Genomic DNA, 72,089 nt, shown 5'->3' with positions numbered 1-72,089 from the left:
ATCATTCTGATTCTTGCCTTTCCTATCAACCCTCTGCTGATAGCTCTCTGCTCTAGCCTTGGTATCCTGTTCAAAAATCCTGCAACAGTCAACCAAATCAGAAAACACTCTAATCCGCTGATATCCAATGGCCTGCTTGATCTCGGGACGCAACCCGTTCTCAAACTTCACACATTTTGAAAATTCCCCAGTAGCCTCATCATAGGGAGTGTAATACTTCGACAACTCTGTGAACTTAGCAGCATACTCAGTAACAGACTGGTTGCCCTGCTTCAATTCCAAGAACTCTATCTCTTTCTTTCCTCTGACATCCTCTGGAAAATACTTCCTCAGGAATCTCTCTCTGAACACAGCCCAAGTAATCTCAGCATTCCCAGCAGATTCCAATTCAGTGCGGGTAGCAACCCACCAATCATCTGCTTCCTCTGACAGCATATGCGTACCGAACCTGACCTTCTGGTTATCGGCACACTCAGTCACTCGGAAGATCCTCTCGATCTCCTTCAACCACTTCTGAGCACCATCTGGATCGTATGCTCCCTTGAACATTGGAGGATTGTTCTTCTGGAACTCACTCAGTTGACGAGCAGCTCCCATTCCTGCAACATTCGGATTCCCTCCAAGTACTCCAGCTAGCATACCCAGAGCCTCAGCAATTGCAGCATCATCTCTACCTCTTCCAGCCATCTCTATTCTGAAAACCCAACAAGCTAAAACAATAAGTACTGATAGGGTTACACAACACCTATCACGTACAGGGAAACTGAATAATTACGATTCGACTCGACCGACTATGCTCTGATACCACTAATGTAACACCCTTCTAAAATACCCCAAAAATATTTAATTAAAATAGCAATATATCAATCAGAGTAATTATGCAATTAAGGGTGTCACACAATCACTTCACACCATGTTCCAAAATATCCTGTCATGCTCATTTATTTAATCAAAATAAAACATTTGCATAATACGCAGCGGATACAAACTAACAACATTCAAACCATGTAATACATTACATGTAAAGTAGTTCAACAACCAAATGAACACATAGCAAAACATCCCATCTCGATGTTACATCTATCAGAGCATGACCCACTAAGGAACTACACTAGACTCCAAGCACTAGCTTCTACTCAATCACTGCTCGTTACCTGAAAAATAGTTGTAAGGGTGAGTTCCTCAATCAATATAATGAGCATTATAAAATATCATGTCATGTTAAGTAATTTAACACATTAATCACCCTAATCACATCACACATTCGGTAACGGCACATCAATTCAAATATCATACTCAATACCAATACAATTCATGCTCATACTCAATATCAACACAAACACACGTATAATATTGGAATACATCCATTCATATTATACGCCATACACCTATTATGCAATGAGACTCCATGCATGCGGTACCGACTATTTGTGAACATATAGTTCACCTCACTGTCCAAATCCAGGCACGGCTACCAAGCCCACTAGTCCCACTCATTTGAGACTTAGTGACTCACTCACTAATTCCTCACCATGGGAATTAGCTACCACCCCAAGGGCCATGCTATGCACGCTAATTCACCTAGCATGCAAACATCAACAACAGTCCAAAATGACTAACTCACTAATTCCTCACCATGGGAATTAGCTACCACCATAAAGGCCATAATATGCATGCTAATCACCTAGCAATGCTTAATCATCAACCACAATTCAAGAATAGACATATGCTCACACTCTAAGCCATAAAACAGTCTATTCACAAATGCACACATAACTGATACATTCACAAGATCATGCATACCATCACACATCATCAGTATTTTATCACATAAGCATATCAGATCATGCCAAAGAACAACCACAGTATTAGCACACTCTACTAATACCTATACTACTCAAAACAACGGGAATGATCCCTAATATATCGTACATCAGCTAAATCACATTACTCAGTTGAACAACCAAAAACTGCACAACAACAGCACAGAAAAATCACAATCCTGCCCATACGCGTATTGCCTAGTCCCATACGCGTATGGCCCATCTCCTGACCAAATCCCATACGCGTAACACCATCTCATACGCGTACCACTTCCCCATACGCGTATCAACAGAGACCAAACTACGTTCAAAACATCATCTTCCTCATCCATACGCGTATTGCCTAGTGCCATACGCGTACCAGACCATCTCATACGCGTATTGCCTAGTGCCATACGCGTATGACCAGAAACCAGAATTTCCAGATCTGCTATGGCTTTCTCTGCTACGAGATCTATCCAATTCAACCTTCCACAGTCCAATTTTTACACAGTATTCGTCATATCATCTAACACAAATCATATCTTATTCAATCTCACAAATCCTAACACTATTGCATCTAATTCCTACGAATTTCCTTCAATTATAATCCAAATTTCGTTCATCCAATATTTCACAATTTTCATCATACATCATTCCAATCAGAGGTAAATCAATGGTTTATCACTACCCAGTACATATTATCCCATAATACCCATTAAACGATGATAAACCCCCCTTACCTGAGTTAATCCGGCAAATCCTGCAGCTTCAAGCTCTTCCTCTCTTCAACCCTTGTTCTTTGGCTCTCTTTGCCCTTTTTCCACTTTTCTGTCTCTTTTCCTTTTCACGTGAAAAATAATCCTTTTTACCAAATGGAACCTTTTTACTGATTTCTACTTTTATTCCAATAATTATTAATAATAAAATAATCCAATAATAATTCCAATAAAAATATTCCAATTATTTAATTAAATTAATAAATATATTATTAACTTAAATTAAATAATTATCTTATTTTATCGGGGTGTTACAATACAAAGCTCTTTTTAGTTTATAGACATGATCAGGATACTCATGGGATTCGAAACCCGGAGGTTGTGCGACATAAACCTCTTCATTTATGTGACCGTTAAGGAATGCACTCTTGACATCCATTTGGAATAGCTTAAAGTCTTTCGCACAAGCGAAAGCAAGGAGAAGACGTATAGCCTCGAGTCGGGCAACCGGCGCATAAGTTTCCTCATAGTCGATGCCTTCCTCTTGGTTATACCCTTGCGCGACTAAACGCGCCTTATTACGGGTTATTACCCCGTTTTCGTCCAGCTTGTTCCTAAACACCCATCGGGTGCCGATTACTCGATGATCTCGCGGAGGAGGGACGAGGTCCCAAACCTCATTTCTGGTGAACTGATTAAGTTCCTCCTGCATTGATAAAAACCAGTGTTCATCGAGTAGGGCTTCTTTAGGGTTTTTAGGTTCTATCTGCGAAACGAAAGCGAAGTGATAACAGAAGTTACTTAGCTTAGATCGAGTTGTTACACCCTTTGATATGTCCCCGAGAATGTTGTCTATTGGATGGTCTTTGGAAGACTTCCAAGCTTGAGGAAGATCATCGTTTGAAGGCGGATGAACTACCTCGGTTTCCTCATGGTGTACATCTTTGTCCTCCTCAATTTTGACTATGTCGGGTTGATCAATCCCCGGCTCGCCACCTTTGAGTATGTCTTCAGTAGATGTACCTGCACCATGTAAAACACTACCCTTTCCGACATTTCTCGGATTGGATTCATCAAAAGTGACATGTACAGACTCTTCTACAGTAAGTAATCGCTTGTTGTATATTCTATATGCTTTGCTAGATTGGGAGTATCCGAGGAAGATACCTTCGTCGGCCTTGGAATCGAATTTCCCTAAGTTTTCCTTTCCATTGTTCAATACAAAACATTTGCAACCAAAGACATGTAAGTGAGAAACATTTGGCTTTCGCCCTTTTAAAAGTTCATACGGTGTTTTGTTTAGAATGGGGCGAATGAGCACCCTATTCAGAACGTAACAAGCCGTACTAATGGCGTCAGCCCAAAAATATTTCGGTAAGCCACTTTCATTGATCATTGTTCTTCCCAATTCTTCCAAAATTCGATTTTTACGCTCCACAACCCCATTTTGTTGAGGAGTACGTGGAGCGGAGAAGTTATGATCAATACCATGGTTACCACAATATTCTTCAAATAAGTGATTTTCAAATTCACCTCCATGATCGCTTCTAATTGCAATAATGTTTGTATTTAGTTTATTTTGGGAAAGCTTAGCAAATCGTTCAAAGGCGGCGAATGTGTCACTCTTACTTACTAAGAAAATAGTCCAACAAAATCGAGAAAAGTCATCCACTATTACGAAACCGTAATAGTTTCCTCCTAGACTTTTAATCCTAGATGGCCCAAATAAATCCATATGGAGAAGCTCGAGAGATCTCGTTGTTGAAACGATATTTTTGGATTTAAAAGAGATCCTCGTTTGCTTCCCCTTTTGACAAGCATCACAAAGATGATCCTTGGTGAACTTAATTTTGGGAAGACCTAGGACTAGATCTTTTGAGACTACTTTGTTGAGTAAGTCAAAGTTAACATGTGCTAAACGCCTATGCCATAACCATGAATCTTTACTCATTGTTACAAGGCATTTGTCACTTGTTAACGATACTTCATTTAAGTCAAGCATATAGACATTGTTCACACGAAGACCATTAAACATGCTCTTCTTATCATCATTATGTACAATTTTGCAACAATCTTTTGAAAACGATACATTGTATCCTTTGTCACATAATTGACTGATGCTAAGTAGATTGTGTTTAAGACCTTCGACAAGCAAAACATCAGAAATAGTAGTAGAGGAGGGATTACCTACACTACCTTTACCAAGTATTGCTCCACGGTTGTTATCACCATAAGTTACATATCCCTTCTACTTAGCCACAAAGTCAATGAAGAGAGATATGTCACCTGACATGTGCCTTGAGCATCCACTGTCGAGAAACCATCTTCTCTCGGTAGTCTCGAGGCATTGTACCTGTGACAAGATAATTAACAAGAGAAGGTACCCAATTGCTTATTGGGTCCTGAGTGGTGAGGAACGAAATGGTTGCATTTGGGCATCCATTGATAAATGCATTTAGGAACTAAAAACCTCCTAAATCTACATTTAGCAATGGAATGGCCTTTCTTGCAACAATAGAGACAAGAGAAAGTTACATTTGGATTGCTTTTGCTATCTTCATCTTTTATAACATATTTATATTTTTGATATGGATTAACCATACTTTTTCGAAGATTAGATTTGTTGATAGCAAAAGTAATCTTGGGCTCAAGAGCCTTGTCAAGTTTGGCTTTTAGGTTTCTTACTTCACCTTGCCAAATGTAACAAGTATCACACCCAAAGTTCATCATTCTACTTTTAAGGTCCTCAAAACTTGTTTTTGTGCTTTCCACTATGGAAGCTTTAAGTGCCTCAAGTTTCCGTTCGGACTCTTGAATTTTATGTTCCAAATGAGAAAAAAAAATCTTATTTGAGGCAAGCCTTTTAAAGGCTTCTTTTGCTTCATAGTGTAAAGTATCAAAAGCAGTTTGCAATTCATTATGAGACATACTAGAGGATTTTTCATATTTAGCATGTCGTACCTGTTTCTTTTTGTTCTTTTGATGAGCAGAAAGACATAGATTTTCATTTTCATCTTCATCACTAGAACTTTCATCATCGGAGGAGTCGCTATCGCTTTCCCAAGCGATGTATGCTCTCCTTGGCTTTGATGGTTTCTTGTGTGATTTGTATGAATCTTTTTCTTTTGTCTTTTTGTTCATCGGACAGTCCGGTTTGTAGTGACCCGGCTTTCCACACTTATAGCACGACCCTCTAGTTGTTTTTCCTTTTGAGTCATCATTTTTGGAGAACCTAGATTGCTTCCGGAAGTTTACCAAGTTCTTCTCGGAATGTTGGATGCCGTTCTTTCTCACGTAACGGTTGTAGCGTTTGACGAACAGCCCCATATCTTCACTCTTGTCCTCTTCTTCTTCGTCACTCGATGAATAATCACTTTGCTCTTTTGCTTGAGACTTTGAGGAGGAAGTATTTAGAGCTATTGATTTCTTTTCACTCACCTTTGCTTTGTCTTTCTTGTCTTTCTTTTCGTGTTGTTCCAGGCTTAAGAGAACTTGTTCGTGCTCTTGTAGTTTACCGAACAATGTTGTCAAGTCCAATGTGGTAAGATCATTTGCCTCTTTTATGGCGGTCACTTTCGGCTGCCATTCCCTGTTAAGACATCTTAAGATCTTATTAGTAGCAATATCATTGGAAATAGGCCTACCAAGTGAATGTAATCGATTGATGAGATAAGTGAATCTCTTTTGCATGTCGGCAATGGTTTCCCCTTGCTCCATGAAAAAGAGATCAAACTCTTGTGTTAGTGTATTGATTCTAGCCAATTTAACATCATTTGTCCCCTCATGGGCAATTTGTAGTGAATCCCACATGGCCTTAGCAGTAGGACAATGGGATACACGATAGTATTCATCTACACCTAATGAGGAGATAAGGATATTTTTCGCTTTCCAATCATAATTGTATTTCTTTTCATCATCATCGGTCCATTGTGCTTCGGGCTTAGGCACAACTTCGTTGTTCTCATTGGTCATGGTTATTTGAATTGGACCATTGAGAATAACATTCCATATTTTTCTATCTATGGAATTTATGTGCACCCGCATACAGTCTTTCCAATAACTATAATTTTCACCATTGAAAATGGGAGCTCTATTGTAAGCCCCTTTAGGCTCGTTAGCCATTTTCTATCAACGTTGTATTTTAAAGCACGGAGTGAACCGGAGCTCCTGATACCACTTGTTAGACTATGGCACGGATCTAGAAGGGGGGGTTGAATAGATCCCAATTAAAAAACTTGAGTCGGCGCTATCAATTTAAAATAAAATTGGTTTTAAAAATGTTTTAAGTGCGGAAGCAGCCGAGGAAAATTTTAGTCTAAGACGAACCGTTATTGGAAAACCGGATATGCGTTAAGCTAATGGATTTGAGATAAAATGAAATGCTAATCACTACACTATTTGCACACTCAATTGATATATTTCACTAACTAGCAAGCCTAGTTCCAATGATCCAAAATACCAAATTAAACTGGATGTAAACTTAAGACAACTTTGGCTTATGCAAATTCACAAACACTTGGTGTGCATACACTCCAAGAGATATTTGAGTTGAGTAAGTAGTTCAATTTTATCTAGTACAATAAACTATAGTACTTTGTATTCAAACAGCAGTTTTAGTTTCTTACTCAACTTATATCAAAGTTTGGGAAAATTGCTTAAACTAAAATCACTTAATTTTTAAGCTGAAAAACACTTATGCAGAAAATTAAAGAAGACAGAGATTTGATGAGGCAGTTCCCCCGCCGTCCTCGCTTCGGGGTACGTCTGCCCTCAATTCTAAAAATAGAATTGAGATGATTAATTAGATATCACCTGTGAAATTTAATCGTTTATACAAGGATTGCAAAGCATGTAAACAACAGAACTTCCAATGTGTTGAATGATGCTTCCTATCCTTGCTCCTTGTTTCAAGATGAATCAAGACCTTCGATCGTTGATGCTAGACCTCCGATTCCAGCCCCTTTGTTGAAGAATCTTTCGTTCTTCAAACCCTCGGCCCGGCTGATCTCAAACACAACGACTCGAACCCGAATCCTTCACTTCAATGCCACCGAATCCGCTACTAGACTGATGAAGACTTCCTCTTCTCAATCACCTTCGCTCGGCTGAATATTGATGAAGCGATTCATGCAAAAACCCCCAAACACAAACCCGTATTGGAGGACAAAACCCTAACGATTTTATTCAAGAAAGAACCTGCCACAAGCTTCAACCCGAACTGGATTCTTCGATCACAGCTTCGAACCTTATCACCTTTGCTCGATCACGAACCACATCAAAAGTAATTGTTTGCAGATGATGAGTTGTGAAATGTTGAAGATGAAGATGATGAGTCTTGGACACCTTTTTCACTCTTTCTTGTTTCCTTGAACACTTGAACTCAATTAGCAAATGTTAGTTAATAAAAGTGTTTTAATTTCTATATATAGTAACAGACAAAACCAATTAAAAATAACAGAATTTCAAACAGTGGAAATAACTCAGAAAACTGAGTTTACGCACGAGCGGTCGACCATAGGTCGGCGTGCGCTGAGCCGTGAGTGATGCGCCGACCCCTATGGTCGACTCATGGTTCCATGCGCTGACCCAGGATTACTTCATTAAGCCATGCGCTGACTTCTGGTCGACGCAAGGAGTTTTTGCGCTGACCCGTGAGTTATGCGCCGACCCTTATGGTCGACGCAAAGGAGCATGCGCTGACCAATCTCAGTTCTGCTGAGCTTTGCGCTGACCCGTGAGCTTTGAGCTGACCTCTATGGTCGACTCAAGGCCTTCAAATCTGCATAAAACTGTGTTTTGTGATTTTCATGCATTTCGTCATGATTACACTTTGTCCACATATGTTTTTGATCATTATAATAGGTTTAGACAAACGTAGAAAAGGATATGGTGGGTAATGTGTTTCATTTGTTTGTAGACGTGCATGATGGTCTTTTGTCATCATCGAAACTTGCGATCGTATGTTGTCTGACTCTTTGTCTTTACAATTATGGCTGGAGGAGTGCTATCTTCCTTCAACTCTTCAACTGCGTCTCTTAACTTCCATGGTAATTCTTTAGCCGCCCAATTACAGAACCCCACTAGCCCATCGAGCTTTACACATAACTTATCCCTATCTCCTTGCAAGAAGTCTATGGTCTTCTTAAAGGATTCATAATATTCAATCGCATACTCTCTCTCCTTCAACCATATGGAGATGTCTTGGTGTAATGACTCTAGCTGGTTCTTCCAATAGCTGGTAGACTCTTTTGCGTCTCTTACTTCTCGACACTTCTCCTCCCATATCATGGGCGAAACCCTAGAAGCTTCGGTGGCTATATTCTTGAGTCGGTGTTCTTGATCTGCTTCAGCCTTTGCATGACGAACAAAATTAGTGAGTTCTTTTATCTGAGCCCCAAGTGTATCTCTTACTGTCTTGTTTTCCTTCGTGGCCAAATGCCACCAATGCTCATTGTCTTGACATTCTTTCTGGGTTCGTCGTAATTGACCCTTAAGAGTATCTAGACAATGGTCAGCTTGTTCTAGTCTCACTTTGATCTTTTTTCTCTTATGCTCCTCTTTGTTGAACTTTTCCACATGCGCCTGAAGTTGTGCATCCTTTCTCTCAAGCTCCCACTTCATGGTGTTTTTCTCATTGATGATTTGTTGGAGTTTTATCTTCAACTCTTCATTCTCTTTTTCTAGCTTTGCCTTGGTGGTCTTGAGTTCCTCCACTTCTTCAATAGGGACATGGGTGAGCTTAGGTTCAGGAAGAGGTACAGGTGTCTGAATGACGAATGGCATTTTGATTATCTCCACTCTTTCCTTTACCCAGTGAAAATATGGTTCTTTTGTAATCCCATTTGCTCTCCCCAAATCAGCTTTCCCTTTTCGATTGACATTCTTCCAAGCCTCTTTGATTCGTTGGAACAAGCTAGGATTCTCAACCCTAAAGTCAAGCAAGAAGAAAGCTTCCAAAGAACTTGTCTCTGGAGGGTCTTCCATTGGGTAGCCAAGTTGTCTTAGTGATAAAACCGGGTTAGAATTCACGCATCTTTGAGTTCTAATAAGTGGTAGATTAGGGAAATCTCCACAGCTGAATATGATGTCCATGTTGATGTATTCTTTGGAATACCAAGAAAGATCTTCGGATCGGAGTGATCCCAATCTCGGAGGCCAACTAACATCTATCTGTTCTACCCAAACTCCTGTCTTTGGAAGATGCTCAAGAAACCATTGATATAGTAAAGGAGCACAACAAGCAATCATCCCTTTCTTCTTAGTGTACCTATGGCTCATGTAATAGTAAACATCAGCTAACAAGGTGGGCATTGGGTTTCCAGTAAGGAAAATGCAAATAGCAGCCATGTCTATGAAACCATCCATATTTGGGAACAGGACGATGCCATAGATGGCCAATGCAATAGCAGAGTAACAAGCGTCCCAACTTTCTGCTTTTAGTAGGGTATGAGCTCTTTCCAAGAGAAAACTTAGCAAAAATCCTTTGGTATTCCCTTTGGTCTCTAGGTTAGCCTCTACTTCTTTTTCATCCATGTGAAGCGTGCTAGCAATGATCTCAAGGGGCAAAGATTCATCTATCCCTTCAAATAGTGGCTTGTTCTTTATAGGAATCCTAACAAGACGCTCGAATTCTTACAACGTTGGTGCTAGCTGGAAGTTTTGGAATGTGAAGCACCTTAAAGGTAGGTCATAGAATTGGGCCAAAGTGACTAAAGTTGTATAGTCCACTCGTTGGTTGAGGATGCTGAGCGGATTGCCATAATTCTTCCCAAAGTTGATTATGTATACCGGGTGCATCCGAGAGACCAAATCACGTAAGCTCCTTAGATCGGGATCTTTGAACTTGAAAGAGTAAATATTCCTTTTGCTTGATTCCATGTTTCTTGAATTCTTGCAACTTATGACACTCAGATTCCTTGAAAATAAAATAATATGAATGTCATGTTATGAATGATGTTATGCATGCCACAGGTAGGTCAACATACAGGCCGTGAGAGTGGGTATCCTTGGTTACTAAACAAAACCCTTTTGGGGGGATGCTAAAGTTAAAAGGTTCCCAAAGTCATCAATCACTATTTAGGAAAGTTATTGTCATGACGAAAGCTCATCCGCCAATAACATCCCCAAAAGAGTCTCTTCTAGGTGAGGCCTTCGTATGGTCCCAAAGAGGAAGACTCCTAATGGGTCCATACTACACCACTCTCGAGTCCAAGGTTCTAATAAGGTTCTCAGAGTCATAGATCGAGGTTGGGAATACTACTGTAAGGTAGTAACACGCCCAAGGGATCTCATCTGATTGGGGCTTTCGTATTAACCCAATAAGTCTGGGACTTTTCAGGTAAATACTACATAACCACCGGATATAATGGGTTAAAAGGTCCCTATAGTCATTGATCCAACTTGAGACTACTATCGTCGTGACGAAAACTCGTCGGGCAATAATATCTCAAGAGAATCTCCTCTAGGCGGGGTCTTCGTATCTTCCCAACAAGGAAGACTCCTTGTGGGCGTCCACTATGCAACCACCAACTTAATCTTATGGTTTTTCTTAGACTCGGGTAGAGAGCCTATCTCACAAAACACCACTAACAGAGAGCCCCAAATAAGACATAGTCAATAAATCACAATACAATAATTATGACAGAATAATAATAACAGAATAAGAATGACAATCAAACAAACAAGATTAACACACAATACAGAAACTGAACTAAATTAGGCTTCACTCTCTTTTGCTTGGAGTTATTCCCCAGCAGAGTCGCCATCTGCCGCATCTCGAAAAATACGATTCCTCGCGATGGTCGTGGAAAATATTTATGTTCAAACAGAGTCGCCACCGAACTTTATTTATCCCAACAAAGGGATAGGAAAATATCGATAAAACCTTTAGGAAATGGAATAATGGTCGTCTCAACCATATTCGGGTTCGGGAGTGGATTACGCAAGAGGAAGGTATTAGCACCCCTCACGTCCGTTGTACTCAGCGGGAACCTTTTAGTTCTAATTTGCGTTTCGAGTGTTAATTTATGTTTGTTTGTTATCTTTGGGTTAAATTATTGAAAATAGAAATGGATGAGAACCTCAGAAAGGAGAAAGGGGAGGTTTTTTATTAGTGTGCTCGCGAAGATACAACAATCTCCTACCTACGTATCCTTATGGTATAATAAGGAAATCAGAGCATTCGTAGTTCGGGGAACTACGATTGGTTGGTGTCTTTTAGTGAACAACTGTTTAGATCGCGTTCTAATGGCTAAACGTTGGCTTGTCTACTCTCGGCGGAGGCTTAAGCATTGGTTTGTTGTGCGCATTAAAAAGGATTAAATGGTGTTCTTTTTGAAAATAGTTTTGGTCACACGGGGGTGACAAGTTGGATTAATATGTTGGATGTTTTGATTGGTTGAGATGTTTTTGGTTGGATGACGATTATTCGGATAGTCGAGTAAGACAACTCGTATCCTAATAGTCGGGAAAGGGAATAGAAGACTCTAATCCACTTTCTTTTTCATCTGAATATTTATAAAGATAAGGATTTGATAGTAATTAAGGTGTTTTGAATGGATGACGAATACTCGGATAATCGAGTAAGACAACTCGTATCTTAATAATTGGAAAAAGGAATAGAAGACTCTAGACCGCTTTCTTTTTCATCTAAGTGATTATGAAAATGAGTTTGCGTATGGTTGACGTATTTTAGAATGAACGACAAGTACTTGAATGACTGAGTAAAACAACTCATATCCAAGCATTTGAGAAGAGGAGTTGAAAGCTCAAAATCATCTCCTTTTTTGCATAGTTTGTTAAGAAAATGATTTGATTAAGTTGTATGTTTGTAGAAAAATGACAATTGTTCGACTGACAGAGTAAGAGAACTCGTATTTAACCAATTAAGGAGAGAAGTTGAAAACTCAAAGTCAACTCCCTTTTCATTTAGCTTAATGTGAAAATAATTTGATTTAATCGGGGTTTGGAAGTTTGTAAAGGAACGACAATTATTTGACTAACCAAGTAAGAGAACTTGTATTCAAATAGTTGTGGATAAAAAATTGAAGACTCAAAGTTATCCCCCTTTTGGTTTCTTGTGATAAAAGGATTTGATTTTTGTGCTTAAGTGGATTAGAAATAATGATTATTAACCGAGTAAAAGAATTCGTATTCAAATAATCGAGGAGAGGAGTTGAAAACTCAAAACCATCTCCTTTCTTATTTCTAAATGAAATAGTATTTAATTGTGATTAAGTATTTTAATTTGATTTTAATAAAGAATACTCGATATTGGATCGATGTTTTAAATTTGTATTTTGTGAATGAATTGAATTTATTTAGTGAATAGTTCATCTAATTGATTAATTAAAATCGAATAGGTCTCATTGTAAGAAAGACCAAGAGTAAGCCATGTAAGGTTGATGGCGATGCCTTGAAAGCGATCGACTTACAAAAGGTGTTTGAAAATGTGCTCGACATTGAATCGAGAAGTATGTGATTTATTTTTTGAAATTTGATAAAAATGATTTTTAAGTTGGTGAAATTGAAATAATCTTGTCACAATTGTAGCACACCATACATATGTATTCAAGAATTGGTACAAATAAATAAATATCAAATAATAATGTGCACAAACTTCACATAAAGAAATAAAAATGATAATAATAATTATATCTAAATAATAAATGATGGTAAAAAATAAAAATTAATTAATTAAATAATGGTAAATCATATAATTAATTTAGGAATTAATAATAATAGGAATTTAATTAGTGGATTAGAGCTTTATTTAAGTTAAGTAAACAATTAATCATGGGCTACAAAAAAAAGAAATAAAGAAATAAAAAACAAACAATTGGGTCTTGAAGTGAATGCTAAGCCCAGGTGGGCGCTGCTGGTCCATACCAAAGGGGGTGCGAACAACTAAAATTTGGGCCTAATTCGAAGGAGATGTTGGGCCCACGAATCAAATGGATCACCTGGTCAACGAATTGACCGTGCAGCTGAATCAAATGCCGTTAGATTTCATGACTTGATTAAGTCAACAAGGGTGGACGGACGATAGCTATGCTGGGACACGGTAAGGATCCATGAGTGTCACACAGAATCCACCAGAAAGAATCAAATAATTGGTGACAAGTGTCCATGGTGGAGACACTTGTCACCACCGTGCTCATCCAAAGACCACACCTTAAATTCCTTTTTCAATCAAAAAAACCTCATTTTCAATCTGTTCTCTCTCTCTCTCTCTCTCTCTCTCTCTCTCTCTCTCTCTCTCTCTCTCTCTTCACTTCTCAAACCCTAAAACGCTCTGCAATTGAGCTTCTCTCTCTCTCTAACCAATTCGTCAGAGAAGAGAGCGGCGAGCGGCTGTCTGCGACGGCGCCGCCCATACCTTATGGTAGTCCAACCACACGAAACCCTATCCTACATAAAACAATATTCTGAGTTCGAATCCGGACTCAGATTTTCCAAAAACAACTCCAATCGTCCAGATCGGAGGTTTCAACCGAAACCCTAACACTACAACCAAACCAACGGCGACAAGGGTTTCAAGCAAACAAGAACACGGACTTGGCGTATAACGAAGGCGATGTGAAAGGAAGAAAATAAGAGAAAAGGAAATACCAACTTGGAGCTAGTCCGACGGTCGCGATTACAGCGAACCCAGGTAAATGGCTTCTCTCTTTTCAATGTCCTTCTTCTTCTCCTCCTTTTGACGCGTTCTAATTCTTCTTGTTGTGCTAGGTTTGATGTGCTTGGAGTTTCACCAAGAAACCATGAGTTGTTTGGTTCGAGTTACGTTGCCGGCGACGTGAGTTTCTCCACCACGCTTCAGATAAGCACCTTCTTTCGATCTTCTCCTTCTCTGCTTTTCGTTTCTGATGGTTGTGTGGATGGCAAAGTTATCTGAATTTTTCTTTTTTATGATTCACCGTGCTCTGTTCTTTCGAATGCTATGTGGTTGATGTTCAAAACAAAAAAAATTATTTTTGATTGCCTCTTTTATCATTCAACCTTCTCGTTTACCATCCTCTGTTCTGGGTATTTAAGCTCTTTTTCATGATGAGTTCATTAGGTTTTAAAATTATTTGTCAGGTTTACTTTTCATCCCAGATTTCGTGGGATTGTTATCTTGTGGATTCAATGTTGTTTGAACGGGGTGTTCGTTATGGTCTTTTGGGCAAAGCTTTAACCTATTCAATTCATCAATTTATTTTCCAGCTTTTTTTAAGTGCTTATTTGAAAAGACTTTTAATCTTGAGTTGATTTTGCAGGTCACACATATGAAGTGACCTTAATTGAAAGGAGAAGTCTGCGCCAGCTTTTGGAGGAGGTTGAATTTTGGGGCGCTTCACTTCAAAAGACGGTTTTGGCAATGGCTTTTGAGAGTTTCGTTTCCAAACTGCTCGATTTGCAGCAGCTTCCAACTTTTCAAGTTCACTTTGATGTAATCGTTGGACTTTTGGATAATGTATTAACTTTGGAATTATTTGTAATATCTTAGACTTAAAATTCATTTATGTAATTAATCTCTTTTTAAACATTTAAACTTTATTTTATTTAGAGACTTGTTTGGACCATCATAAGCACTTAACTAGTAGTTGCCTTTAGTATATTACCATCAGCAAAATACAAACGTAACCAAAGATTTAAAATGTGAACCATAAGTCATAAGTATTGTAACTTCAATTCCAATCACAAAACCAACAAAGGATTTTGGTACATGAGTCTTAAACATGGTGAGTTATCTTAAATCCAACACATACATGCTTCAAAAAAAATGCAAAGTTAATTTAGGGACCTATGAAGGACTTAGAATTTGGGCATAAATATTTGGGATGTGTAAATGGACTAATAAAAAGTGATCATAAAAAAAACATGGCTCTTAATATTTACTAATAAGAAAATGGACTCTGGATTAGTAACATAAAAGAGATTTGAACCACACTTTGGCTTGCAACATGTTGACAAGAGTGGGCTTTTCTAAACCAACAAGTCTTTATGGATAAACCAAAAAATGGGCCTTTTAACCAATAAATCCCAAAAATGCGCATACCATCCCATGCTTTAGTAACAACAATAAGAGACAAAGGCAACAAATGTTTTTTCTTGAGTCAAGTATAAGAACTTAACAGATGAAAAGCTACTGAAAATTTGATGTCATTGAGGGTTGAGAAACCCTAAGATAGAGTTTATGCCTTAAGATAAGGTTCATGCCTTATAACATCTGGTAGTGAATGCTGGTGAAAGATTTTCCTTACCCGGACAAAATTGGGGTATGATAGGTGTGAAGGTCCGACGGAAGTTCCAACGGTATTTGACAGATGTGTCATCATTTATTCCCAATATCTGGGGGGCTCTGGCCAACGACGCTCCTGTAATGGAGTTCGGTGCCCGTGTCATCGTAGTTAGGTCAATGGGGGTTGGGTGGATTATGGATGGTATAGTTGCCCAAATTGGGACCTTGAATCATTTTGGAAATGAAACAATGGTTCATGGGGCGTATTATAGTTAAACAATGGTTGTGTGTTTTGGTGATGGGATGTTTGAATGGTCATTGGTGGGGGGCTACGATGAAGTGACCCATATGAATCATCTGGGCTATAGACAATTGTGGTTGAAGCGTACGATTGTTGGTGGGTAGGGTTTGATTCTTGGTTTTATGGGTGGGTGGGTGGCATGATTAGATTGCGACGTTGGGTGTTTGGTTGTTGGGTGGATGACATCAATGGGTTGCGAAGTTAGGTGTTTGGTTGTTGGGTGTATGTGGTATTGACGGTGTGAGGTTGGTTTTTAGGTTTGGATGGTTTGACAGTGGTGTTGGACGGGGACTTGTTGTTAGGCGTACGATGATGAAGCTAGTTGGCCCGGATCTATCAAATACTGCGGCTCAAACTCTAATTGTTGCGTTGGTCTTGAACCATGGATGACCGGTTCGTTTAAGATATGTTATCGTTGATTCCTCCATTGATGACACATCTCTTTTACAAAGTCTCTCCAGTCGGAATAATCCCATTGGACATCAACTCTTTTTTGATGCCAATTCCCCAAACACGTCAGAGGTTCTGGAATCTGTTGTTGCATGCCGAACTGCAATTTTACCCGGTCACTCTGGTACATTTCTACAATAGTGAATAGGATAGTTGGTGTCTTTGTTGTCCAAACTGCAGCATCGTCATGGTTCACATGATGATCAAGACCCAGATATGACTTCCAGATAAACTGTACAACAATATGACACGATTAAATGATAAGTAATTTGATAAGTATTTTTAAATTAAAATATAGTTGTGTAGGATTATTACATCGTCTGGTCCAATGTGGTCAAATAGATTGCGATAGACTACTATAGCGTGTTTCAGATACCTATTATAGTTCATCCCCTTAATGACCACTTAGATAAAAAAAATTGAAAAATATTATTTACAGTTAATTGTAATATAAAGTATAATTAATTAAATGGTAAAGTGTTACACTTACTTTGTTGCAAACGGGAACATGAATGAATTCTCGTTTATCGGGGCAATGACAACATTTTTGACCAACCTCATGCTTGTAGCAAATACACAAATGAAAAAAATGTATAAGTATTCTTTTTTGTAATTTTACACATTGCACTATATAGATGGGCCAACACAGCTGAGTCATAACTATATGTGCTTATCTTATTAATGTTGCGTAACAACGATAAATACATAATATTTACTGAATTACTTGTATTTTCTGGAAATAAAAAATAGAAAAGAAATTGCAGTGCAGTCCTGTTGGTCAAATCATCTATAAAAATCTGGTTTGGTTTGTAGAAAACCAGGTGAAGTTTTATTAGAAGAAGATTCGAGATGATTACGATGTTCAACATATGTTTCTCAGTCACGAACAATCTAGGTACAACGATATAGAGTTGTATATATTACCACAACAACAACAAGTGTCTCAATTCATTGATCAGTCACAAGTGTTTTGTGAAACTGATGACGAACAAGTTGCGATGAATGTTGCAGATGACGAAGAGGAATAAGCCGATATCTTGGTTGATTCAATGATGAGCGCTGATGGGGAAAAGGAACCATTACCAGCTAGTCATGTATATTGTCCACCTCAACACATGACAAGGTTGAATTTGGGTTCCGATGAACCTTCATCAGATATATGGTACAATCCTTATATGCAAATGCAAGGATCTTTGAAACAAGGAAACACATTTCGCACAAAAGAGGATTGTATAAAAGCCATCAAAAAATTCCACACGCGACTATCAGTTGGTTTCAGAGTTGATAGAACTAATGCATTGAGGTACATAATTTATTGTTCAAATGAGCACTTCCTTTTCAGGTTGTCAACTTCATACCGCAAGAGGAGCAATTCTTGGGAGATTGGATCCATGGGTCCAATTCACACATGCATGCTGACAAACCCAATGCAAGATCATCGGAAACTAAGCTCTCAGCTAATATGCGATGAAATATTGTCTGTCATTGGCGACAATTCTTCGTTAAGGGTGAGTACAATAATCTCACATATTAGGGCAGAGTACTAGTATACTCCATCATATAGGAAGGCATGGATAGCTAAGACAAAGCTTGTTGAAAAAGTGTTTGACAATTGGGAGGAGTCTTACAAACAACTTCCAAAATACTTGTTGGCTCTAAAACAGTATGCTCCACGAATTATTGTCAAGTTAGAAACGTTGCCCGCGTATAGACAAGACGGGACATGTGCTATTGGAAATGGAATATTCCACCGTCTCTTATGGGCGTATCAACCATGCATCATAGGTTTTTCTTTCTGTAAACCTATTATACAAATTGATGGTACATGGTTGTACAGGAAATACAAAGGAACATTACTGATGGCAGTGGCAAAAGATGACAACAACATTTTTCCAATCGCCTTTGCCCTTGTTGAAGGGGAGACTGCTGAGGGTTACGCATTATCAGAACCTTCTTTCAAACACTAACGCGAAGAAATAAGATTGTCAAACGCATATGCAGTACGGTGGATCGACAATATTCCATTAGAGAAGTGGATTAGGGCATACGACAACAATCAACATTGGGGCCACATGACAACAAATCTTGTGGAATCAATGAACTTTGTCTTCAAAGGCATCTTTAACATATTTATAACTGCTTTGGTACATGCAACATATTTTAGGCTAGGGGTGCTATTTGAGACCAGATGTTCCAAATGGAGTTCAATGTTGCAATCTGGACAGTTATTTAGTGATGCTTCAATGAAATTCATTATACATGAAGTTGCCAAAGCAAACACACATGTGGTCACAGTGCTTGACCACAGTAAAGGTTGATATAATGTTGCCGAATCCATGGATCACAATGAGGGTATGCCGATGGGACATTACAGAGTCGAATTAGATAGAGGTTAGTGGGACTACAGAAAGTTCCAAGCCTTTCGTACACCCTGCTTCCATGTCATTGCGGCATGTCCAAAGGTTCGAAGAGATCCATCCTACTTGCTATCTGACGTTTACAAAGTCATCAGCATATCAAATGTTTATAAAATTTGTTTTTCCGTAGTAGCAAAAGAGGATTATTGGCCATAATATCAAGGGGACATCGTTTGGCACAACGAAGTTATGCGAAGGAAGAAAAAGGGTCGCCCAAACAGCGCCCGCATTTGAATCGAAATGGATACGACGAACAAAATGGTTAGATTATGTACTTCATGCCGTCAGCCAGGTCACAATTGTACTAACTGTCATAGTGTTGGGACGAGCACAACCAGATAAATTCACATGTACCTCTGTTGCAATATATGAAAAACTAAATTTATTTCATATTATAAGTTTGTGAGGAAAATACATTACATGAACAATAACACAAACAATTAAAACAACTACAATACAATAACTATGCGGTTACAACCATCAAAACAATTTTGAACATGTAATGCATAATTCTATGAACATCTCGGTCAATCTTAATATCCATCCATTCACGCACTTCTCCATTTTGGTTGAACGTGGACGCAAACCATTGAATTCTTCTAATCCTTTCACCATCTCCAATTTCTCTATCTAACCAACTATTCAACGTCCGATTAAGACGTTCAAAGGAATCTATATTCTAGAGTCGAATCTTTATCGGAGACACAACGACGAAAAATATTAAATCGGCATTTCACTTGTGAATGTATTCAGACATGGCTAAAACTCAAAAACTTGAAGGAGAGTGGAGTTGAATGAAAGAAAATATGGTAGTAGGGGAAGAATTTGTGTGAAAAATATTGCATACAGGCAGGGGCAGAGCCAAAAATATTAACATGTGGGGGCATATACATTTTAATTACATTTTTGTATACATTTTTATTACATTCTTGTATGATTAATTTATTTTAAATATTCTTAAAAATATTAATTTTTATATATGTGATCAAATATTTATTTAATGTTTGATATATTATATTGTTAGATATTTAATTCTCCACAAACTTATTATTAAAAACATATTTTATTTATCATAATTTTCTTAAACAAAATAAAAATTAATTTAAAAATAAATAAATCATTTAATACAAAATATTTTTATTAATATTTTTTTTAAATCATTAATTTATAAGGAGAAATATTTTAAATTATACTTAAAAATTAAAACAAATATTAAATTATTAAATCTTATTAAATAAACAATATAAAAAATATATAAAAGATTTTATAACTAAATTTAAAATCAAGTGGGGGCAGCAACCCCATTGCAATGTATCTCCGTCCGTCCTTGCATACAGGGCGAGATATTTATACAGACGAGATATAAAATGCATGTGCCAAGAGGCTATGCGTCTAACATGTCAAGACAAGTAGGCGCCATAGGCATGACACCTCCTCATGAGGCACAATGCAGACGCCATAGGCATTGACGCCTAGTTATGAGACTTCAAATGCAGACGCCTTAGGCCTTGACGCCTCCTCTTGATGGAAAATGGATGCGCCAATTCATCTTGCGCATCTGTTTTCAAAGGTGGTTATTTTGGATTTTTTTAAAATGATTATTTTGGAATTTATTTTAAAAATTATGGTTATTTAAAAAAATAATCTTTTTTCTGCATTATTTTTAAAGAAATTAAAATAAAATAATTCTTAAATTGTTTTACTTTCATTTTTGTCATACAACTAAACTCATAAAATTAGGGGTGTGCAAAAATATGGTTAACCAAATTATATGTCTAAACTGAATTGCATTATAAAATAACTAAACCACTTGAATGGTTAATGAACTGAACCATTTAAATTAACCAATTATAATTCAGTTTAAAACCGGTTTATAACTAGTTTTCTTTTATAAACTGCTTTAGTTATAATTTTTTTAATAAAAAAAAGAAAAATTATTGAGAGTGAAAAAAAATAGAAATTAAAAATATTTATAATTATGAAAAATTAAAAATATTTTATTAAAAATTAAAAATAAAATTATAAAAAAATATAGTTTTTTTAGAAAAAAATCTGAAAATAAAATATTTTGTATTCCATAAAATAATAAATAATTTTTTTCTGAAAATAATTTTTTTTATTCATTAAAAATATATAATTTAATTTGAAATAATCTTTTTTTCAAAAAAATAAAAAATTATTGTTTTCCAAAATAAAAAAATTCTGAAAAAAATATTTTTTTTTGAAAAATAAAAATTTCAGAATAAAATTATTTTTATAGTGAAATTTTTTCCCAAATTTTATGAAATATAAAAATAAAATAATTTTTTTTTATTTTTCCGAAAATAAAATTCGAAAAAAATTTATTCTGAATTTTTTTCCCCGAAAATTTAAAATTAAAATATTTTTTTTAAAATATTTTTTTTTTGCATGAAATTTTCAAAATATCTATTCAGATTTTTTTTCAAAAAAATAAAAAATTTAAATAATTTTTATAAATAAAAGTTTTTAAAAAAAAATATTTTCATTTTTTTTTAAATTAATTATTTTTTATGAAATTAAAAAAATTGATTTTGAAACCGTTCAAATTATAAAATTGGTTTATAATTGCAAACTGATTATAAACTAGTTTATAAATACAAACCGGTTATAAACTAGTTTTAAACTGAATTGAAACCATTTTAGCAATTAACTGAATTATTTATAAAATGGTTATTATAAACTGAACTGAACTATAAATGTGGTTTGGTTCAGTTCAATTCATGAACCACGAACACCCCTACATACAATTAGTTATTGTAAAAAAGAAAAGATCACACCAATAATTTGAGTAAAAAAAAGTCACAATAATTTACTTGATTACAAAAGACACAAAAAAATTCATATTTTCCTGTGGTTTGAAAAAGAGGCCAGAGTTACTTTCATCACTATATACTAGAGTATACACCGGTACAAGTCTACGTGTAATAACTCTACAAGCCTCTTTCCGTCTTTTTCCTACACCCAAGTAAGGAAACATATACCATAAATATCCAAAGAGTACTGTAAAACAGTATTTTCAAGATATTGCAATAAAAATCAAATTTCAAAGATATTAATTAGTACTTGAGAATATATTCATCTAGAAATACAAATACTAATATTTACTATACATATTTAACCTCATAGAAACCGTTTTACGAAAATAAAATAGTTACTTAAAATAAAACTTAAAATAATAAATGATTTTTTAAAAGTGATATTCTTTTTGGTCATATTTAAAAATAATATACTTGATTAATATTTACTTTTTATAAACTAGTATTTTTAATGTTATTGAATAGAATAACTTTTCATAAAGAATGGGATTTAAAATTCAAATTTAATTCTAAATCATTCATCCATATTAAAAATTGAAAATAAAAGAATAACACTCCATTAAAATAATTATATTTATAATTGGTTATCAATAGTAAAATATTTTTAATAAAAAATAATATTTGATATCGGTTGAATTTAATATATATATATATATATATATATATATATATATATAATTAATTAATTTTAATTAATTTAAAAATACTATAATAGAATTCATTTTCCATTCTTCTATTATATGTTTTACTTAGATCAAACTCAGAATTTTAGTCATATATTCGATTATTTTTCTATCAGGTCCTATTTTTGAAAAAAAATCCATAATTATCCTATTTAAGAAGGGAGCTCCATCATTGAATGATCGGGGCTATCATGTAGTATTTTTTCTGGGGACCTCGGCCAATGAAAGAAGAAGGATATTGATTTTTCTCGTATCAAACAACGCTCTGTTTTAGTCAGATCTTTCTCCTATCAAACAAAGCTCTATTTTAATCAGATCTTTCTCCTATCAAACAACGCTCTGTTTTAATCAGATCTTTCTCCTATCAAACAACGAAGAATTGATTTTAATCTTGGCTGACATTAAATGAATCAATCAAATAATATTATTTAATATTATATATTTCTTAACATTATTTTATGTTAAAATTAATAGATATATAAAAAAAAAACCGAAATTCTAGTACAGGGTAGACTCACCACCACTTGAATGCCTTAATTGACATGATTTCCAAATTAATAAAAAGACATTTGAGGAAATTTATTAAATACTAGTCGAACGCCCTAAAGTAAAAAAAAAAAAAAAAAACTGATGCTAATGAATAAAAAACACAAAAGGTTTCGTTCTGTTAAAGCCCACAAGCGAACTTGCAAAGCGGGAGAGAAAAACACGAAGATATATATATATACACAGAGAGAGAAGAAGCTTCAGATACAAAGGATTTTTTCTCCTTCTATTGATTCGTCAAAAAAGAGTCTAATACACACAATTTATTTTCTTCTCAACCCACACTTTTCTCGATCTGTCTCCCTTCAACTTTTTCGATTACCTCCACCGTCTCCCCGATCCGTAATTTTCTTTTTCTCATTTGTTTCTCGGTAATTTTCTTTTCTTTCTTCTTCTTCCGCGTTGCGTTTTTTTTACTCTTCTCGTTAATTTGTTATCCGGAGCGAGAAATGGTTTTTTTGTGGTTTTGACGTTTGCGAATGTGTTGGAGGTTACTCGCCTTTCGATAAAACCCTACATTCGCTATAATTGACTAGTTTTTTTTGGTGTTGTTGTGAATTTATGGAATTTAGGGTTTTGAGTTGGAGCTGCGGATTGAGGAAGGAGAAGCGTGTGCAGCATGAGCATTGATAGTCCTGGGGGACGGGTTGATTAGGGTTTTCAAGGTTTCGTTCTGGAGTTGAAGGTTACTATGGGTGATGGAGGCGTCGCTTGCATGCCTTTACAGCAGCAACAACAGCAACAGCGTGTTATTGAGAAGTTGCCGAATGCAGCGGAGGAAACGACTGTTTGTGGAGGGAAGAGTGAGAATGGTATCAGTTCTGAGTTGGTTAAGGTTCCTGAAAAGAAGAAGGTGATAAAAGTGAAAAAGGTGAAGAAGATTGTGAAAAAAGTAAAGAAGAAAGTAGTGCCTGTGAAGAAGAAGGAGGGTGTAACTGTGAAAGGAGAATTGGCGTTAGATATAGTGAGCAGCAATGGTGTTGAGTGTGGCGAAATATGCGGGCAGAAGGAAGAAGTTGAAGAGGGTGAATTGGGGACTTTGAAGTGGCCGAGGAATGAATTGGAGAATGGAGAGTTTGTGCCTGAGAAGCTGCTTCCGTCATCACCACCGCCGCCACAGAATAATGGAATTGAGAATGGGGATATTGTTACTGATAGGTGGAAAAAAGTGCAGGTGGAGAAGGGTGAAGTTGATGTTTGGAGAAAAAAGGAGATAATTTCTGAGAAGGGCTGGAGAGGAGAAAATGAGAAAGGGGCCTATGGGTCATGGAGAGGTGGTATAAGCAGTGATGTTGAGAAGGGAGAGTTCATTCCGGATAGGTGGCATAAGGGAGACACATGTCAGGATGACTATGGGTATGGTAGAAACAACAGGTATGAGTCATGTCGGGACAAAGGGTGGAAAACTGAACGTGACTGGGAATATACATCATCTTCTGGGAGGTATGCAGGTAATGAATTTTTTAGGAAGAAGGAATTTAATAGAAGTGGGAGTCAGCATGTTAAAAGTGCACCCAGGTGGGAAAGTGGACAAGACAGAAATATCAGGATCAGTTCAAAGATTGCCGACGAGGAGAAAAATGAACACAATGGTAGGATACATGCAAGGGAATACTCTTCTGGAAGTCGTTTGAAAAGGCATGGCAATGATTCAGACGGCTGGGAGCGGAAGCAGTATGGAGATTATGCTGGTTTCAAAAGTCGAAGGCTATGTGACGATGGCTCACACCATGTCTATTCAGATCACCATGTTTATTCAGAGAATCATTCTCGCCATTCTGTGGAGAGATCTTACAGAAATAGTTCTTCGAAGTTGTCTGCCGATAAGTATTCTTCTAGGCATCACGAATCTTCTTTGCCTACCAGATTAGCTTATGATAAACATGGATGCAGTCCTCGTAATTCTGAACGATCTCCACATGATCGAGCTAGATATTATGATAATAAAGATCACACTCCTGCCCGTCGGTCACCATATGGCCGTGATAGGTCACCCTATGGCCGTGACCGATCTCCATATAGCCGTGACCGATCTCCATATAGCCGTGACCGATCTCCATATAGCCGTGACCGATCTCCATATAGCCGTGAGAGATCTCCATATAACCGTGAGAGATCTCCATATAACCGTGAGAAATCTCTGCATGGTCGTGAAAGATCCCCATGTGATAGGAATTGGGATAAAAGTCGAAACCGTGACCACAAATTAAGAAGTCCCATTCACGCTGAGCGGTCCCCACAAAATCGAGGTCGGCATCATGGCTACAGGGACCGAACTCCAAACTTGATAGAGCAATTCCCACTTGATCGAACTAGACAAAATAATGATCGAGAAACAAGTAATAAAATCTTATCAACTGAAAAACATAATTCACAACTTAGCTGTAATAAGAATCCTGAAAACAAAAATATTCAAAAGGAGCCAACTCTTTCAGGTATAGAATTGCAAGGGGAAAGAAGTGTTCATGATGCCAATGGGCCTGTTGTGACAGGTTTCTGCAATGAACCTGAAAAGGAACAAGAGTCCTGCAGGCCAGCTGCTATAAACTGCCAAGATTCTCCTTGCTTGCAGCTACCTACTGAGGAGCAGCCTTCTATGGAAGAAGATATGGAAGAAGATATGGACATATGTGATACTCCTCCACATGTTTCTGTGTTTGCTGATTCATCATCAGGGAAATGGTTTTACCTTGATTATTGTGGTTTGGAACATGGTCCTTCTAAATTATCTGACATCAAGGTTCTTGTTGACGAGGGTGTACTAATGCCGGATCATTTTATTAAGCACATAGACAGTGACAGATGGTTAACTGTTGAGAATGCAGCATCACCATTGGCGGCTCAGAGTTTTCCATTGATTGTGTCAGACTCCATAACCCAGCTTGTAAATCCTCCTGAAGCTTCTGGTAATCTTTTGTCAGATACTGGAGATATTCTTCAATCTGGACCCAAGAAAGATCAGGAAAGGCAAGCCCCTTTACTGCAGTCAATGTTATACCCTGATGACAGTATGCTTGCACCTGAACCGCTGGATGACCTCCATTTTGATGAAAGGGTTGGTGTTCTGTTAGAGGGTTATGATGTCATTCCTGGAAGGGAGCTGGAGGCAATAACAGGTCTTTGCTTCTGTTAATGATATTTGTGTGGATTTCTTTTACAAAATAAACATATATTTTTATATCAAGCTGTTCATTTTTTCTTTATTTACTGCTATATCTTATCTTTCCAATCTTTTTTTTGTCTTGTAGAAGCCCTGCAAATGAATTTTGAATATGCAGAGTGGGACGATATGGGAGACTACAAAGGTATGTAATTGCTGGACAGCCTAATGGTTCATTTAGGAATTATGATTGCTATTTTTTTTTTTATCGAATGCTGTTATGTGGCAATTAAAAAGTTTTACTTTTAGCTTTGATTGATGCATTAAATGGTATGATATTTTAAAAGAATGGTTTTTATTTTAATATTGTTTTTTAATTGTTTTGGCTCACCTAGTGAGGAAAGGGTTTCATTTTTGTTTTTTAAATTAACTTAGCCTTTTTGGTATTGTTAGTTGATACTTGCCAAATATTGACCTTTCTCGAGAGTTATCCTTTACTGATGTCTTGGCTTGATTATCAGAAGTTGTCTTCTTGTAGTTTCTTAGCTGCTTTCACACTGAGTTGACTTGGCCCCATCCTCTGACATTGAGAAAAAAATAGAACTTTTCTAGATGCATCAAATAGATGCACACTATAATTTTGAGGTAGTATATTTTCAAACAAATGCATGTGGAATATATGTAGTTGATATCTGTTGTGGAAACTGTTTTAAATGGTCTATATAACATTTTAGTGGTCATTTATATGGTAATGTGCAAGTAGTTTGTGTTAACTCCACTATCCTTTTGTATGCTTGCATGAGTTAAACTATTTCTTTCAGTTGAACTAACAATATGAATTGTGCTCATTCTATCATCTGAGGTGATTTAGTGTTCTGCTTCAGCTTTACAAGTAATATGGTGGTTGCATAAACTTCTCTACATTTTTATATTGTATGTAGATAGATCATGTGCATAATAAGATTACATGTTTTGACTTATTCTTAAATAATGCATTTTGATGTAAACTAATGATAACTTAAAATGGTGATTTCATTTATCTTGTTATGTTTCCAAATCTAGTTCCTCTATTGATGTTTATTTTTCATCTAAGAAGTTAATAAAGAAAATGACACTTCGAGGTGTATGTTCCATGACAAGTATTCTCCTCTCTTTGTCTTTAGGTTTTCCTGAGCCTGATACTTGCCTGAGTATGGACCATGATTCAAAAATTGATTTTGCATCAAGTGAGCAAGACTCCGACAAGGATAATGGCTTTACCCTTGGTGTTCCTGATGACTGGTTTTCTGCACGCTGGTCATGCAAAGGTGGTGACTGGAAGAGGAATGAGGAATCCCAAGATAGATATTCTAAAAAGAAACTGGTTCTAAATGATGGGTTTCCTCTATGTCAAATGCCTAACTATGGATGTGAAGATCCTCGGTGGTCTAGGAAAGAAGACTTGTATTATCCATCTCACAGTAGGAAGCTTGACATTCCTCTTTGGGCTTTTTGTACTGATGAGTTGGTTGATTGCTGTGGTACTGTGAGCAGACCAGTTCAAAGCAAGTTTGTTTCTGTTAGAGGAGTAAAAGGAAATGTTCACTCGGTGGTCAGGATAAATTCATGCGTGGTCAAGGACCAAGAATCATTAGTCTCTGAGTCACACCACAAGACCCAAAGCAAGGATAGATATCATTCAAGGTCAGCCCGACCTTTATCATCAACCAGGGATAGCAAGAGATCATCATCCGAAGAAGATTCACAGTCAAAAACTGTTATTGGTCAAGGTTCTCAAGGCTATTGCAAGAGTGTAGAATCCATTAATATTTCTCAAGACCATCTCTGTGCCGTCCATGACTTGCAGTTGCATTTGGGCGACTGGTATTATCTTGATGGATCGGGGCGCGAAAGAGGACCTTCGTCGTTTTCAGATCTACAGTCTTTAGTAGACCAAGGAATTATAAAGAAGTATAGCAGTGTGTTCAGGAAATGTGATAGACTCTGGGTTCCTGTTACATCTTCCACAGAAACTTTGGATGTCCATCGTAAGAGCCACCAAGAAAGCAGTTCAGTGTCTGGTGAATTTTCAGAACATCAATCAGTGCAATCTCATGGTGTTTCATTTGATGAACCCCATTCTAAGTCAGATATGTTTAACAGCATATACCCCCAGTTTGTTGGTTATACTCGCGGGAAACTACATGAATTAGTAATTAAATCATATAAGAGCCGGGAATTTGCTGCAGTAATAAATGAGGTTTTAGATCCTTGGATCAATGCAAGACAGCCAAAGAAGGAAATTGAGAAACAAATATATTGGAAATCAGGTAAGAATTTATTTTTTAAAATTTACAGCTATCCTGTTTTTGTTTCAACCAGCTAAGATATGATATGTGCATTGTCTTCTCTTACCTTGAGTAAATTTTGTCTCCTTAACCTTTGAAAAATTTAAAGGTGCACTGTTTAGATGTGTTCTCACCCCTTTTTTCTCTCTATATTTTTATCACGTTTCTTCAAAATGCGACGCTATGTCGCAGAAGGGAATAGCAGCAATCACAGAAGGATTTTCTGTCTGGGTTTATGTGTTTAACGCTGCTCCTAGAGTGCCATGTTTTATTTTATGTTTAGATGTGTTCTCACCCCTTTGTTCAAACTTCAAAGAAATCTCTTATCATGTACACCACTTGATTTAACATTCTTCTCACCAGCTGTGTGAATCCACTGGCACTTTTAAATCTTTGTTGTAACCTTAGAACTGGATAATCTCGTACAGGTACTTCTTGGGATGGGTTCATCCCAATACGTATGTTTTTCCCTATGTTGTCAATAGCAGCCTGTAGCACATCGATAGTGGCAGAGCCGAGTGGAATGGAGGCTGTCCACTCCCATATGTGACGCTATGTCGCAGAAGGGAGTAGGAGCAATCACAGAAGGATTTTCCGTCTCGGTTTATGTGTTTCGTGGTGCTCCTAGAGTGCCATGCAATTTTGCTGACGAATCTGCATTTTTCGGATATAACGTTGTGTGTTTTTTGGCCAGATCTGAAATTTTCGGCAACAGAGATCTAAGTTTTCTGGCCACAGCTGCATTTTCCAGCATGAAGCTTTTATCTCGAGCTTAGAACACACATAAATCTGTGTTTTTCCATGTGTCCGTTACAATGTTTGTTGTGGGTGGTTGTTACAGTGCTGCTATGCCTCTTGTTTAGATGCTAGGTTTAGGGAGAAGAATATTTGGGCTGGTAAGGGCTACTGCAGACAAAATGTAACTAAAACAGGCTGTATCGCAAAATTTGGGCCTTTGACCTCTTAAATCTTTTAAAATATTATAATATAAATCTCATAAAAATATATTATTTTATAATAATAATATATTATTTTTTGAATAATAATAGTCAAATTTGATCAGTAATCAAATAAAAAAGTAACATAATAGATATCTCATAAAAATATACTTTTTGATAAAATAACTAATAGTAAAAAAAATCATTAATCAAATTATAGTTTCACGTAATAAATTCTCATAAAATTAACATTTAGCAGTTAGATATATTTATAAAAAAATTACTTATCTATATTTAAAAAAATTCAAGCAGCGGCCAACCCGCCATCCCAGTTTTGGGGTCAGCTGCTCTTGGCAACTATGGCTTTTCCTTCCAAATTTTGCTATAAAATTTATTTCAGTACAAAGTGATGCAGCATTGCAATTTGCAATGAACAAATATATCTGAACAGTGGAGTACACAGGTCAAATCATAGTAAACTGTGAAAGTAGATACTAAGCTGTTTGGTTTGCTACTAAATGAAATAAACTGCTGCCTCACCCCTTTAAATCTTGTGTGCAGTTTTGGTATTTTTGGTTATTTTATTTTGTATACTTCATATAGTTAAGCTGAAAACTCATCTATTGGAAATTATATGTAGTATAGTTTGTTGGTCCTACTTTATACAGATGTATATAATGAGGCTTCTTGTGCATTATCATACTCTTAAAATTTCAGTTCTTTGGAATTGTATTCATGCAACCAGTGGTAGTGCCAGAGGGATTCAGAATTTAGAAGAGAGTATGTTCAACGAGCTTATTTTAATTAAAAATAATTGCTTAAATTCAAACCGTATAGAAGAAAATTTAATACAAAACTAATACTTTTCTTGTTAGTAAAAGAAATTAATAACTATATTAAGTATAAAAGGTACCGATCATCAGGTATAGCTAACATACAAATGTTGACCAAAACAACATAATAACTCATTCTAAATTTATCTTTGAAATTTGTTTCAAAATAAGAAATTGAAATAAAAAAGTATATTTACATGGACAGATAATGGTGATTAAGAAATTGCAAAAACTTGGTTTCTGTATAAGTGTGTGAGATGTGACATGAAGTGAGATTTGTACTAACATTTGAGACCAACCAATAATGAAAGAAATTTCAAATTAAACTAATAAAGATAAGAAACCAAAAATATAGTATCCAGTGGTCCCTCCGCCATTGCATGCAACCTAGTTGATTGAACAGGGAGGCCACACCTATGAAGTAAGTCTATGAAAGGAGGAAGCCAAATATAGAGATGCAATAAGAATATTTTGCAACTGTCACTAGTTATGACTGCCAGTAGTTAGGAGGTCAGTTGCAAATGTCACAAGTTTCATTGTTTTCAATCCCTTGAGTAATTCGGATTGAGAATCACAGACTTTCAGATTGTGTAGGATCAGTAATCTTAAGCGTTTAATTTGATGGGACTGTTGAGCTACGATAATTCTAGGTCCTATTGGGCCTTTCTTTTGCTTGGCAACCTGGTTCAAAATAATCAGTTTACTGGGAAAAAAACTCAACCAACCAAGCAATTTCTGATGCATGTCTCTCCCTTGAGCTTCCCTTTTCAGTTCCTCAAAGATCTCAACTTGCTTAAAGAATCTGACAACCTCTTCGGTTCGGTTTTCTCAACTTCTCGCATGCCTCTTTTTAACATCTTGCCCACATCTTTGTTCTGATTCTGGTTTTTGCAACTTGTACACTTCTTTTCAGTGCTTCTCTTTACCCCTCCTCTATCCAATTTTGGATTCGTGTTCGAAACATTGTTGTGCACACTGGTTCTCATTCTGCTCGTAGGTAGTCTTCCCCCCTCCCCAAAACTCTTCACCCATTCGAGACTTGCTTAGTCTTATGTTCCATTGGGTGCTTTTTCTTTTTTTTCTGAAGCTTACTTGGTGGGCTCTATCTTGGGCCTCCTCATGAAATTCCTTATCTATCTAAATGTAATCCCATGCTTCTTGTTATGAACCAACCTATTTCATTAGGATAATTGTTTCTTTTCATGATCACTTTTAAATATGAGGTAGAGCCTTGGCACCATAGTAAGGTTGCTTCCTTGTGATGTGGAATTCAGTCATGCGCTCAAATCCTGAAAACAGCTCTCCGCTTGCTGAGTTAGGGTTCATACATCTATCCTCTTTTAGACCCCGCCTTGGCACCATAGTAAGGTTGCTTCCTTGTGACGTGGAATCCAGTCATGCGCTCAAATCCTGAAAACAGCTCTCCGCTTGCTGAGTTAGGGTTCACACATCTATCCTCTTTTAGACCCCCCGCCTTTTGTAAGCCTTATGCACTAGGCCACCTGTTTATAATCACTGTTAAATAAGATTTTAATATTAATATATTGGTAGTGAATAATATTAGAAGAATATGTATATTCTTGAAACCTATTTTATATTATCATACTATTAGTTACTTAAAATATCGACATGTGTGCATATTTATTTCAGAAGGTGATGCACATGCTTCCAAAAGAATCCGGGTGCTGGTTGATGATAGTGAAGAAGAGAGTGATTTTGAGGATGACAGCTTTATCATTGAAAACGATAAATCCACTCTCGAGGCTCTGTCTGGTGATGTTACTTTCTCTGCCGAAGAAAGTGGCGTTACTGTTTCCAAGGGGGACGAAAGATGGGGTTTATTGGATGGTCGAATGTTGGCACGAGTCTTCCACTTCTTGAGGTCTGATTTGAAGTCTCTTGTCTTTGTGTCCATGACATGCAAACATTGGAAAGCGTCTGTAAAGTTTTACAAGGAAGTCTCGAGAAATGTCAACTTGTCATCCCTTGGTCATTTTTGCACTGATTCCGTACTTTGGAACATTGTGGTAGGTTTGGTATATATTTTTCATTTAACATTGTCAGAAATATTTCATTGTTTTCCCATCTAATATGATTGTATGCTTGCAGAATGCCTATCAGAAAGACAAGATCAAATCTATGATTCTAATGGGTTGCACCAATATTACTGCTGCCATGCTAGAGAAAGTGTTTCTCTTATTTCCTGGTTTATCTACTGTAGATATCAGAGGGTGCAATCAGTTTGAGGAGCTCACTCCTAAATTTACGAATGTGAAATGGATCAAGAGCCGAAATTCACGCATCATTAAAATTGCTGACGAGACACATAAAATCAGAAGCCTCAAACAGATTACTGATCAATCTTTGTCCATTTCTAAGGCCAGTAGTTTCGGCATTAGGGATAATTTTGGTGAGCTGAAGGTTTATTTTGATAGTGTGGACAAGAGAGATACGGTGAAGCAATTATTCCGTCAAAATTTATACAAGCGTTCAAAATTATATGATGCAAGAAAGTCCTCTTCTATTCTCTCTAGAGATGCTCGAACAAGACGATGGTCAATTAAGAAGTCTGAAAGTGGTTACAAAAAGATGGAGGAGTTTCTTGCTTCAAGACTCAGGGAAATTATGAAAGCGAATGCTTGTGACTTTTTTGTGCCCAAGGTACATGAATAATTTCTGCAATAAATTCTTTTCAAATAATTATGACACTTTTTTTTTGTTTTTTATGATTTCTAATGTATTATTATTTATTTGCTTATAGGTTGCAGAAATTGAGGCCAAAATAAAAAGAGGTTATTACAGTGGGCATGGGTTGAGCTCTGTGAAGGAGGACATAAGCAGAATGTGCCGAGATGCAATGAAGTAGGTTTAAGCTCTCAACTTTTCATCTTTTTCTTTGATATGAATGTGTTTTTTGTCATGTACTCCCTCTGCCCCTTTGCCACTTTTCAATTTTGACATATGTTAAAGCTTAGAATCGGACAATAGTTTTCTGAATACTGTATCAAAAGTAATTAGAATACAATCACTAAACTGTTTATACCTAATGGCCTAATTAACCTGCCGAGTACAATTTATACAAATAATAACCCATTATAAAATTATATTTGAAACATTAAGAAAAGTTGATATGTAATTAATGTGTACATTTTGTGTTTTACTATCACTAAACTGTCCTTTGGGTATAAACAAATTTAACATATAGACACTTTATCTTCCAAGACAAACTTGTAGTTTAATTAGGGGTATATTTGAAAAAAAATATTAAACGCATCTAGCAATTTGAAATAGTTTAGGGACAATTTTTTCCCCAAAGGTTGCTTGAAATTAGCGACGGAGAGAGTTTCTTTTTCTTTTTCTTTTTTTGATTCTACGGTTATCTTATGTGGGCACATGTGCATGTATTTGTATGTTCTAAGAAGAATACAAAAGATCAGAGATGGATGCACTTACGGTCTTGTGAGGGCACCCGCCTGCAATAATATTCTTTGATGCAATGCTATATATATAAAATGTATACTTAATAGTAGATTTGGCATAAAGGCCGCCAGTTGGCTATGTTTTTGATGCTACCGACACGTTGATGGAATTGTTTATGTTCTTTTGTGTGATTGCACATAAGCCCTTGTTCAAAAAATCTCAAATAACTTTGGTAATAGTAAATTTTCTCAATTTGTCGTATGCTAGTGGTGGAGTCTATTCATAGCCCTTCTATAAGAAAAAGTCACAACTTCTAAGATGCATTTATTGTTTAAAAGACTTTTTTGCCCTTCTTTAAAATGTTTGTCTTTTAATATTAGTGGGCACATTTAATATCTTACAATTCTCAATAAGGGTGTATTTGACAAACCTTCAAAAAGTAACAACAGTTATGAGGTTCATTGGTTTTGATAGGTTTTTTTGTTTTTTCTTCTTGACTAGGAGTATTATGTATATTTTTTACAAAGTTATCATGTATTTTTTATAATCGCGTATATGTTTTCATAATTTGAAAAGTCGTAGAGAATATTTTGATTTATACTTGTACTCTTAAAAACAATATATATATATATATATATATATATATATATATATATATATATATATATATATATATATATATATATATATATTGCCCCCACAATTTAAAATTTTTAGATCCAAAAGATGATGGATTATTAAAAAAGAGTGTGGAAAGTAATAGAACTGTGCCAATGAGAGAATCAATTCCATTATGATATTCACAGAAATGGATTCTCTCTTCCAAGGGAAAATTCTTACATCCTATAGCAGCTCTGTACAACTTACAATTCTTCAGTTGCTACTTTTTATTTTCTTTGTTTATTTATACTCTCCTAATTACCCACCTTGTGTAACTAGTTCCTCACTCTTGTACAGATTCTCCCTTTCCTTTACGCCACTTATTTATTTAATTAATAATTTACTTATATGCGTATTTATTACAGGGCAAAGAATCGCGGTGATGCTAATGATATGAATCATGTTATCTCATTATTTATTCAGCTTGCAACACGGTTGGAGGAAAGTTCTAAATATGTGAATGATAGAGATGCGCAATTGAAGTTATGGGGAAATGACTTGCCATTGGCATTCTGTTCTACTTCCTCTAAGTACAAGAAGAATAGATTAGTGACTGAGAGAAAGTACAGGAGTGATGGAATACATAGTAGTTTGGATAATGGAGAGTATGCTTCTGATAGAGAAATCAGAAGGCGTTTATCAAAATTGAATAAAAAGTCTATGGACTCAGAGAGTGAGACATCTGATGACCTTGATAGGTCTTCTGAAGATGGCAATAGTGACGGTGATACTTCAACCTCCAATACTGATAGTGACCAAGAAGCTCATTTAGAGAGACGAACCAGAGAATCGAAAGGAAATGGATACTTCACACCTAGTGATGGGTTGGATTTCATTACAGATGAGCGTGAATGGGGAGCTCGTATGACGAAAGCAAGTTTGGTTCCTCCTGTTACTCGGAAATATGACGTCATTGATCAATATGTCATTGTAGCTGATGAGGATGATGTGCAAAGGAAGATGCGGGTTTCATTACCAGATGACTACGCAGAGAAGTTGACTGCTCAAAAGAATGGCACTGAGGAGTCTGATATGGAACTTCCTGAAGTGAAGGATTACAAACCTAGAAAAAGGCTTGAAAATGAGGTTATTGAGCAAGAAGTTTATGGAATTGATCCGTATACACACAATCTTTTACTTGATTCTATGCCTGAGGAGTTAGATTGGTCTCTTCAAGAGAAGCATGTGTTTATAGAAGAGACACTCCTTCGGACATTGAATATGCAAGTTAGGCATTTTACCGGAACTGGAAGCACTCCAATGAGCTACCCTTTGCAGCCTGTTATCCAAGAGATTGAAAGGTGTGCAGAGGAGCACCGTGACGCAAGAATGATTGGTATGTGCCAAGGTATCCTAAAAGCCATAGACAGACGTCCTGATGATAAATATGTAGCTTATAGAAAGGTATACACTTTATGAATTTGTTCATGCATACATGCATATACATAATACATACATACATACACGCATGCTTGTATTTATGAAGCACTAAAATTCAATGGTTAGCTTCCAACTCTTTGTCCTAGGTGACTTCAATTCACTACTAAATTCAGTTTGTTTCCTTCTTTGAGCTGCCTATAACTGTCTATTGACCTGGACCATGCAGGGACTTGGTGTTGTTTGCAATAAGGAAGAGGGCTTTGGCGATGATGATTTTGTTGTCGAGTTTCTTGGAGAGGTATGGCTACATATTTATATTGATATTTTATTTATACTTCTTTATTCACGTTTCTTTTGAGGTGTTTAAATTATGCAAGTTAAACAGGTTTCCTACATAATCTCAATATCTATCTACATTAAAATCTATCTACCGAGAGAGTAGACAATACAGTAGTTTCATATTTTCCACCATCAAACTATTCATGATTGATTGCTGCAAATTTCGACATGTTTTAGATTTGAAATACACATGAATTATTAAATTATTAGTTTTGTGACGTTTGCCTATAAAATTGTGATCTTAATCTTTATTCCTATTTGCTTTATGACATTTTTTAATCATTCTGTTTTCTAGTTTCCCTCATTGAATTTTTACCATTTCTGGCTGTGCTAGTATTTTTGCACAGAATGTCACATGGACAATCTATGCTTATACATGATGTTTGTTATCCTCTTCCATTGGTCTGCTATGTTATTTAGAAACTTAATCTTAATATGATGGCTGTGAGTTTTAATTTCACTTATATTTACATAGTTTTTACTTTTTATCAGGTGTATCCTGTATGGAAGTGGTTTGAGAAACAAGATGGGATAAGATCTCTGCAAAAAAATAGCAAAGATCCAGCACCAGAATTTTATAACATATACCTTGAGAGGCCAAAGGTGCTTGATGCCTTCAGAAAAGAAATTTGTTATTTTAACTTGATTTTGTTTGTCAATCTATCAACTTTGTGGACTAGTCTAATCTTCATTTCCGTGACAGGGTGATGCTGATGGTTATGACTTGGTTGTTGTTGATGCCATGCATAAGGCTAACTATGCCAGTCGAATATGTCATTCATGCCGACCTAATTGTGAAGCAAAGTAAGTTCATTTGTCTTCTATAGTTGTATCCAAATATGTTTGTTGACTTGTTAAGAACTTGATGTTGGTTCTGTTAATTTTAGAATAGTTAACTTTTTCGTGCATAGCTTGTATATTTTGGGAAACTCTTATGCTTAAAAGAGTCTGTGCACCTACTTCAATCGTGATAGTTTTTGCTGTACACAACATAATATCTGTTGTTGGGAAGCACAGGTTCTTGCAAAGTGTGGGTCCCCCCCCTGGCTTCCTTTAAATATTGTTAGCCTGTTTGAGTAGGCTTTATATGCTTGGTCAAGAATCGATTTTAACCGAAGTTGCTCCTCACAAGCTTTGGTCAAACAAAAGCCAAAAAGCTTAACCAAACATGCTGTATTGCATATTTTTAATACCCTTAAAATTCTCTCACCTCTCATTTTTCATTCCTTAAAGTTCCACCTCCCCTCCAAATCCCTCTTTTGGAAATCTCTTTTTCTTCGTCATGTCTATCCATCCAGTCAAAATTCTCGATGCCCTTAAGTTAATGATCTTCCTGTAGCTCAAGAAGGCTGTAAAGTTTAATTAAACCCCTAATTATTGATTCCTCAACATTCCTCCTCCCTTCCAAATCCGTCTTTCCCGTTTCTGAAATTACTATTGTTGCCAGTCAAAATTCTCCTGCCCCACCCTTCTTGATTCTTTTATGCTGTATTGTTGTCATATGTCCTCCTGTTGGTTGTAGAATTAAGCATCGAGTCTGGGATCAACTCAAAAACTCCCATATTTAATCTTTGATTATATCATTGAAGTGTCTTTGGAGTGTTATTTAAAAGCAGGTGGTTATAATAAATGGGTGTAATTAACTAATTCTTTTAACTTACTTGAATGGGATATGTTTTTTGTAATTAGCCATTATCTTATTCTCTTATGTTTTCAGAGTTACTGCTGTTGGTGGTCATTATCAAATCGGTATATATAGTGTTCGTAAAATTCAACATGGCGAGGAGATCACTTTTGATTACAACTCTGTTACAGAGGTTTGTCCAGTTGCTTGCCAAGCTTTTGCATTCTTAAAGGAAAATGTATCCCCTTTATATCTTTTTCTAATGAATACCTGTTTCATCTCACTTGCAGAGCAAGGAGGAATATGAAGCATCAGTCTGTTTATGTGGAAGCCAAGTTTGCCGTGGAAGCTATCTAAATCTAACTGGTGAAGGGGCTTTCCAAAAGGTTTAACAAAATCTTTGACTTTAAAGTGCTGATAAAATCATAAAATATAGAGGTAGAAAATTAAAAAAGCACATGTCAAAATAGACTCCCTATCGATGCAGACACTCATTTGACACAATTGGATTCTTCTAGCTGCATTTCGCTGTCCTTTTATTTGTTTTCATACCATTATGATTACAAACGATAAATTAATTATACGACCTGGAAGTCTCGATGCCACAACAGACCGTCTGACATAAGGACAAAACACATTTCTAGAACTACTGAGCAAGACATGGCTAGGATAAATTGAAAGAAATAATTTTTTGCATTATAATCAACCAAATGAATGCCATATCCTGAGACGTGGACTTACAGATCATTGGTATAATTTTCTCGTGACATTATATTAAGTGTATCACAAACATGTCACAATATCTCTATTATATCTTAGAGTGATTTGAAATATTAGATATTTGAAAACGTCTCTAGTTAGTTTTAATATAAAAAGGATTAGTTCTTTTTCTTACTTAACATCACAAGATGAAACACATCATATATAATGTCTCAGCATGCTTACCCTGTGGCTTTTGTTCTCATCTATAATGTAATAAGTGGAGCAGTCCTGTTTTTATTGTAATTTATTGTACCTGATCATTTTAGCTGCTGACTGGAGTACTTTTGGTCCTTCAGGTACTGAAAGAGTGGCATGGAATTCTTGACTGTCATTATTTGATGCTAGAAGCCTGTGAGTTAAACTCCGTTTCTGAAGAGGACTATAATGACTTGGGAAGAGCTGGTTTAGGCAATTGTTTGCTTGGAGGTTTGCCAGATTGGCTAGTTGCTTATGCGGCCCGCCTTGTATGTGACTTACTGCCTCTGTGTTGTGTTGAAGTTTTTTACTTTCTATCTTCTTTTATTCTTTATTTTTTTCTGACACATTGTGTTGTTGTAGGTGAGATTTATTAATTTTGAAAGAACGAAACTTCCTGAGGCAATTCTAAAACATAATTTGGAAGAAAAAAGAAAATATTTTTCAGATATATGTCTTGAAGTTGAGAGGAGTGACGCAGAGGTTCAGGTGTGCTCTTTGTTTCTCTATCTGTAATTTATTATCAACAGAAGACTAGCTTAAATAATATTTATTTCCTTTCCAATGTCTCTTTATTACTCAGGCTGAGGGTGTATACAACCAGAGGCTTCAGAATCTTGCTGTAACGCTTGATAAGGTGAATGTACTTCCCATTTTGCTATGTATTTTCCAGCTTTAGTATTCTAGTTTTTAATGAAGGCAAGGGCTCTGCATTTAAAATATTATCCTAAATAAGTGATGGTAATTGGAAAATAGTGTTTTTAGTGTCAGGATCACTCTAACAAGTACCACTGGGCCAATACTTTTTAAAATGAGTTGCATGACACTGCATTCTATAGATGGTCAACAATTTTAGATCTTTTATTCTAAGTAGCATTTTATTCTATATAACTACACTCTTTGCTGCAATGTGAAGTGGATGGTGTAATTTTTGCTCTGTACTTTCAGATCTATGCGTAGCTGTATTTTGCAAGTAAACTTTGTTAACTGTTTGAACATTATTTTAATCTTTGAGTTACATTACAGGTAAGGTATGTTATGAAATGTGTTTTTGGTGATCCAATGAAAGCTCCACCTCCTCTTGAGAAGCTCAGTCCTGAAGAAGTTGTTTCGCTCCTCTGGAAAGGAGAGGATTCATTTGTTGAGGAGCTTCTACAATGCCTGACTCCTCACGTGGAAGAGTCTACCTTGAATGATCTCAAGTCCAAAACTCGTGCGCGTGATCCTCTGAATTCTAAAGATATTCAGAAAGCTATTCAGAAATCTCTGTTGTGGTAAGTGCTTGCACTCCTAATTTGTGTGTATTTCGTCCCGGTTGAACTTGCCATCTTTACCTTATTTGACTTTTCCTCTTTTTGAAGGTTGAGAGACGAGGTTCGAAATCTTCCTTGTACATACAAATGTCGGCATGATGCTGCTGCTGACTTAATCCATATTTATGCTTATACCAAGTACTTCTTTAGAGTACTGGTATGTTCTTGTATTGTTAATGCCGGTTTTTCATAATGGTGCTTTTGCACTTCCAGTTTTTGTTTAAGAAAAGGTTTTAGTTTGAATTGTGGTTATTTGTGTGTGCAGGATTATAAAACTACTACTTCACCACCTGTCTATATTAGTCCACTTGACTTAGGTCCTAAGTATGCTGACAAGTTGGGAGCAGGATTTCAGGAGTATCGGAAGATATATGGTCAAAATTATTGTTTAGGGCAACTGATATTTTGGCATAATCAGAGTGATGGGGAGCCTGATTGTACCCTGGCTAGAGCTAGCAAAGGCAGCTTGTCATTGCCAGACATCAGTTCCTTTTATGCTAAGGCTCATAAGCCTTCACGGCAACGTGTTTATGGTCCAAAGACTGTCAGGTCCATGTTGGGAAGGATGGTTAGTTTTCTTCATACACATTTGTGTACTTATATCGCATATCTAGCTTATCAGTATGAATTCGTTTTCTGTTTGGTAATTACATAATTTTACCTGCCAGGCCATTGTATGCTTCTTCTGGGTTCTTTGTTGCTGATGATTAAACACTTTTTCTTTATTTATCCAGGAGAAGCATCCCCAGAGACCTTGGCCCAAAGACCAGATCTGGTCATTCAAAAATAGTCCCAAGTTTTTTGGCAGCCCAATGCTAGACGCTGTAATTAACAACACTCCACTAGATAGGGAGATGGTTCACTGGTTGAAGCACAGACCTGCAATATTCCAGGCCATGTGGGACCAGTAAAATTTTGCTTGCTTTTGCTGAAGAAGACTGCCATACTGGTCAAACCTTGTGGTTCAACATTCAGAACTGCCTGCCTCTTTTAGCGTGGGGAGTCTGTAAATTATTAGTCTAAAGCATAATTTCCTGGTCCGCTTCTTCTGTCATTGTTGTGTACAGTTAGTTTTTTTAACCATTGATTTGTAATTCATTCGGTTGTAGGACATTTAGTCTTCATACAAAATGAAATGAAATGAAGGAAAAAAAGGTTAATTCAAGGAATTTGCTGTCTTCTCGTGTCGGTTAGAACTGAAGTGAATAATAAATCTTTCCATTACAGGTTGGTGCAATTGCATCTCAGTGATGACTAAAAAATATCAGATTTGTAATTTTGGGATTGTCTGAAACTGCTTTGAACACTTGGGATGAAGAGGATTAATAACTTCCAAAGTGTTTTGGTGGCTTGCGTTTATGTAGTCGTGAATGATAACAAAGTTTCTATCTTGATTCACTTTGCTCAAGAAAAGAAAAGGAAAAGGGTTTCTAGAAAACCTGAGCCAATGTATAGGTTGGTGAACTACGAGTGATACAGTATTCAACTGCTTGAGTGGTCCTACAATAGTTGATCATGGGTGATATAAATACACTCCGTTATAACAAAAAATGCTCAATGAGCCTGTATACTCACGCTCACTAACAAGAGCCTGTAAAATTTTCATTCCAACTAATAGATGGTGCTTGATTACTTCCCCATTTCAATTGGCCAGTTATAAGAAACTGTGAGATTTTGTATCTCATCTTAATATGGAACCAATTGTACTATCACTGTCATGGAAACCCACTTGGACATTCCATTATTGTTAACGTTCTTCTTTTAAGATTACAAGGTTTTCCTGAAGCTAGTAAAATCTAATTTTTTCGTTTTGGTTTAAAGCTTCTTGTATTGCCCATGTTTCGAATCAAGAACTTGTAGAGGAGCCCTGGAACGGTAGTAGAAGAAATCTTGTCAAAGCTTTGCCAACCGTCTAAGAAAAGGAAGAAAATTAACTGTCTAAGCAACGTTTGAAGGCAATTCGAGAGCTTTAGAAACTACTGATTCTTAGTACGTTCTTCATCTTAAGCCAAAACTGAGGTGCATTTTCTTTCAAGTGGAGTTTCATTGGTACAAATAGTCTAAAGAGGAATAGGTGAAGTTTGTTCAAACTAAATTATGATCAGAAGAAAATGATACAAAGTTCAGGTGTTTCTCTTCTTATCCTTATCGGTGAAGAGTCAACCGTGGTGGAGAGTCAGCATTTGGAAATCCATAAACGCTAATGGAATATTATGGAAGTTAATTTTTGGATGCCTCTTAAACACATCATAAAACTTCTCAAGTGATTCATCACAATTTTGTAAAAAAAATAGATTTTACCAAAAAAATAATACATAAGTAAACCTTTGTATTGTTGAAAGGGTGGGTCTGTAGGTTAAAATCTGGACTAACCCTTTGATACATTTTAAACTCATGATAGTAAGTTTATGTCTTCACTATCGGTGTGCATGTTAAATTTCGTATATGTCTTCACTATCGGTGTGCATGTTAAATTTCGTATTAACCCTCTAAACATTAAATGTTTTTCATCGACAATATTTTTGTTATAAATTTGGCATACTTTAATAAATTTTATATAGTTCAATCGAATCGTAAATTGATCACAAGATACAATCAAAATAACACATATAATTCAATCAAATCACACACTTATGTAATTCAATCGAAACATCATATTTTAGTCAAAATACAAGCCATATATTATTCATAAAATACAAAACAAAATATAAAGAAAAAGTCAACTACGGGGTATATCTGACCTTAGTTCCTCCTTTTCTTCCTGTACTACAAGGCATGTCGTGCCTCAACTATCATGGCCTCTACATTGGTCCTCCAATAAGTCTCTCTCACACACAATAACCATAATACGGTGACATATCAGCAACACATCAACAACATGGTCAACCTTAACCTGTTCCTGATATAATATATCCTTATAAGCTTGTCTATGTGACTCTTCCTTTGCATCCCATCATGTAAGTGACACTTTGAAAAACTATTGGATATAGCCGAATGCTGTGCTCCATGGTTAAGGAGTTGACACACTACATACATCTTCTGTGGCCAGTTAATCATGGTATTCCGCAAATATCTGATCAACATCTTTGTGGAAGAGTGTGGGAGGAGCATCAACAATGAGTGTTGGGTGTAAATAGGGAAGTAAAAAAAATAATATAGAGGGAGGGAGATGAATAAACCCTTATTAAAATATTCATCCTCTTTTTCAAAAAGAGTACTAGAGTTTTTCAAAAGATGCTAGTGGAAGATTTGAAGCAAAAAATATGAAAATTATACATTTATTGAAACATCGTGTTAACTCTTAATCAATTTTCAAGTATTGAATGCTCTTATGATGAAATACAAATGTATACGATTGATTCAATTGTATATTTCATAAAATGTCATTATACTATGATTCAATAACAATGAAGTCTAATCTCAAATGTTTCTCAAATTTTAATCACCTATGCATCTAGATTAGATACAAATTTTAACAAAACATAACCTTATGCAATCAATTCTAATAAGCTAGGGGTAGATTTTCAAAAAGATTTACTTAAAATTGTCACTTTTAACCATAGTTTAGTGACGACTAGGCATTCTATATTTTTAAAATATTACCGACGACAACAATATTGTGGGTAAAATTTACGGGAAATTTGAAGTTTTCTTATAATGTAACACACTCAAATGAAATTCAAGGACATAAAAATAAGAATTGAATTGCACACAAATTCTACAACTTTAACCCACATACAATGACACATGGTAAAAGACAACACAAGGACGATCACAAGCGCATGCATACAATATAATATAATAAATTTGTGCATAATCAATACTTGAATCCTCAAATTGATACAAATAGTCTAAAGAGGAATATGTGAAGTTTGTTCAAACTAAACTATGATTAGAAAAAATATACAAAATTCGCGTGTTTCTCTTTTTACCGTTAGTGGTGAAGAGTCCCCATTGGAAAATATGAAAACGCAATTGGAATATTATGGAAGTTAACTTTCAGATGCCTCGTAGACACACAAAAATAATTCTTAAGTGAGTTATCACATTGTATTCTAAAAAATAAGTATGGAAGTAAACCTTTGTATTGTTGGAAGGGTGGGTCCGAAGGTTAAAATTTGGACTAACCCTTAGACACATTTTTAACTCATGATAGTGAGTTAATATCCCCACTATCAATGAATTATACGCAAATTAAGTTCCACATTAACCCTCTAGACAATGAATGTTTCTCATATGCAATATTTTTGTTATAAATTTGACATATTTTAATAAATCTTATATAATTCAATCAAATCATACATTGATCACAAAATATAATAAAAAAATACATATAGTTCAATCAAACCATACACTTATGTAATTCAATCAAAATATCATATTTGAGTCAAAATCCAAACCATACATTATTCAAAAAATACAAACCAAAATCAAAGAAAAAGTGAACTACTGGGTATATCTAACCCTGGTTCCTCCTTTTCCTTTTGTACTATAAGGCATGTCGTGCCTCGACTATCATGACCTCTACAATGGTCCTCCCAAGAGTCTCTCTCCCTCTCTCTCTCAATAGCCACAATACACTGAGACATCAACAACACATCAACAACATGGTATGTCCTAGCCTGCTCGTCATCTAATATTTGCTTATAAGCTTACCTATCTGGCTCTTCCTTTGCATCCTATGTCATGTAAGGATGTGACACTTTGAAAACCTATGAATGCAACCGAATATAGTACTCCACAATCGAGGAATTGACACACTACATATATCTTTTGGAGCTAGACGGTCATGGTACTCCACAAATATCTCATCAACATCTTTGTGGTGGAATGTGGGAGGAGCATCAACAATGAGTGTTGGATGGAAATAAGAAAGTAGAAAAACGATCTGGGGGGGGGGGGAGGGGGGTTGATTAAACCCTTATTAAAAAATTCAACTGATTTTACAAAAGATGCGAGTTGAAGGTTTAAAGCAAAAAATATGAAAATTATACGTTTATTGAAACTTGATCACGTTAATTCTCAATCAATTTCCAAGCACCGAACGATGGTTTTATGATAATACATAAATGTATACGATTGATTCAATTCTATATTTCACAAGATGTGATTATACAATGATTCATTAACAATGAAGTCTAACCTCAATTGTTTCTCAAATTTTAATCACCAATGTTGCTAGATTACACACAAATTCTAACAAAACCTAAGCAAACAATTCTATTAAGTCGTGGGTAAAGTTTTAAAAATATTTATTTAAAACGGTCACTTTTAACCATAATTTAATGACGACTAGGCCTTCTATATTTAAAATATCATCGACGACACCAATATTGTGGGTAAAATTTGCGGGTAGTTTTAAGTTTTCTTATAGTGTAACACACTTAAATGAAATTCCAGGACATATAAAGAATGGGTGAATTGCACACAATTTCTACAACTATAACCTGCAAACAACAACACATGATTAAATACAACACAAGAACGACCACAAGCGCATGCATGCAATATAATACAATAAAATTGTGCATAATGAATACTTGAATCCTCAAATTGATACAAAATATCTAAGGAGGAATAAGTGAAGTTTGCTCAAATTAAATTATGTTAAGAAAAAAATGATAAAAAGTTGGGTTGTTTCTCTTCTTATCCTTAGCGGCGAAGAGTCACCATTGAAAAATCCAAAAATACCATTGGAATATTATGGAAGTTCACTTTCAGTTTCCTCATAGACAGAAAAAATATTTCGTACGTGAGTCATAACAATTTTGTCGATAAATAGATTTTGCGAAAAAGTTAGTACAGAAGTAAACTTTGTATTGTTGGAAGGGTGAATCCATAAGTAAAGTTCTGGACTAACCCTTTTTACATTTTGAGTTCATGATAGTGAGTTTACGTCCCCACTATTAGTGGATAATACACATGTTAAGTTCCGTATTAACACTCAGGACAATAAATGTTCTTTATGGGCAACATTTTTGTTATAAATTTGACATATTTCAATAAATCTTATATAATTCAATCAAATCATACATTGATAAAAAAAATACAATCAAAATAACACATATAATTCAATCTAACCGTATGTAATTCAATCAAAATATATCATGTTTTAGTCAAAATGCAAATCATACATTGTTCATAAAATACAAACCAAAATACAAAGAAAAAGTCAACTACTGGGTATATCTGACCCTGATCCCCCCTTTTCCTCATGTACTACAAGGCATGTCGTACCTCGACTATCATGGCCTATACAATGGTCCTCCCATGAGTCTCCCTCTCCCTCTCTCTCTCTCTCTCTCTCTCTCTCTCTCTCTCTCTCTCTCTCTCTCTCTCTCTCTCTCTCTCTCTCTCTCTCTCTCCTCGCTCAATAGCCACAATACACTGACATATCAGCAACACATTGTCATACCCTAACTTTGACCACTTTGTTTCATCTGACCGAGTCCTATTTGAGTCCATACTCTGCATCAGTATATGTCATTGCATTTAAGTCTTTGTTCAAGTTTCATTTTATCTGAGTCATCATTATCATCTGAAGCATGGTACTTCATATAAATCCATCATCTTGGGTCAAATGGGCAACCCCAATGACCAAAAAGTCAAAGGAAGATCATTTTGACTTTTAATATTTTTATTCATTTTTATCATTAGTTTATTGTATCTTTTACTATTTATTTTTATTTATATTATTATTAGCATAATAGTCACACATGATATTTGACTATATTTTTGTTCATTAAGTTATTTTTTTTAGGTTTATTAGTATTATTATTATTTTATTATTGTTTCTTTTATTGATTTTTTTATTTATTTTTAGATTAGGTTTATTATTATAATTTCTTTTTTATTATTAGTCTGTTAATAATAATATTATTTTTATAGTCTTTTAAATATTAGTTTATTAAGTATTATTATTGTAATAATAATAATAATAATTATTATTAATATTAGGTGCTTTTAAATTTCGTTATTATGTTGCTATTGTTTTTTATTAATATTATTTTTTATTTTTCTTTCATGAGTCCAAATCAAGCCCTAGAGCTGAGTCAACAAGTCAACAATCAACAAAGTCCTAAACAGAGAAGCACTAAAAACACATGCAAAATGAATCAAATCGGATCAACGACACAATTACAGAAATTATCCAATCTTTTCATTATTGTTTTTCTATTACAATTTCAACATACCCAAAAAATACTAATCAAGTCACAAATTTCCTAATTGAATCAAACCCTAATCTAATACTTCCTAAACTAAACAAGTCAAATTCAAACCTAAACCTAATGTTTACACTATAAATAAGAAACCCTAAAAGTACACAGAGACTATTCACATTTTATAAATTATAACTCTAAATTGTAATTCTTCACACTAAAGAACAACAATACTAAACCCTAAAAAAAGATCCCAGGAATTGCAATGTCACCTCAAGCAGCCCCTTGCAGCCAGACAAAAAGGGAGGGAGCTAGAAAGCAAGGAGAAAAGCAAAGGAAAAAGAACGTGCAAATAAAATAGGAGGAATACAAAAGACAAAAATCATAAGAAGGAAGCTTTTACATGTGCCTTAACCAAGAGAAATCTTACTTGTTCGGAGATCTTTTTTTATGTTACTCTCCTTTTTAGATCCATTTTGCATGCACTCTTTCTTTCCTATTTAGATGTTTGTTGAGTTTTATCTTTGAGTTTAGGGTTCGATTTGCCTAAGTCTGGATTTAGATTTTTGATTGAAGCTAAAGTTTTGATTTAGGAATTTTTGGCCTTGGATTTGTAATCACTGAGGCTTGATCTGTTGTTTCCCTAAGGTTTGATGGAGTTTGGGTGGGGCTAAGCATGATTTGGGGTTGATGTTTGAAGGCGAGAGGCCAAAGCAGATGAATATTCATCTTTTCGTATGGGTTTAGACAGTGGTTGCATGTAGCATGTAGGGCGGTTATGGCCGACTACACCTAGGGTTCATACTTAGGATTCTTGGGGGTGAAGGTTGGAGTTTCTGGGCTTGTGTTCTTCATGTTCATGAAGAACATGAAGAACACCGGTTAAAGGTGGAGGTTCGATGAGGTCTAATAGAGCGGAACCTCCGACGAAGGCAATTTCCGGTCGATGGTGTGTTAGAGAGAGGTGTGGATTTTTTTTTAAAATAACCATGTTTTTGAAATAAAATACGATAATAACCGGTTTTTCAAAAAATTTCCCAAAATAACCATGTTTTTTAAGGGATGCGCCGGAGGAGTTGGCGCATCCCTTAAAAATTTTTGGAGCCTTAAAGGGAGGCGCCAAAGGGGTAGGCGCCCTAGTTAAAGCCCCATTAAGGGAGGCGCCCCTAGGGTTGGCGCCCTTGTGTGCCCCTTAAGGGAGGCGCCCCTAGGGTTGGCGCCTTAGCCTCCCACTAAGGGAGGCGCCCCTAGGGTTGGCGCCTGTGTGTGTGTGCCCTAGGGTTTTTTTTAGGTGCCTTTTGTGTGTTTTTTTAGGTGGCCTTTTGTGTGTCTTGTGTGTCTGATTTATCGCCTCTATAAATACGATCAGCTTGTATACAAATTTTCAGTCAAATTCATCTCTCAGTTTATATTTTCACTCAAACTCATCTTCTAGTCTAGTGCAACCACCATTTTTAATTTTCTTTGTTTTAACAATGTCTAGATATATTCAAAAATGAAATGCTGATGTAATATTTTCTGCCGTTGCGGCTCCGATACAGGTTCGACTTTGGAACACAGATACGTTTGAACGTCTTAATCGAACGTTGTACAGTTGGTTAGAGGGAGAAATTGGAGAGGGTGAACGGATTAGAAGAATACAATGGCTTGTGTCCACGTTCAACCAAAGCGGAGAAGTGCGTGAATGGGTGGATATTAAAACCGACCAAGACACTCGTAGGATGATGCAGTACATGTTCAAAATTGTTTTGATGGTTGTAATCGCATAGTTTTTGTATTCTAGTTGTTTTAATTGTTTGTGTTATTTTTTATGAACAACTGTCTTTTCGTCAAAGCCGTCTACTATGAAGTAAAATTAATTTTCCATATATTGCAACAAAGATACTTTGAAATAAATTTAAGTTTCCATATATAGCAATAGACGTACATCTGAATTTATCTGGTTGTGCTAGTTCTAACACTAGGACAGTTATTACGATTGTGACCTGGTTGACGGCATGAACTACATAGTCTAACCATTTTGTTCGCCGTATCCATTTCGGTTCGAATTCGGGTGCTGTTAGGGCGACCCTTTTTCTTCCTTCGCATAACTTCGTTGTGCCAGATGATGTCCCCTTGATATTCTGGCCAATAATCCTCTTTTGCCACTACTGAAAAACTAATTTTATAAACATTTGAAAGGCTGGCGACTTTGTAAACTTCAGATAGCAAGTAGGATGGATCTCTTCGAACCTTTGAGCACGCCGCTATGACATGGGAGCAGGGGGTACGGAAGGCTTGGAACCTTCCGCAGTCGCACCAACCTCTATCTAATTCAACTCTGTACTGTCCCATTGGCATGCCCTCATTGTGATCCATGGACTCGGCAACACTAAACCAACCTTTTGTTCGGTCAAATACCGTAACCACGTGTGTGTTTGCTTTGGCAGCTTCATGTTTGATGAATTTCATTGAAGCATCACTAAACAACTGTTCAGATTGCAACACGGAACTCCATTTTGAGCGTCTGGTTTCAAACAACGCCCCAAGCCTGAAATATGTAGCTTGGACCAAAGCGGTTATTGGTAGGTTACGAATTCCTTTGAAGACAGAGTTCATTGATTCCACAAGATTTGTTGTCATGTGGCCCCAACGTTGTCCTCCGTCGTATGCCCTAGTCCACTTCTCCAACGGAATACTATCAATCCACCGAACCGCATCTTCGTTCGACAATCTTATTTCGTCGCGGTAGTGTTTGAAAGAAGGTTCCGTCAATGCGTAACCTGCATTGACAACCTTCTTACGCAACGTCTTATCTTTGATTTCTCGCATGAAATTCTGAGCAATATGTCTAATACAAAACACATGCGTCGAAAGAGGATTTTGCCAGCCATTGTCAATGTTATTATATGCACTAATGATTGAGGGGTGTCTATCAGAGATCAAACACAAGTTAGGTTGAGGTGCTACGTGCAATCGGAGATTTCTTAGGAAAAAACTCCATCCCTCAGCTGTCTCCCCTTCAACTAAGGCAAAGGCGATCGGAAAAATATTGTTGTTCCCATCTTGTGCCACTGCCATCAATAACGTTCCTTTGTATTTTCCATACAACCATGTACCATCAATTTGTATAATTGGTTTACAGAAAGAAAAACCTGTGATACACGGTTGATACGCCCAAAATAGACGGTGAAATATTCTATTTCCAACAGCACATGTACCATTTGGTGTATATGCGGGCAATGTTTCCATCTTGAAAATTGTACCGGGAGCATAGTGTTTTAGAGCGAACATGTATTTTGGAAGTTGTTTGTAAGATTCCTCCCAATTGCCAAACACTTTTTCAACAGCTTTTGTTCTAGCTATCCATGCCTTCCTATATGATGGTGTGTAGTTGTACTCTGCCCTAATATGCGAGATTATTGTACTCACCTTTAAAGACGGATTATCGGCAATGACAGACAATATTTCATCGCATATTAGTTGGGAGCTTAATTTACGATGATCCTGCATTGTATTGGTCAGGATGCATGTGTGATCTGGACCCATTGATCCAATCTCCCAAGACTCCTTCCTCTTCCTATACGAAGCTGACAACTTAAAAAGACAATGCTCATTCGGACAATAAATTTTATACCTCAATGCGTCAGTTCTGTCAACTCTGAAATCTGCTGATAGTTCCATGTGGAATTTTTTTATGGCTTTTACACATTCCTCTTTTGTGCGAAATGTGTCTCCTTGTTTCAGAGATCCTTGCATTTGCACGTAAGGATTGTACCATACATCTCCCGAAGGTTCATCCGAACCCAAATTTAACCTTGTCATGTGTTGGGGTGGGCAATATACATGACCTACTGGTATTGCCTCCTCTTCCTCTTCAGCGTTCACCATCGAATCAACGATGATCTCAGGTTCCTCTTCTTCATCGTCTGGAACATTCACCTCAACTTGTTCGTCATCAGTCTCACAAAACACTTGTGACTGATTAATGTACTGGGACTCCTGTTGTTGATGTGGTAATATATACAACTCTATATCGTTATAACCGGATTGTTCGTGACTGCCAAACATATGTTGAACATCATCATCATCTCGAATCTTCCTCTGATAGAATTTTACCTGGTTATCTGCAAAACAAACTGGATTTTTATAGATGGTCTGACCGACATTATTGGACTGCAACTTCTTTTCTATTCTTTGTTTTAGGTGTGAAAAATTTGATCGCCGATTTATTGTAAAACGAGTCACCTGTGTGTCTCGAAAACAAAAACCGAACAACTGATGATCAAATATTTCACCGTCAACATGTGCACTGATCATATATTGTTGTGTGGAAGACATTGTGTTGAATGGAATTGAAGTAAATGATTTGTAAATCTTGTTCAACCGCACAACATAAATACTTGGCCAATGCATTAATAAATTCATAATAGTCTGTACAGACTTGACTATACTTGCACGCAAAGGAAAGACTGAAAACAGACTTGACTGTACTTCCACGCAGAGGGAAGGGTGAAAAGATTGCAGAGGGAAGAGTGAAAAGAATACTCAATACAGAGAGAATCAAGAATCTCTGTGCCCTAATTTATTCTGTGACCTAACACTGAACATAGGCGCCCATTCCCTTGGCAAAAACATAGGCGCCAATGGTTTGGGCGCCTCTTCCTTAAATAATGCATAGGCGCCATTAGGAAGGGCGCCTCTTCCTAAGCCTTACACTAAGGCGCCTAGAGGAAGGGCGCCCCTTCCTTGCATGTGAAAAATCACATGTAGGCGCCATTAGGAAGGGCTCCTCCTCCTATTGCATGTGATTTCTTCACATGCGCCTACTAGATTCCCTTATGCTACTTTTGTCATGCGTGATTCCCTTCCATGCTATGCCATTTTAGTCATTCACTTTGTGTCATTCATTTGTCTTTTGTGTTTTGTCATTCACTAGGTTTTTAACCTCATATGCCTTTGCATGCAACCAATCATAATTCATTATAGTTTCTAAACATACTCATTTATTCATCTATAAATACCCTCTCATATCAACATTATCAAACCATCTTCATCACACTCTTTCCTTCTACCACATTTCTTTCATCTAACAAACTTAAGCTTTGCAAAATCGAATCATGTCTTTGTTAACTATGGGCGATGAACACAGAGGCACAATCGAGAATATCTCGACATTTGTATGTTATCTCTCTCTTTTAGTTAATATTTATGGATTACTTGTAATATCTCTGTGTTATTTGTGTTATACCTTTCAAATCTCTTTCTTTTTAGTTTCTATTTATGGATTACATCTTGTACATATTTCTTTAGAATGTATTTCTTCTACTAATTGTATTTTTGTTTTTTTGTTATTAGGATCCGAAGCGGTTTAGATGTCATGTACATGAATATGTACCCCACGATCCTTTAATAGAACCATATATTAGAGGATGTGGATTTGGAAATCTCCTAAACATTGTTTCGTACTCGGTGGACTACAAGTTCATCCTAGCTTTGTTGGAGAGGTGGAGACCCGAGACCCACACATTTCACCTTCCGATTGGTGAGTGTACCGTCACACTTGAGGACGTGTACATGCTGTTGGGTCTTCGTATAGATGGAAAGGCAGTCAATGGGAAAGTTAACCATGTCAACGACATATGCAATGAATTACTGGGTGCCCCTTTGTTAGACGACGAACCTGAGGGAGACACATCCAGTCAAGCAAGGGGGCAAGGTATAAATTTAAAATACCTTAGACAATATTATAACAGTATAGTACTGTCTGAAGATTCAACCGAGTATGAGAAGATGATAAAAGCTCGGTGTTATATTATGATTTTATTTGGTAACTTTTTGTTTCCAGAAAGTACAGGTAATTCTGTGAATATAATGTATTTACCTTTATTACGCAACATCAATAAGGTAAACACTTATAGTTGGGGTTCAGCTGTGTTGGCCCATCTATATAGTGCATTGTGTAAAAATGCAAAAAAGAATACCTGTACTTTTTTTTCATGTGCTTATTTGCTTCAAGCTTGGGGGTGGTCTAGGATGCCGTCGCTCGCCCCAGAAAATGAGCGTCCATTCGCGTTCCCCTTTGCAACCAAGTAAGTCTACCACTTTACTATTTACCATTTTGTTAATTATATCTATTATTTAAATTAACAGTAAATAATATTTTTCACTCCTTTTTTTTTTTATCTTAGGTGGTCAGTAAGGGGAATGAACTACAATAGGTGTCCGAAACACGCTATTGTAGTCTATCGAAATCTATTGGATCACATTGGACATGATGATGTAATACTCCTATCAAACTATAGTTAATCTTAAAATAGTTCTCAAATTATTTCTCATCTAACGATTTGTTATTTTTTTCCAGTTTGTATGGAGGCCATATCTGGGTCTAGATCATGATGTGAACCATGACGATGCTGCAGTTTGGACAGCGAAGACACCAATTATCCGATTCACTACAGTTGAAATGCACCAAAGTGACAGGGTCAAACTGCAGTTCGGAATGGTACAACATATCCCAGAGTCTCCCACATGTTTGGGGAATTGGCATCAAAAAAGGGTCGATGCACAGTGGGATTTTTCAGACTGGAGAGGCTTTGCAAAAGACATGTGTCGTCAATGGAGAAATCGACGACAACACATCCTCAACGAACCAGTCATCCAAGGTGTAAGACCGACTCAACAATATATGGCATGGTTTAGGTCTGTAACAACTCAGCAATTCGTATCTGAGCCGCGGTATTTGATAGATCCGAGCCAACTTGCTTCATCATCGTATGTCCCACATCAATTCACCACCCAACACCAATGTGAACCCATCCAAACCCAACAACCAACCACACAACATCAACCGACCACATACTCAAACCAACCAAACACCCAACATCGCAACCCGTTCATGCCAACCACCCAACAACGAACCATCCTACGTCGCAATCCCTTCATACCACCCACCCAAACACAAAACCAAGAACCAAACCCCACAACCGCAACCGTCTACTCCCCCGATGATTCATATGAGTCACGTCATCGTAGCCCCCCACCATTTAACACCCAACCACTGTTTAACTATAGTACGCCCCAAGAACCATTGCTTCGTTTTCAAAACGACTCAATGACCCAATTTGGGCAACTATACCGTCCCCAATTCACCCAATTCACCCAACCCCAACGCCCTAACTACGATGACATGGGCACCGAACTCCATTACGGAAGCGCCGTTGGCCACAGCCCCTCCGGGTATTGGGAGCAAATGATGACACATCTTTCGAATACCGCCGGAACCTCTGCCGGACCTTCCAACCAGCCATCGCTCGATCAGGTCAGCACCCAAAGACCACAAACACCTCAAGAAAATCGTGGGAGACCTCGAAGACAACCTAACGCACCGGGATGTGGAACCGGGGGACGTTATAATCGGGCGGGTCATTAGGGTTTTGGTCATTCTAATGTAATCATTTATTTATTATATATTTAACGAAGTCATTTTATTTTTATTTTTATTTATTACGTATTAAATAATTAATATTAAATAATTAATATGGAATATTAAAAAAAAATATTATAAATAATTATAATTAAAAAAAAAAATTAGAAAAGTGGGAGGCTAAGGCGCCAACCCTAGGGGCGCCTCCCTTAGTGGGAGGTTAAGGCGCCAACCCTAGGGGCGCCTCCCTTAAGGGGCACACAAGGGCGCCAACCCTAGGGGCGCCTCCCTTATGGGGGCTTTAACTAGGGCGCCTACCCCTTTGGCGCCTCCCTTTAAGGCTCCAAAAATTTTTAAGGGATGCGCCAACTCCTCCGGCGCATCCCTTAAAAAACATGGTTATTTTGGGAAATTTTTTGAAAAACCGGTTATTATCGTATTTTATTTCAAAAACATGGTTATTTTAAAAAAAAAATCGAGAGGTGTGTGTGTGTGAGAGAGAGAGAGAGAGAGAGAGAGGAGGGAAATGGGGTTTTCTGAAAAAAAAATGTGAATAAAAAAACCCTCTATCCATCTTTAAGCTTTCACCAAGTGGCGCTCCCTCATCCAATAGCCCGTTGCTTTATGCACACCTTTTTTTCTAGTTAATATAAAATGCATCTCTTTAGATTATAATTTAATTTAATTTTGTTAATTAATCTAATTGTTTTTCTTTATTTATTTTAACTCTTGACTTAATTTTTTTTTATTTAGTTATTTAAATCATTTAAGTTTACTTTATTCTATAATTTGATCTTTTATTTTGGGTTGTTTAGTTATCTCAACTAACTTTTAATTTAGTTTTTTATGTGAATTTTTTTTTTAAATATCCAAAAATTTCAAAAAAATTTCAAAAATATCCAATTTTTCAAAATAATTACACAAATGGCCAAAATTGGCCATTTTTTACCCTTAGGCGCCACCCTAGTTGGCGCCTACCCTTAATGGGGAGGGCAAGTCGCCACTAGGGGTGGCGCCTATGCCCAAATCCATTTTTTTTTTTTTTTTTTTTTTTTAATGTTTTTTTTAATGTTTTTTTTTTTTAATTTTTTTTTATTTATAAATTTATGTTTTTTATTAAGTATATTAATTTATGTTCACACATATATTTTGTCTAAATTTTTTTATTTATATATATATATATATATATATATATATATATTAATTTATATATATATATTAATTTATATATATATATATATTAATATAATTTATAAGTAATTAATATTATTTGTAAATTTTTGGAAAAAAAATTAATTTATATATGTATAAAGATATGATAGACAATATTTTTAAAGATAAAGATAAAGATATAAAGATAATAAACAGAAAATATTTTTATTTAAATAATAAACAAGGCAAATATTACAAAGATATGATTAATCACATATGATACGGTCCCTTGTACGATCCGCACGGGGGAGGTCTAGTTACTCGCCTAGACGGTTCACGTGGTGGTGGTGCTTCCCTATTACCACCCCTTGCCCTAACGCGCCCCCTTGCCGCTTGCCGTTGTGGTTCGGTCGAAGTCCCTTCAGTGCTGTAGGAAAGACGGGTCCCCTCTGCGCCCTCGAAGCTTTGTCTCGGTGGGACAAACTGACTACTGCTGGGTGCGCCCTCGAATTGTGGTCTTTGGTAGTTTAGGGTTGAATCGGGTTGGCCAAAGTGCAATGTTTGTTGTGGTGTGTAGTAGTCCTGTTGGTAGTCCTCTTGTATACCCGTGTCGGGGCTAGGTGGAGGACTGGAAGAGCTTGGGAAATTGCCGTGTTGGAATTGTTGGGATTGGTGGAAGTAGGGGGATTGATATTGTGGTAGGTGTTGGGACTGTTGATGGTGGTGGGAATGTTGAGTTTGTTGTTGGTAGTCTTCATGGTATTGGGATTGAGTTTGTGGTATGTATTGTTGATTTGGTTGGGGGGTGGACATGTGTTGTGGTTGTTGTTGTTGGTAATATGGTGGTGGTGGTTGTTGTTGGTAATAAGGTGGTGGTGGTTGTTGTTGGTAAAATGGTTGTGGTGGTTGTTGTTGGTAATAAGGTGGTGGTTGTTGTTGTTGGGAATACTGTGGTGGTTGTTGTTGTTGGAAATATGGCTGTTGCATCCGGGGATCGTCCAAATAGAACGGGTCAGACACAATCATTTCTGGATTGGTATTTGCTCTATACCATTCCACATATTCCCTTGTCGGCTTCATTTCGTTGGGCGCCACCGGAAATTGTAGAACATAGTGGGCACGGTCTTTCCACATTTTTCGAAACTCCTTAGCAAATTCCTTCCAATTTTGGGCATACCACTGGTGGCTGACTTTTTTTAGATGCCAAGGTTCCATGGACATTGGGGGGCCTGGGATGTCTTGATGCATTCCGAATTGAAGCTTGACACGGTCAGTTTGGTGCATCTCCACAGTGGTGAACCGCATTATGGCCGTTTTTGCTGTCCAAACAGCTGCATCTTCGGGGTTTGGTTGATGTTCCAATCCCAAATATGGCCTCCAAATAAACTGCAAAGAAAAAAGTAAATATGTTATTTATCGATAATGCATGACATTAATAAATCAGTTAGAAGTTGAGTGATTTAGTGGTAATACATCCTGTGCTCGGAGACGATCCAACAGTTGACGATAAAATATAATTTTATTTTTGGGGGTAAGACTGTAATCCAGTCCGGTTGTAATGAACCTAAACAAAAAAAGATAAATAATATTAGTTACAAATATTTATAGAATAAATATACAAAATGAAATAAGATCATAAATTTACCTAGTTGCGTAGGGGAAGGAGTAGTCATTAGGATTTTCTGGGGCTAGCCTCGGCAATCTCCACCACCCCCATGTTTGAAGCAAAAAAGAACATCCAGAAAATGTACAGTGCTCATTTTGTGCATTTTTACACAAAGAGCTATATAGGAATGCTAATACTGCAGAACCCCAACTATATGTGCTTATTCTATCAATGTCCCCGAGCAAACTCAAGTACATAAAATTTATGCTATTTCCCGTCCCTTCGGGAAATAGCAAGTTCCCAAACAATAGCATAATGTAAACCCGGGTTTTTATGACTTTTTCTTGTTCGGAGGATTCCTCAGTCAAAGTTATGGAGTCGTGGTACAATTGTAGGCTAGATAATTTAATACCCTGACCCCTTGCTTTGGCAGACCCCTCACCCTCGACCAGATCTACCCCCAACATTTCAACACATATTTGGTTAGGCTGTTGAACATTTCCGGTGACAGGCTTACCATCTATTCTAAGACCTAAAAGCATGTACACGTCCTCTAATGTGACGGTACATTCACCAGTTGGTAGGTGAAAGGTGTGTGTCTCAGGTCTCCAACGTTCACACAGAGCCAAAATGAATTTGGCATCAATGGTGGCATTTACGACATGCATTACATGACCGAAACCCGCACGCTCTATGTAAGGTACGCACCATGGGTCTGGATAAGGCATTGGGTGTGAACGTTGACGAAATTTCTTGGGATCCTTTAAAAACAAACAATATAAAAAATTATTATATTGGACTTTTAAAAAACTAACTACAAACATACGAAAGAGGCAATGTTCAAGAAAAACTTACGAATGAGGCAATGTTTGCCCTAGTTCCTCTGTGTTCTTGGCCCATGGTAAGAAGCGACATGACTGCAATGTAGGAAGAAGCTTGGTGGATGAGAAGTTTCGCCTGAGTTCTCTGAATAAAAGTGTTAGTGGTAGATGAAAACTTGCAAGAATGACCCTCTATTTATACTCTTTTTCAAGTAAACTGAATATGCAAAAATGTGACAAGTGTAAGGCATGCGTGGTAGTGTTGGCATGCATTGGTGGAATCTGATGATGCAGAAACGTGACAAGTGTGAGGCATGCGTGGGAATCTTGCAGAATAGGTGCAGACTACGTGGCAGTGTTGGCATGCATAGGTGCAGACTAGGTGGGAGTTGTCTTGTCTTGGGGAAGACTTGGTGGAATCTGATGATGCAGAAACGTGACAAGTGTGAGGCATGCGTGGGAATCTTGCAGAATAGGTGCAGACTACGTGGCAGTGTTGGCATGCTTAGGTGCAGACTAGGTGGGAGTTGTCTTGTCTTGGGGAAGACTTGGTGGAATCTGATGACGCAGAAACGTGACAAGTGTGAGGCATGCGTGGGAATCTTGCAGAATAGGTGCAGACTACGTGGCAGTGTTGGCATGCTTAGGTGCAGACTAGGTGGGAGTTGTCTTGTCTTGGGGAAGACTTGGTGGAATCTGATGATGCAAAAATGTGACAAGTGTGAGGCATGCGTGGGAATCTTGCAGAATAGGTGTCACACTGTACAGGTCAGATGAGAAGTTAAGTGTCACAGAGATAGTAGAATCCAATTTTAGCTTTGATATCCCCCAATAATTTATTTAACGGTTGAAACTTGACTTTCAAATATTTATTATTGTGGTGTACGCGTGCACTTTCAAATATTTTTCAAAAAGAAAAACAAATAATTATATTGTAATTAAATTATTTTATGTTTTATTACAACTTTAAATTGAATACTTCATTTAGTTACGCCATACTAATTGGCGTATATGTGTTATAAAAGTAGAAAAAGTCCAAAACACCTGCATGGGATAGGTTGGAATGCATTAGTACAGACTAGGTGGGAGTGTTGCATTCAAGGGTGTGACACGTGTAAGGCATGCGTGGGAATCTCTGAGACTTGGTGGTGAAGACTTGATGGGGAACAGGCATGCATGGGAATCTCTGAGACTATGTTCAGGCTAGGTGGATAGGTTGGAATGCATTAGTACAGACTAGGTGGGAGTGTTGCATTCAAGGGTGTGACACGTGTAAGGCATGCGTGGGAATCTCTGAGACTTGGTGGTGAAGACTTGATGGGGAACAGGCATGCATGGGAATCTCTGAGACTATGTTCAGGCTAGGTGGATAGGTTGGAATGCATTAGTACAGACTAGGTGGGAGTGTTGCATTCAAGGGTGTGACACGTGTAAGGCATGCGTGGGAATCTCTGAGACTTGGTGGTGAAGACTTGATGGGGAACAGGCATGCATGGGAATCTCTGAGACTATGTTCAGGCTAGGTGGATAGGTTGGAATGCATTAGTACAGACTAGGTGGGAGTGTTGCATTCAAGGGTGTGACACGTGTAAGGCATGCGTGGGAATCTCTGAGGTATTCACAATATCTTCACAGCAATCTTCACACACATATCTTCACAGCAATCTTCAGTAAGATTCTTGCAGTATAAATATTCACACACATTTTCGCAAAGGTATTCACAATATCTTCACAGCAATCTTCACAAAACCTTGAAAATATCTTCACAAAACCTTCACAAAACCCTCACAAAACCTTCACAAAACCTTCACAAAACCTTCATAAAACCTTCACAATGTCTTCACAAAACATGTCATCTTCTTCACAATACAAAGTCAAAGCTCACGTCAACGGTGAGACTTATGAATGTGATAAGTCTGGCTTCCTATTTAGAAACACCGAATGCACTCGGTTTTGTCTAAATAGAGGAGCTGACTTCTCTTATCTGAAAAGGAAGATTGAGTCCAAACTAAGACAACCCGTGTCCCAAATTTTTTATCAACAACCTTTTTTTTCAGAAAACAACTCTGTCAAGTTTTATAAGTCATTGATTCAAAATGACATGGAGACACAATACATGCTTCGTAACCATGAGTACTCTGGTTACGACTACATAGTGTTGTACATTGTGTTGGAACAACCTCAACCAACTCAGAATATTCAATCACAGGTTATTGATCCTGTGATTGATGACGAACAAGATGCTGAGCACCACGTTGAAGACGATGTGGTTGATGATGCTGAAGACGTGGTTGATGACTTGGTGAACCGTCATTCTGAAGACGAAGACCAACCTCAAATACCTATAGCGCAACGCTACTCACCTCCTGCGCACTTCACAACACTTAACTTGGGCGAGGATGAGCCCTCATCAGATATGTTCTACAACCCATATATGAGGTCTGATGAGGACTTAAAGAAGGGTGACCAATTTCGGACCAAGGAAGAGTGTCTGTTAGCAATAAAGAACTGGCACTTGAAAAATTGTGTTGACTACGATGTTATCAAATCAAATCCGGAAAGATACGTTATTGAATGCAAAAATCCGGAGTGTGGATATAGGTTGATGGCATCGTACAAGAAGAAGCATAACGCGTGGGTGATAGGGTCAATATCTCAAGCTCACATTTGCGTCAACACCAACATGGCACAGGATCATCGCAAACTTAGCCATGACATGATCTGCCATTCCATATTACCTCTAGTTGAGGCTGACCCGTCACTGAAGGTCAAAACAATTATCTCCCATTGTGTGGCTGTTTTCAAATATACACCGTCATACAGAAAGGCTTGGTTAGCAAAAACCAAGGCAATTGAACTGGTGTACGGTAACTGGGAGGAATCATACAAACAACTACCACGCTACCTGGCTGCACTACGATTGTATTCACCTGGGACGGTTACTATAATGGAGACCTTGCCTGCACAATCCCCTGACGGAACTCGTCTAGAAGGTAATGGAATTTTCCATAGACTTTTCTGGGCATTTCGTCCATGCATCATCGGGTTCACATTCTGCAAACCACTTGTTCAAGTCGATGGAACTTGGCTGTATGGGAAATACAAAGGATCGTTACTGATGGCGGTCGCACAAGATGGCAATTCAAATATTTTCCCAATAGCCTTTGCATTGGTGGAAGGAGAAACGGCAGCTGGTTGGAGTTTCTTCCTTAAGAATCTTCGAACGCACGTGACTCCACAAGCTGGCATCTGCGTTATTTCTGACAGGCACGCCTCAATAGACAGTGCATACAATAATCCAGCAAATGGCTGGCATGACCCCCCGTCTACCCATGTCTACTGCATCAGGCATATTGCACAAAATTTTATGCGGGAGTTCAAGGATAACTTTTTGAAGCAACATTTGATAAACGCGGGGTACGCATTAAACCAGCCTGGATTCCAATACTATCGCCGGGAAATAGTGTTGGCAAATTCTGATGCAGGGAGGTGGATTGATAATATCGACAGAGCGAAGTGGACTAGATCGTACGACGATGGGGTGAGGTGGGGCCACATGACAACAAATCTTGTGGAATCAATGAACGGCGTGTTTAAGGGCATACGTAACCTCCCGGTAACCGCATTGGTGAGTGCGACCTATTTTCGGATGGCAACGTTGTTCGTAACAAGGGGCAGGCGCTGGAATGAAGTGTTGCAGACGAGTCAGGTTTATAGTGAAGCCTGCATGAAGTTTATGAGGCAGGAATCCGCCAAAGCCAGCAGCCATCGGGTTATGGAGTTCGACCGCCATGGCCACACTTTCAGTGTCAAGGAAACAATTGACCACAACCAAGGGCTGCCCAGACAAGAGTATAGGGTCCTAATACCAGACCGTTGGTGCGACTGTGGTCAATTTCAGGCGTATCGTATGCCTTGTTCCCATGTCATTGCAACGTGTTCACACAGCCACTTCGATGCATTATCGCTAGTGTCTCCAATCTACAAAGTTGCAACATTGCTCAATGTATACGACAATCCCTTTCCGGTGGTAGCATTGGAGGCGTATTGGCCAGAGTATGACGGGGAAATTGTTTGGCACAACGAATCGATGCGGCGGAATAAAAGTGGTCGCCCAAATAGCAGGCGCATTAGAACTGAAATGGACGTCGCAGAGAAAATGCAGAGGAAGTGTAGCATATGTAGACAACTAGGGCATAATAAGAACAAATGTCCATATCGTGGATCTAGTTCCACAACTTAGTTTTCACTTTCATAAATCTGTGTACCAAAATCATTTTAAATTAAAGTTTACTTTTTATTCCAAATAGAAGATGACACTTGAACAACAAACACAAACATCTAACATTACAACACCAATTACTAAACAAAAACAAATACTGGAACAAAAACAAGTACTAAAACAAGAACAAGTACTAGAACAATAACAAATACAACAACAACATGACAAACAACCATTAAAATCTAAGAAATTACAACAGTTAACACTATGTCGTCTGATCCATGCATCATTTGGATGCAATCAATGTCGCTTTCAACTTCAACCCACCAGCGTATCGTTTCTCCAGTTTCAAATGAGAACCTTGTTCTAAGCCTCTGAATCCTTCTGATGACTTCACCAGGTTGGTAATCTCCCTCTAACCAAGACATCAAGGACCTTTTTAGTTGGTCCAACGAACGGATGTTCCAAAATTTCATCTCCATTGGGGGTTTCAAAGGCGAGAAAATAACATGCCCATCCCTTTTTAAGATTACTGGTTCAGGATCCGGGCGCCTTGATGATGTTCGCTGCCATGACGACGGTCTTGGGGATGCCATGAACTCAACTTGATACAGAAGGTGGTAGGAAACAGTGTTGAAGAAAATGCAAGGAAATAACACTTTATTTATAGGAAAATATCTGGGTTGTACACCAGTCTACCTAACCCTAATTCTCCCAAAAATTTATAAATAATATTATTTACTTATAAATTAAATTAATATATATATAAATTAATATATATATATATATATATATATATATATATATATATATATATATATATATATATATATATATATATAAATTAATATATATATATATATATATATATATATATATATATATATATATATATATATATATATATATATCTTGTAAATAAATATTATATATATTAATTAAATGTGTATAATATTAATTGTTTATAAATTAAATTAATATATATATATATATATAAATTAATATATATATAAATTAATATATATATATATCTTGTAATAATTTTATTTATATATAAGTGTTAATATAAATTAATATAATTTATAAAAAAAATATATTTATCAAATATCTAATATTTAAAAAAAAAAAACTAAAAAAAAAAATTAATAAAACATTTAAAAAAAAAAAAAAAAAAAAAAAAAGGGATTGGGCATAGGCGCCACCCCTAGTGGCGACTTGCCCTACCCATTAAGGGTAGGCGCCAACTAGGGTGGCGCCTATGTACACAATTAGGGCAAATTTTGCCCATTTGTGTAATTTTTTTGAAAAATGGGTTAATTTTGAAATTTTTTTTAAAATTCTGGATATTTAAAAAAAAAATTCTTTTTATGTAAGCATTTTAGTTAGTTTATTTAAAATTTTAAATTTAGTTTAATTATTTTTCACAAACCCAAAAAATACAAAAATAAATATTTTTTCATTAAAAGTTAAAAATAAAAAGGTAAGTTTTATTATTTTATACCCTTGTACATAACTCAATTTTTTCTAAATCAAATTAATTCTAAACTTTTTGCAAATAAAAACCATTAACCCATCACGTTGACTATGCAGTCAACGTATCAAAGGATCTCAGTTGAGAGTCAACTTTTGACTCTCCTGAATTGACTCCCATTTCCATTTTGGGCTTCCTGCGCCCTTGGGCCTAGCCCGTTGCTTTATGCACACCTTTTTTTCTAGTTAATATAAAATGCATTTCTTTAGATTATAATTTAATTTAATTTTGTTAATTAATCTAATTGTTTTTCTTTATTTATTTTAACTCTTGACTTAATTTTTTTATTTAGTTACTTAAATCATTTAAGTTTACTTTATTCTATAATTTGATCTTTTATTTTGGGTTGTTTAGTTATCTCAACTAACTTTTAATTTAGTTTTTTATGTAAGCATTTTAGTTAGTTTATTTAAAATTTAAAATTTAGTTTAATTATTTTTCACAAACCCAAAAAATACAAAAATAAATATTTTTTCATTAAAAGTTAAAAATAAAAAGGTAAGTTTTATTATTTTATACCCTTGTACATAACTCAATTTTTTCTAAATCAAATTAATTCTAAACTTTTTGCAAATAAAAAGGATAAGTGGATGTACATCTACTACGTTCTCGAGTGACTAATTGGTTGACGCATGCCTTATAAATCGATTATTCGAATACAAAACATCTAAAATCAAATACAACTCATCAAATATCTTGTGTGTCCATGTGCACTAATTGCAAATCTTTTCACAAAAGGGATAGGATAAGTCATTTTGACGCGAAATATCTTTCAATCTTTTCATTTGTAATATTTTCGTGTTTGTCAATGTATTGTTCAATTGTGAACTTGTGTGTTTTTGAATAATGATCATAATGAAAAAAACATGCATGTTTCCATTCGTGTTCACTCATGATTTATTTATCAGTACTAAATTTTTGCTCAAGCAAAATCAAAAGAGAATGATGCAATAAAATGAGCAAGATTGTTACCTGTATGCTTTTGAATAAGGTCGTACTGATGATGTAAGGCATTGTTCAAATCCATAAACATCAAAGATATAAGGAAGTTAATCCCAAGTCAACCTTTATGGGCCTTGAAGTAGGAGTTTCTTTCTTTACACATAAAACCCTCATGTTCAACCAGGGGCAGGTAGTCTTCATTTAGTTTAAACTTGTGTTCAAATTTCAGAAGGAGAATATCTCATCAAGTGATCAATTATATAATATCCCTCTCAAGAGGATGGAATCACAAATTCAGAATGGTTATCCCTTACCAACAAAAGGAGTGAGATAGTTACGAACCATGCAACAAATTAAACAAGCAAGTGTCACAGGATTTGCTCCAATAAAAAAAAAGATGAAATGAAAAATCAAAAGCAAATGAAAATCCCACAAAGTCAAAAGCTTGAAAACAAGATTGACTTAGGAAAAAGTAAGGGCATCCCGGTGGGCTGTAGACCCAAAGGATCAGCCCGTGCAAAAATAAGGGTAACCAAAACAAAAGAATCAGAGGATCAATATCAAAATCCTCAGTAAAAGCAAATCTCTATGACTGCAAACAAAAGCAAAAGGCGAGTGGTTGTCACTCCAAACTCTCATGGGTTCCTGAACCATCATTACTGATATTCAAAATCGTTTTCTGAAAGATGAACATTTGCTTTAAGCTAACTAAATGTGGAACTAGAGAACATCACGAATAATGGGTGGGTTAGAATAGGTTTTGAGCCTTATATACTTTATTTCTAAAATTTTGAACCATACCATGTTACAACCCTCAAAAGACCTAATTGAAGCAGGATTTATTTCGAAAGCATACTATAGTAAGATCGCGTCAAGCTGACTCCTAAAGATTTGCTCGTCAATTGTATTGATGCTGACATGGCATTATAATTAGTGATTCATTCGCTAGATATCATAATCTTAGTGAACATATTTGAGTTTCAAAACTTGCATGAGCATGACATTACAAGTATCATTTTCTAAATGAGCATTTTACATGCGAACAGGCACCAGACATCAAGGAAGCTTACATAATAAGAAGTTTGAATGACTCTTTTGATATCCCACATCACATATCTCTTCAAGATACAGTTAATCTGGGGAAACCATGTCGAGATTCTACAAATCTCGTAGAATTATCCGGACAGGGGGAAAGTTACTCTAAGGCTCATATTGGGGAAGGCCACCCCAAGAGCACGAGAAATAAATCACTCCCAAAAAGGGTTAATGAAGAGGATATAATTTCAAGATGTTGGGGCAAGCCGGTTTGAGATCTTCAGATGATGAGACTACTCCACAAATTGTGACTGGGGCAATTGGTGCAAATACCCAGCAGTCTGGGGAAGAGGAAGGCTAAGAAGGTACAAGCTCTCCCAATGTTTTAGATCAAGTTCAGAGGAGTGACAACGATTGTTCAATAGGTGTCAGAGAATCATGTATGTATGACCATTATCCTAGCCCAAAATTCCCTCCGCCCTCTATATGAGCATCTGGCTTATCCATTACATAAATCATCATCATGTATCCATCAGGTCATTTCACTCATGCATATCATTCATATAGCATAACATGAAACCACACAAATGAGAAAAGCCAAAAAGCATGTTTTATTGACTCAACCATAGCCCAATATTTGCTTGGCAAATCAAAAAACTCTCATTACATTACATTCATTCTTAACGGGCAAATTTTTGGATATTTTTGTATTTAATCCTCTTCTACCTTGAATACCCAAAAAGTTGTCGCAATTCGTGTATTTAATCCTCTTCTACCTTGAATACCTTGAATCCCTTCATTCTTTTGCTAGTAATCTTCAGATATCACACCCATTCAAGTAAGAATAATCAAAATAGTTCTCGTTGAGTACAATGGATGTTAGGGGTGCTAATACCTTCCCCTTGCATAACCGACTTCCTTACCCAACATATCTCTTCCCCCGAGTTTTGTTAATGTTTTCCCTTTCCTTCGGGAATAAATAAAGTTCGATGGCGAATCTGATGTATGTTTGATGACACTGAAATTCACCATATTTTCGACTCCGATTTCGCATGCATTTTAGTAGTTTTATTGTTATTTTTTTGTGTTATTACTATGTTTTTCTTTGTTTTCAGGTTTTTACTTTAATCGGAGCCCCGATCGAGAAAAGGAGTGAAAAAGAGCTAAAAACCCTAAAATTCAGCATTTTGTACTTGTGGCTGGCGCCATAGACCCTACCATGACGTGTCCTAGCTCAACTTCCCTCAACTACCACGTTCCCCACTACTTCCACTAAGGAGCCTCAGATTGGCCTTGTGGCGGACGCCATGGCCTTGTGGCGGGCGCCACAAGAGGAAAAGTTTTCCCTCCCATTTTCAAGTTGAAGGGCATCCTTGTCATTTCCATCATTTTACTCTCCTATAAATAGAGACTCGAATTCACTTGTTTAATCATCCAAACTTAGAGCAGAGGCAAACTTAGAGCAAACTTAGTTTCACTTAGGCATATATTCAGTATTTTAAAGTGGTAATCGCTTCGCATTGGGGTGTTACCACAATTGTGTAATCAAGTTTTATGATCGAGTCTGTAATCGAGTTTGGAGCACTTTGGAAGGAAGTTAATCCTGCCGCCATTTTCATTTCCGCTTTGAATTTTATTCAACCCTCCGATTGGAGCGGTGCGCTGATGAACAAACCATACCCTGAAGCTAGCGCCCTCATCAAAGATATGGCTCAAAACCATCAATCATGGGGAGTCGAACGAGCGACAGTTGAGAAGAAGGAAGCCCAAAGAGGAGTGCATGAACTAAGCTCTATAGACATGATGCAAGCTAAAATGGACGCATTAGCCCTTAAAGTCGAGCATATGTTCATAAACCCGAATACTGTAGCCACAGTTTTGTCGGATTGTGAGATATGTGGAACCAAAGGACACCAATCTGCAGAATGCAGTCTATTAAACGAAACCCACTCTGAGCAAGTGAACTACACCCAAGGGAACCCATATTCGAATACCTATAACCCTGGATGGAGGAATCACCCGAACTTCTCCTATAAAAACAATAACCCTATCCAAAATAATGCACCTCCGAGACAACCTAGTTATCAAGCCCCAAGATCAAATCAACCTATGCAACCTGTGCCACCAAAGCCGAGCCTTGAGAAAATTATGGAAAATTTTATCACTGCTCAAACCCAACAAAACAAGGAGTTCATGAACCAAAACATTCATGTTAACAAATTGATTACTCAGTTAGGAACCAAGGTTGACCAAATAGTTACTCATACCAAGATGCTTGAAACCCAGATCTCTCAGGTAGCTTTAAACCAAGCCCCCAGACCACACCTGGAGGACAGTTCCCTGGACAACCTCAACAAAACCCGAGAGGGCAAGCCAATGCCATTACCCTACGAAGTGGGAACGCTTATGATGAGCCACCAAACCCAAGATTAAGTGAACCCGAAACTTCTAAGGAATATACCAAACCTCCAGACAAAGTAAAGGAACTAGAGGAATCTGAAAACTAGGAAGGTCAAGAAAAAGGAGAAGAACCTAAAGACAAAACTTATGTACCACCCCCACCATATAAACCACCTATACCATATTCCGCAAAGACTCAAACAAACTCAGATCAATAACCAATATCAGAAATTTATTAAAGTTATAGAAAAACTTCACGTAGAAATCCCTTTCACAGAAGCCATTACCCAAATACCTTCTTATGCAAAGTTTCTCAAAGACATCCTTACCAACAAACGTAGACTCGACGATCCGAAGCCTTTGGAATGTAATGCCATTTCCGAGAATAAGTTAGCCAAAAAGGATAAAGATCCTGGAAATTTCTCCATTCCTTGTCTTTTGGGAAGTCATGTCATCGAAAAAGCTTTTCTAGACTTAGGAGCTAGTGTGAGCTTAATGCCTTTAGCGGTTTGTGAGAGGTTAAACTTAGGAGAATTACAGCCTACTAAGATGTCACTTCAGTTAGCCGATAGATCTGTTAAGTATCCGATAGGCATTTTAGAAGATGTCCCTGTTAGGATAGGTCAGTTATTTATCCCTACTGATTTCGTTGTCATGGACATCAAAGAGGACAGTGATATAACATTCCTTCTAGGTAGACCATTCTTATCGACCGCAGGAGCCATAATAGATGTCAAGAGAGGAAAGTTGACCTTTGAGGTAGGTGACGAGAAAATAGAATTTATACTTTCGAAATTTCTTATGGTACCTGTGATGGTTGACACATGTTATGCCTTAGATATCATTGATGAATGTGTTAGAGAATTAGAACAAGAAGAAATCATAAAAACAATTAAGTTACCATCAACTCTCATAATGGAAGATGATGACTTTAGGAAACCCTACATCGATGATAACCTTTACGAATGTTTATCCCTTACCCCAGATCCTACGCCATGCCTTAAGAAACCAACCTTAGAACTTAAGGAACTGCCTAAGAATCTGAGATATGAGTTCCTCGATGAAGAAATGATCCGTCCAGTATAGTCAGTGCTACCTTGAGCCAAGAGGAAACGAACCAACTTTTAGACGTTTATGAAGATATCCCTCAGCCTTAGGATATAATATCTCTGACCTAAAAGGTATAAGCCCATCCGTATGCATGCATCAGATTTCGCTTGAAGAAGATTCAAAACCCTCCAGAGAACATCAGAGAAGAATACACCCTATAATGGGTGATGTTGTTAAAAAGGAAGTTCTTAAGTTACTTGAGGCAGGTATAATATATCAGATCTCGGATAGTAAGTGGGTGAAACCTGTGCATGTAGTACCTAAAAAGGGAGGCATCACAGTCGTGCAAAACGATAAAGGAGAACATGTAGCAAAACGGTTAGAAGGAGGATGGCGGATGTGTATAGATTATAGAAAATTAAATAAAGCAACCAGGAAGGATCATTTCCCTTTACCATTTATAGACCAGATGTTGGAGCGTCTAGCCAGACACTCTTACTTCTGCTATCTAGATGGATACTCTGGATTCTTCCAAATACCTATCCACCCCGAAGATCAAGAAAAAACTACCTTTACATGCCCTTATGGAACTTTTGCCTACAGACGAATGCCATTCGGCCTCTGTAATGCCCCAGCTACTTTCCAACGCTGCATGATGTCAATCTTTGCAGACTATCTAGATGGTATTATGGAAGTGTTTATGGATGATTTCTCGGTTTGTGGATTTGATTTCCACAATTGTCTTGCTAACCTTGAGAAAATCCTGGAGAGATGCGTGGAGGTGAACCTCGTGCTAAACTGGGAAAAGTGTCATTTCATGGTGACCGAAGGAATTGTTTTAGGACATATAGTTTCCGAAAAAGGTATGGAGGTAGATAGAGCTAAAATAGAAGTTATAGAGAACCTAAAACCCCCTAAAAATATCATGGAAGTCCGAAGTTTTCTTGGACATGCTGGATTCTACCGGTGTTTTATCAAGGACTTCTCCAAAATAACTAAACCTTTAACTGGACTTTTAATGAAAGATGCTGAAATCATTTTCGATGGAAAATGTAATGAAGCATTTAATCTTTTGAAGAAAGCATTAGTATCAGCACCCATTATGAAACCACCTGATTGGTCAGAACCTTTTGAGATAATGTGCGATGCTAGTGATTATGCGGTTGGAGCCGTTCTAGGACAAAGGAAAGAAAAAAAATTACATGCAATATATTATGCCATTAGAACCCTAGACGCTGCCCAACTTAACTACGCAACAACTGAAAAAGAATTACTCGATGTAGTTTTCGCCGTAGACAAATTTAGATCTTATCTAGTAGGAGCAAAAATTATAGTTTACACCGATCATGCTGCCATTCGTTACCTATTAAGTAAAAAAGATGCCAAGCCCAGGTTACTCCGATGGATTCTATTACTACAAGAGTTTGATTTAGATATAAGAGATAAAAAAAGGCACTGAAAATGTAATAGCCGATCACCTCTCTAGGCTAGAACATCTAAAACTAGACTTAGTACCCATAAATGATGATTTCACCTATGATAGACTGATAGCTAGACTAGAAACCATCGAAGACGATAACCTAGACCCTCATGAGCACTCCCAAAATACCTTAGCAGTAAGTAACGTACCATGGTATGCAGACTTTGTTAGTTACCTAGCTACTGATAGCATACCCCCTGATCTTGACTACCACCGCAAGAAGAAATTCTTCCACGATGTGAGAAACTTCTATTGGGACGAACCACTCCTTTTCAAAAGGGGTAAAGATGGCATTTTTCGTTGTTGCATTCCAGAAGAGGAGGTAAATAGTATTATCGAGCATTGTCATTCTGCACCCTATGGTGGACATGCGAGCACCTCTAAGACATACGCCAAAATTCTTTAAGCTGGCCTATTCTGGCCTACCATGTGGCGAGATGTCTATGCTTGCATTGTCAAATGTGATAGATGCCAATGCACTGGAAACATTTCAAGGCGTGATGAAATGCCTCTGAGAAACATTCAGGAAGTAGAGCTCTTCGACGTATGGGGTATAGTTTTCATGGGACCTTTCCCACCATCCTTACAGGTATATCTTAGTAGCTGTAGACTACGTGTCTAAGTGGATTGAAGCTATAGCTGCACCCACAAACGGCACTAGGGTAGTGATCAAACTATTTAAAAACTATATATTCCCTAGATTTGGAACACCACGTATAGTCATAAGCGATGGAGGATCACACTTCATATCGAGGATATTTGATAAACTTTTAAGAAAATATGGAGTTAGGCGTAGAGTAGCAACACCATACCATCCACAAACTAGTGGCCAAGTAGAAGTATCTAATAGGGAGATAAAACAAATCCTAGAGAAAACTGTTTCAATCTCTAGGAGAGACTGGTCTTAGAAGCTTCAAGAAGCATTATGGGCCTACCGAACCGCTTTCAAAACCCCTATAGGAACAACTCCTTACCAACTAGTTTATGGAAAATCCTGTCACTTACCTTTCGAGTTAGAGCATAAGGCCTATTGGGCCATTACAACTTTGAATTTAGACTACCTGACCGCTGGAGAAAAGCGTACCCTTGACATTCATAAACTAGAAGAACTTAGGCGATCTGCCTACGAGAATGCAAAATTATACAAAGAGAGAACAAAAGCCTACCACGATAAAAGAATAGTAAAGAAAAACTTCAATATAGGCGACCCTGTTCTCCTTTTCAACTCTAGGTTACAACTCTTCCCTGAGAAGCTACGCTCAAGATGGACTGGCCCTTTCGAAGTATCCAAGATTCTGAGATCCGGAGCCGTAGAAATCAAGAACGGAACCTGTAATCCGTTCATCGTAAATGGACAAAGACTGAAGCTCTACGAAGGAAGAGACATTCCAGCATACTACTCAAGCCACACTCT

General features: G+C 36.8%; 2 protein-coding genes across 2 annotated transcripts; one reads left to right on the top strand and one right to left on the bottom strand.

The window, feature by feature from the left end:
* The first annotated feature begins 23,072 nt into the window (after positions 1–23,072).
* LOC127106807 (histone-lysine N-methyltransferase ATXR3) lies at positions 23,073–41,040 on the top strand. The gene is made up of 20 exons (XM_051044104.1): positions 23,073–23,351; positions 23,553–26,096; positions 26,229–26,285; positions 27,244–28,389; positions 31,829–32,205; positions 32,288–32,839; positions 32,940–33,040; positions 34,624–35,662; positions 35,865–35,936; positions 36,470–36,580; positions 36,681–36,781; positions 37,695–37,794; positions 37,892–37,987; positions 38,660–38,827; positions 38,922–39,047; positions 39,142–39,195; positions 39,585–39,832; positions 39,920–40,028; positions 40,137–40,439; positions 40,606–41,040. Exons 2-20 carry the CDS (start codon positions 23,672–23,674, stop codon positions 40,780–40,782), a joined length of 7,362 nt encoding a protein of 2,453 aa, XP_050900061.1. The 5' UTR covers positions 23,073–23,351; positions 23,553–23,671; the 3' UTR covers positions 40,783–41,040.
* Positions 41,041–55,858: 14,818 nt separating this feature from the next.
* Positions 55,859–58,322, bottom strand: LOC127104149 (altered inheritance of mitochondria protein 3-like). Its single transcript, XM_051041352.1, has 2 exons — positions 57,234–58,322; positions 55,859–57,152 (listed from the first exon to the last, which is right to left on the bottom strand). Exon 2 carries the CDS (start codon positions 56,891–56,893, stop codon positions 55,859–55,861), a length of 1,035 nt encoding a protein of 344 aa, XP_050897309.1. The 5' UTR covers positions 56,894–57,152; positions 57,234–58,322.
* Positions 58,323–72,089: the final 13,767 nt, after the last annotated feature.

This window comes from Lathyrus oleraceus, chromosome 7 (genome assembly GCF_024323335.1).
Source record: "Lathyrus oleraceus cultivar Zhongwan6 chromosome 7, CAAS_Psat_ZW6_1.0, whole genome shotgun sequence".
Taxonomy (NCBI): Eukaryota; Viridiplantae; Streptophyta; class Magnoliopsida; order Fabales; family Fabaceae; genus Lathyrus; species Lathyrus oleraceus.
The sequence above is the reverse complement of the archived record's forward strand: the minus strand, read 5'-3'. Positions and strand labels throughout refer to the sequence as shown.

Excerpts from the sequence above, each read along its gene's own strand:
- LOC127106807 (XM_051044104.1), top strand. The coding sequence starts at position 23,672 with ATGGGTGATGGAGGCGTCGCTTGCATGCCTTTACAGCAGCAACAACAG. Across the intron at positions 35,937-36,469 it reads TTGTCGAGTTTCTTGGAGAG|GTGTATCCTGTATGGAAGTG; the intron begins GTATGGCTACAT and ends ACTTTTTATCAG. Across the intron at positions 36,782-37,694 it reads CGACCTAATTGTGAAGCAAA|AGTTACTGCTGTTGGTGGTC; the intron begins GTAAGTTCATTT and ends TTATGTTTTCAG.
- LOC127104149 (XM_051041352.1), bottom strand. The coding sequence starts at position 56,893 with ATGCGGTTCACCACTGTGGAGATGCACCAAACTGACCGTGTCAAGCTT.